Source organism: Odontesthes bonariensis, chromosome 14 (genome assembly GCF_027942865.1).
Source record: "Odontesthes bonariensis isolate fOdoBon6 chromosome 14, fOdoBon6.hap1, whole genome shotgun sequence".
Classification (NCBI taxonomy): domain Eukaryota; kingdom Metazoa; phylum Chordata; class Actinopteri; order Atheriniformes; family Atherinopsidae; genus Odontesthes; species Odontesthes bonariensis.
Window position 1 is genome coordinate 18,448,248 of NC_134519.1, and position 61,621 is coordinate 18,509,868.

General features: G+C 39.2%; 4 protein-coding genes and 1 non-coding gene across 6 annotated transcripts; 1 reads left to right on the top strand and 4 right to left on the bottom strand.

Annotated features, from left to right (window-relative positions):
- Positions 1-7,552: 7,552 nt before the first annotated feature.
- Positions 7,553-16,939, bottom strand: irf4a (interferon regulatory factor 4a). Of its 2 annotated transcripts, none has more exons than XM_075483296.1 (9): positions 16,219-16,939; positions 15,354-15,553; positions 14,960-15,146; positions 14,128-14,213; positions 13,815-13,992; positions 13,276-13,323; positions 12,478-12,873; positions 10,802-10,914; positions 7,553-9,799 (listed from the first exon to the last, which is right to left on the bottom strand). In XM_075483296.1, the coding sequence occupies exons 2-9, from the start codon at positions 15,549-15,551 to the stop codon at positions 9,650-9,652; spliced, it is 1,356 nt and encodes a 451-aa protein (XP_075339411.1). In that variant the 5' UTR covers positions 15,552-15,553; positions 16,219-16,939; the 3' UTR covers positions 7,553-9,649. The 2 variants fall into 2 exon arrangements, with proteins under 2 accessions (XP_075339411.1, XP_075339410.1); XM_075483295.1 differs by having other exon boundaries at positions 7,554-9,799; positions 13,276-13,356; positions 16,219-16,938.
- Positions 16,940-17,022: 83 nt separating this feature from the next.
- On the bottom strand, positions 17,023-22,675 carry dusp22b (dual specificity phosphatase 22b). Its single transcript, XM_075483297.1, has 7 exons — positions 22,517-22,675; positions 22,193-22,226; positions 22,030-22,112; positions 21,300-21,349; positions 18,999-19,073; positions 17,623-17,794; positions 17,023-17,478 (listed from the first exon to the last, which is right to left on the bottom strand). The coding sequence occupies exons 1-7, from the start codon at positions 22,535-22,537 to the stop codon at positions 17,338-17,340; spliced, it is 576 nt and encodes a 191-aa protein (XP_075339412.1). The 5' UTR covers positions 22,538-22,675; the 3' UTR covers positions 17,023-17,337.
- A 2,848-nt stretch (positions 22,676-25,523) lies between these two features.
- On the top strand, positions 25,524-34,020 carry ripk1l (receptor (TNFRSF)-interacting serine-threonine kinase 1, like). Its single transcript, XM_075483298.1, has 11 exons — positions 25,524-25,811; positions 26,133-26,295; positions 27,602-27,758; positions 27,927-28,064; positions 28,163-28,394; positions 28,529-28,678; positions 29,023-29,099; positions 29,283-29,367; positions 30,472-31,074; positions 31,591-31,740; positions 32,538-34,020. The coding sequence occupies exons 2-11, from the start codon at positions 26,135-26,137 to the stop codon at positions 32,834-32,836; spliced, it is 2,052 nt and encodes a 683-aa protein (XP_075339413.1). The 5' UTR covers positions 25,524-25,811; positions 26,133-26,134; the 3' UTR covers positions 32,837-34,020.
- A 596-nt stretch (positions 34,021-34,616) lies between these two features.
- Positions 34,617-44,003, bottom strand: opn7a (opsin 7, group member a). Its single transcript, XM_075483299.1, is given in 6 exon segments — positions 34,617-36,016; positions 36,018-36,428; positions 37,738-38,072; positions 42,148-42,275; positions 42,566-42,728; positions 43,916-44,003. Coding segments are annotated over 6 exon segments (1,347 nt in total). The 3' UTR covers positions 34,617-35,794.
- A 4,100-nt stretch (positions 44,004-48,103) lies between these two features.
- On the bottom strand, positions 48,104-48,177 carry trnan-guu (transfer RNA asparagine (anticodon GUU)). Its single transcript has one exon. It is a non-coding gene; the product is annotated as a tRNA-Asn (tRNA).
- Positions 48,178-61,621: the final 13,444 nt, after the last annotated feature.

Genomic DNA, 61,621 nt, shown 5'->3' on the forward strand with positions numbered 1-61,621 from the left:
TTATCCAAAAGGAAATGGAATTAGCATTGCTATTCCAAATATAAAGTAGAATAAAATTAACTGGTATTGCAAGCAGTACGGTGAACTGTTCTTAGTTAATTCTGCAAGTTGTACAGGGATAAGAAATATAGATTTTTGTGACTCTGAAAAACAATTAATACATCAGGGAATTGTTCGAAAAAGCTTGAGTAAGAAGCAATACTGTCCATGCATTACAATTGTTTTTCACTTTTTTTTTTGTAAACAATACAACTGAAATGGGCCTATACGCAGAAATTTAGTGTGGAGAATACTTGCAATAGAACATATGTTAACTAATGAAAAAAAATGTGTCACTAAATGAAAGCAAAAACAAAGTTAAAGGAGTTTTTATACAGTTTTTATAAAGTATTGCAAGGATGTAAAATTGAAAGGATTTACGCAAGTAAATCTTGTTTGAAATATCCCCAAAATTCTGCTTTGACTACCCTTATCTGGACAACTTTTTTGCATGTAGTAATAGCCCACCAGGAGCAGCAATAATTCCAACTGCCAACTTAGACAAGATTGACTCAAACTACATTAAAACTCAGGCCTACCACACAAGGGCTCCATTCATATTGTACTGACTGACTGCCATGTGGCTAAATCTTTATTATCACAAAGCAAATCAATATCCTTCAGCTAAATACACCTTGGTGCTGTTCTCACTGATGTTCAACAGGCTGTTTAATCCAACACTGGGGTGTTTCCCTCCTGTACTATTCAGCAGCGTGTTGTTCTAACCGGGGTTGTTAAAACCACAGAGCTGTTGTTAAGAATACATTCCCCCTAGGGCTTGCAGAGATCTTAACGTGAAAGCAGACCAGAGAGCTTTAAGTCTCATTTAATGGAAGGTCAATATTAGCGTTAAGTTTGCGGTGTGTCCTTTTCATTTTTACACCTAGGGTAGTGTAACTACAACCGAGCACTTAATAATTGAAGCTATATTTTTGTGTTTTCCCATAATCTGCCTCCAGCTGGGCGGTCTGGATCCTGAGTTGTTCAACACAACAACTGGGATTAAAAGATACAATAGACTCTACACAGATCAGTTTATAATGATCTCCAAAGCTAATACTAAATGTGAACATCCTCCTCCATTTCAGCTTATTCAGCCAATCTGGCTATGCAGCTGTAGTGAAAACAAAAAGTCTTACTCCTTCCCTTTAGATTGTTGTGAAATATCTCATCAACTAAAGAACAGATGAAAAAGCGTTTATAATACCAGGGGATTGACTGATAATGGTCACCCCCTGGCTATTTCGCATAGAGTCCATGTTTTTAGTCCAAGTAAAAATATCAATTCCTAAAAGATTTATCAAAACAAATTTTTTGATCAAGGATCTTAAATGATGAATCTTTACAGTTTTGGTGATCCACCTAAATACGTGACATGGCCATGAAGTTGACATTTGTGGTTGTGATTTCAATTTTTTGAAAACTGAGACCAGAATTGATTTTTTTCTCTTTTTAGCTAATAACCATTTATCCAATAAAATACTGAAACAATCAGCCATCACAATTGTGTTTTGCTAATAGCAATAATTGCAAGATGCTAACATGATAATACACATTAGATGATTGGTATCCTGAACATTTGCTGTTGAAAATAATGATACATTTAAAAAAAGAAAATATGTACAGTATATACAAAAATAAACTGATCAATGCCATCACATGTAAGAAGAAAAATAAAGCAACGCTATCTCAAGAATATATTAGTAAATCCGTTTGTCTCTCTCAAGACATTAGTCAAATTTGGTTTTGAGAGATGGCTTATAGTTTTACAAGCATTTTCAAAATGACTAGCCAGGGTCTTAGAGTGTTTACATACAGTTCAGAGCCGACGCAAAAGAGGCTCTGCTTTTCCCTGTGTTTATGCTGCCTGTTTCCTGTGGGGCTGTTTTGGAGTCTGCGAGGGAAGAGACACTGCAGTGAGAGACCAATAAAACATAAACACGGAACAATGAATGATGGACGAAAGAGGATTTGCTCCAAAGACACGGTTTTGTGGTATATTGTTGGTGCCATCCAAGGACAGCTCAATATGACACAATGGCAAGGTTGATGAGCTGCATAGATACATATGGGGGACAATTCATTACCTCAGCATGCTTCCCTCAGACTTTATCTAAATGAGCTCTGCCCTTTCCGGTTGAATTATAGTCATTAAGAATTGTTGTGAGCTTCCTTATAAGCATATCTTGAAGTGAAAGTGACTTTCATGACACAAGTCTTTGACTCGCTTGGATAATTACACTAACTTCGGTGTTTACATTGACTAATATGTCCCATGATGTTTGCTAAATGACCAGAGCTAAAGCAGTGACCAGAAGGGGCATTAGCCTGACTTGAGCAGGCTATGACAGGCAGATATCAGGCAAACCTTTACACACTATCAAAGCACCATCTCTCCCTAGAAAAGGCTTGGTTTTCTTATCACAATAAGGACCTTGCGTCTGCCTTTCACAACTGGACCGCATCTCCCGGGTGGTCTCAGGGTTTAGCTGCGTGACACTGGTGCCTTGCTGTTCCAAGAAGATGTGGAATACAGTGGGAATGCTTCATTTCAGTCAGATAGGAATCACCTCACAACCTTGATGGGACAGATAAGACAAGCTGGCGTAAAACTTGGTTTCATGAACTGAAATACGAGAATTGTTAAATACATGAACCAAAAAAACTCCCTGTTATTACCAAGATTATGATGAGTTTATAGATAAAAGTATCAAATCCCACATGTTCATTCCATACCCATATCTGAAGTTTGTGGAAGTCTGTGAGTCCAGCTTCTCAAAGATAAGAAGGGGCAGCACAATGAAGTTGGAGGAGGATATTCAAAAACAGCCCCAAGTGGAGTGCTAAGTGCTGTCTTTCCCACTGGGTCTCTATGGCCACTGTCTCATGTCTGACCTGTACCTAGACCTGGACTCCTTTTGGGAGTGGAGGATCGAGAAGGTGTGGTCTCCTCTTGTCTACATGATTTCCTGCCTTCAACACAAGCTCTAATTGGAAATTTGGGTGGCCTTGTTTATTTACATGGTTGAAATGCGGCGAGGTTGTATTTATATTTTCATGGCGCGTTCTCAGCAGTACCGCATTACAAAGCTTTTCCCCTGAGATCACTGTGGGAGAGGGAGGGGAGTATGGAATTGTAGAGCAGCCCAGTGGCTCAATATGTGTGAGTAGGAGGGTAGAGTGATAGAAGGCAAGGCAAGGCAATTTTATTTGTAGAGCACAATTCGTACACAAGGCAATTCAAAATGCTTTACAGCTACATAAAATCACAAGAAGGCAATAAAATCATTCCAAAAAAACATAAGAAATAATCATTAATTAATTAATTTAAAAGTGAAGAGTGCAGATAAAATACTTTCAGGTGTCATATGCACAGCTAAATAGAACTGTTTTCAGCCTGGATTTAAACATTGAGGCCTGTCTCACATCTTCTGGAAGACTGTTCCAGATTTTAGGAGCATAAAACTGAAACGCAGCCTCACCTTGTTTAGTCCTGACTCTGGGCACCAGCAGGAGACCCTTCACTGAGGTTCCCAGAGCCCGAGTTGGTTCATATGGCTCTATAGAGGTTGTGAGGTCTAAATTTCTTCCCTATGGAGAACATTATAATGTATGATGTTCCATGAAAATCTCTTTGCTGCCATGTCATTGTTACTTTAATTGGATCTATCAGTAGAATAGATAAAGCAAATTATAAAGAATTAATAGGAACATAGGAGCATAGAAACATTAACATTGTAAACTTGTATAAACAGAAATCAAATAGGGAATAAAACAATAATCAAGTAAATATTGAATGAATGTAATTTCTTTTAAAAACAAAATAGAAAAAAAGGTCAATGTCAACATTTCTTACTTGTACAGGATAGACATAAATTATCATCAAATCATGTTCAGTGACATAATTTTACTTGATAAAGTTTGTGAAATTATAACCCAGTACTGTTAGGCTTTCTAAAACACCACTAAAGCAGCGCAACAATTGTACAGTATACCAGCATGAGACCGTTGTGCTTAACCTTAAAAACTACCCCAAGATGAGATGTGTCAGAGTGGCCACCGTGTGTTTATCTTGCATACCAGCTGAGTGGCAGAAGGCATAGTTTTCTTGTAAAGCTACGGCTACAAAGTGCTTTGAGTACACATTCACACACACACACATAGATATATATTTATAGAGCTGAAGCACAGAAGCATGTACACACACACGCACATATACATATATATGTGTATAGATATATATATATATATATATATATACATACTTATTTACATATATAGATCCTTGGTCCCTGCCAGTCATCTGGAGACCACACACCCAGACCACACAGATTCTGAGAACAATCCGACTTACTCTCACGCAAAAAGGCCAATGAGCTGTCATTCTGACCACTTCTGTTTCTCTGTCAGTGCTGTCTGCATGTGTCTTGATACACAAAAAAAATGCATTTCTTTAGATAGGAAATTGTCTGTAGGGAATTCTAATATTCCTATTTTAGAAAACTAATGAAGCCAAATCAGTCAAAGAGTTAGTTTTTTTTTTTTTTTTACAGATATGCTGGTGGGTGTAGGTAGAGGACTGTTTTTCTTAGTTCTGTTAAGACCGTCACATTCCTTGGCCAATATGTATCAAAGGCCTTGCGGTTGCATGATTACTGCTATCCGGTCCAACCATGCTAATATGCAGCCATTATGGTTCACAACTCAACTTTCTCCAGCTCCTGAAAGGACAAACCGATGATAGACCACTCCCTGCTGGCCATTTATCTTACTACATTTTTGGCTGTGCACAGTTACTTGGCTCTGTTTAAGCTTTAAAATCTTGATCTTCTCTGCTTATTCTTTGTCTCATAAAACAATCTAGATAATGATGAAATTGCAGTTTTTACTATTTTGTCTGATGATATTTTGGTGCGACATCCTTTATCTCCAAAGCCCCTGGAAGTTGCCAGCCAAACTAAATAGACAATGCAGCCCAGGCACCAATACCAGGTAAATGACCATATTGTTCTGCTTATCAACTCTTATCTGTTTAGGCTCATGTCTGAAGTCATCTGATGGCTGCTTTCCATTACATTGCTGCTCCTTATCCGACAACTGTTATTGCTTTCCTGCCATCGTAACGTATTGGGTCATAATCATTGTTGTCTGAAGACACTAACATAAACGGAGACGTTGAAAAACAACCCCAACTGATTCATTTTGCTGATAAAGATTTTATTTTCTAGGAATGGAAGAAATTCTCATGTTTCCTGTAGATCACATCCAGATAATTAATTGCATTATAATGACATTCCATAACAATTTCAATCTGACAATGATAAATAAGCAACATTGATAATTGATTTGCGAGCACATACCTTCCAGGTCAGTTTTTACTGACAGTCCTGTGGTCTGCCATGTTCAAAAGTGATGAGAGGATCATCTGTCAACAGTTTATCAGCATGTTTGTGACCATCACGGACTTCCTCCTGAGTACACACGTTTAGCCATGGGCCGGTGGGTGATGACTGGTGGATTCATAAGGTCACTTTGAGGGGTCAGACTTCTCTCTAACCTTAACTGCTAGCAACATTCACCAGTTATGGAGGTTCAAATGACTGCCCTTCGGAGTCTGACCCCATACATACCTACTGGGCTCAGTGACTCAGTTCAAAGTCCACAAAAAGTTTATTTTAAAGGGACACTATGTAATAAATTAAGTCATTTATTAGCTCAAATCAACATATTCATTCATAAGTTAGTCCTCATTGGTGTAAAATGATCTCTGTCAAAAATCTCACTTATCCTCCTGAGTGAAAAATAACTTGTCTGTATCTACATAGAGCAAGTAAGCTCTATGGAGGCTGCCATGTCCTTCCGGTCTATGAAAAACGACGAAGTGCCGAGAGGGACATAAAGCACTTCGAATCGCGATTTCCCCACCAGGCCTACAAGCAGAAATGACGTCATTGTGACGTCATTTCCGCCAAATGGCTTATTACAGCCGCTAATGCTAAATAGATTTTATTCCTTGGCACATATGTCTTTGTGTTCATTAGCTTTCTTTTTGTAAGTGCATCATCTTCTTCTTTTTATTATTATTCCTATGCTCCCCCTGGATATCTTCTTTTTGGCGTTATGCTCACATTTGTAAACTGTTATTTTGTTGATTTACTAATAAAGTTTAAAAAAAAAAAAAAAAATGCTAAATAGATTTTATCTCGTAAATGATCCCACTAATAATGCATTGATTGTTACCAAACTTCTGCCGTAGTACACATAGGCTCTTAACTCACAAAACGAGGCATTAGAAAGTTTGTAAGTTTACCGGGAGTTTATTTACCGCTGCTAATGCTCCTATTGCTAACGCTAACGCTGCGTCGACGTCACTTCCGGTAACTCCCGGAATATGACTAATTGCATTGCTTGCACACCAAAGGAGATGTTATGTTATCTGACATGTTATCTGTCATCTGTATTCATAGTGTTGTTGTATGTGTGTTATGTAATCCTTTGTACTGTGTGTCTTGATTTCTTTTTGTTTGTATGGACCTTGAGTCTGAAGCTATAGCTTCTTGAATCTTGACACATTCCGCTTGCCGTAGTTCAAGAAGTTGCAGCGCACATTTGAAAACGTGAGGCGCTAGAGAGCAAATTCATTCAACTTTGCAAAATAAAATTGCACCACTAGATGGGGGAAGAAATTACATAGTGTCCCTTTAAGTGCTTACTCTGTTTTTTCATTGTTAATTGTGTTGTTTATGATTATGTGTTGTTTTGTGTGTTTCTTTTTCTGATTATATTTCTGAGAGTGGGCTCTCAATCCTCACGTTCAAGCCACAGTTCCAGGCCACAAAAAGCTACACAAACCAGCAGATGTCACTAAAGCATTGTTAATTTTTTATCCTGACTGAACCGCTTCATTTTCTTGGTTCATTTAGTCAAAAAAAGATTTCACCAAAAAAATCTCCATTATGTACTTTATGTCACTGAAAAGTTGAATAACAGAGGTAGGACATATAGAAAGGCCACAGGGGCAACACTGAAACCATCCAATAATAATATGATACCTGTGTGAAGACATTGAAGTAGCAGGAGGAAATGGTTAATTTCTTTAAATTGAAATTTTTAAAGAACTTTTCACTTGTATATATAAAAAAAATGTATTTGTTTCTGCATACCATTAAAAATTCAGAAATGAGAAAGTTCCATTAAAAAGCAGAGAGATGTGGGAATAAGGTCAGGTTTCATCACATATTTTTTTTAGATAAAGCATGATGTGTTTTGTTTCACTGTGAGTCAGTCAAATCGTATTCAACACCATCACTGGGTAAAGACGGAACTTACAGAATCACTTTCTTTTGGAGAATGTTAAAATGATGTTGATAGTTTCTTTTTCTCTATAAAGCCATTTTCAGACATGGTACAGGAGTATCAGTTGAATGAACAGTCCAGGTCAGAGTCTCAGGTTATGGGCAAGGCAATGTCACTTAGAGTAACGGCTTGTAGAGGCGGAAAAACTGAAGCCTGACTACAAATGATGTGGCTTCCTGCAAAGGGGGAAGCACCATGGCAAATGAGTGAATGTGTTTTCTTTTCTTTTTTCTGCCTTTCTCTAACCAAATATGATTTTCTCATTCTTCCTCCCTGTGTTTGCAAATGTAGAGAGTTCAAAAATCAAACAAGCACAGTATATGTGGTAGTTTTGGATATGTTTATTTAAAAATAAATCTCAAAATACCATTTTTATATTAGAAAAATATCCAGATCAACATGTGGTGCTTGAAATCATTTACAAGGACAAATATGATTTTTTTTTTTAATCTCCTCTGTAGTTTTCTACAGCTGTAAACTGTGACGTGAGATGGGTGTGTGTGTGTGTGTGAGTGTGTTTGAGTCACTGATGTTGTGGGTGGGGGAGTCACATGCTTTATCCTGAGTCCATAAATGTCAATTCCTGATAACGGTAATACCGCAACTGTGTACCTACCCACACACATGCATGCATTTTATCCTCGTTATATTACAAGTTCAAGTATACTTTTGACTTCAAACATCACAAATTAACAGCGGTGACCAGATAATTATCACGCAAACACACATGACACACAATAATTGTACACTGAACATTAAGCAAACTGATTTTGTGTCAAATTTCTTGACCATGAAGTAATACAAAATCTGAGAGTTCACTAATTTGATAATGAGGGTAAAAAGAATTTGTGATTAATGGGAAAAAAAAGAGAAAGCTCATTCCCGCCAGTTATTTTGGTAAGACTCTGAGAAAGTGATGTGGTTTAAGTGTGAGGGAAGTAAATGCTGAGATTGAAACTCTGGACCACAGAAGAAAAACAACAAAACCTCCATCCCTCCTCCTTCAGTATTAACTTGTAGGACAACAGCAGCATGAGGAATTCAACTCCAGTAAATTTAGCATTCTGTGTTTCTGCCGTTGTGCATGGTACTTTGTAGAGCTCTCTGTGTGCGTTTTGCTGGCCACTCAATCCAAAGGTCTCAATCCAAACCTCTACAGTGAGAATCTCATGGGAACTAGACAATTCGCCCATACCTTAACATGCACATCGACCATGAAGGTAGTTTTCCTTCCCACTTGTGAGGCCACCAGTTTCAGATCTAGTGGAACAGGTATCATTTCCCTGTAAGTTACGGGATGAGTGAGATTTTTCCGGTGAATGTGCCTCAGCCCAGTTGGGTCAAGGTTCATCACAGCCAAACATAGCACTAGAACCTCAAACACCGTTCGGATTGTAAGTTGTATGCTACTTGTCTGCTTCTTTTTTTTGTGAGGATGCAACACAAGTTATTATCTAGTTGCAAACCATAATCATAAGTTTAAAGTCCACAAGCTTTAGTCAAAATGGTTTTCAAATGAGATCATTTCTAAAATGACTTATTATGGATCTGAATAAATTAAACTATATTGTTCTTCACTAGGAAGAGGCAATGATTAAATAAAAGGCCGCAGTATAAGCATGATATTTAGTTTCAATGAAACAGTGCTCTCTGCACACAGCTCATGATCCACTGGAGTCTTTGGGTAAAGAAAAAAAAACCTGACTGAGAACCACAGCTGTTGGCTTTGTTGAGCTAAGCCTCTTCTGCAAGCATGTACATTTCGGCCACAGAACGAGCTACATCAGAAGCGAGAAATCGTGATCGTGTCTTCACTGCCACTTTACAAGTGCACGAGTCACACTGTCAACTGCTACCTGTGAATGAAGAAGTATTCATCTAAACTGCTTTATCACTTTGACGTATCAGTGTTTGTCTTAGGGGCCATTCTTCCTGTGCACCTGTGCTAGTACTTCCTGTCTCAGCTTGCCCTCCGCTCCCCTCATCTCCCCCACCCTCAAACCGCATCCTTCACACTGTCACAATAATATTTGTAGATTAAAAGAAAAAGAAAGAACTTTACTCCACAGTCACAGAGACACAGATTATGATGCATAGGTGTGCAAGTAAAAATCACAGGGTCTTCCCCATATCTACCCCTCCACACTATCATTTACAGTACACAGCTCTGCAGTCAAAAGGTGTTATGAAAGGTCACAGCTTTACAGTCACACTCACACCCTCCTGCTTGTGTACGTGTGTTTTTGTGTGCTTGTCACTCTTGAATATGCTGGAGAGGTCTCTGGGCAGCATAGTCAGTTGTTGGAGAGGTGTTCTGTTCCTGGATGTGATCGTAGGCCCGCAGGTAGTGACCAGTGTTCTGCTGGTAATAGTACACCAATTTCCGGGCAAACACTGGTTCCACCTAAAATGAAAATGTTTTTTCATGTTTCAAACATGTATGTCACAGCAAAGGTAGAGAGCATGGCCCAAACAAAACTGCCAAAAACTGCATACTGACTTCATTTTGTGAATTTTCAGGGATAGTATTTTTCACTACATAGGAAAAAGCTACAGAACCAAATATGCAAATATCGCACTTCTGTTTTCCTCTCCATTTTAAGAAAGCCGTGTAAGACAATAAACATGGCGTATAGCTCTGTGATCTCTCTCTCTGTAGGACACCAATTATAAATGAATTCCATGTAATCTAGATTTAGATTATTTTAATGGTATACTGACAACACAAATGAATCTTTTAACTAAGACCTGCGAGTTATGCCAGCCTTACCATGAGTGAAGATATTCACTTCCAAAAAGAGAATTTAGTGCTCATGTATTTATGGAATAAGTAACTGATAAATCAACATGAACATTTATACTAATGTGTATATTTCAGTTACGGATATAAAATCAGTTTAGTCTGTGACATTCAGCTTTGCCTTAAGCTAATGCTTGCTCTTCGGAAAGGAGATTACTTTGGACTAACCAGTTTTCTGTGTTTTGTGATTCATTCTGTAAGTTTTCATATGTTTTTATTTAATAAAAAGTCATTCAAATATGTTATGTTTAAGTCAGATTTTAGCCAAATATGACCAATGATTCTAATGCTTATAAAACGATGACCAGTGTAAATAAGCAGGAAGTACTGCCATCTTTTTATCCATTCAACATCAGCATGACCACAGACTTTACTGAAGGCTCAGAAATTTCAGCAATGGGCTGCCAAGACATAAGGATGGCTATAGCTGATTGGTTCCAAGATTGCTTGGAAGATATCAAGATCTAAAATTTCCCAAAAACAATGTTCATAAAACAAATTACAGTAGTTAGAATTCATTCTAACCATTTTGATAATCACCTTGGAGACTAATTGTTTGTGTATTTAAAAAAACATTGCATCTGTTTACCAGATAAAGTTTTATACCTGTGCTGTAATCATTTTCCTTGGACGCTGGGGGTCTGGATACTCGTCCCCGAAGCATAGCACCACCTGGTGTCGTGGTAGATGACGACCATTATGGGCAAAATCTTGTAGATCTAGAAGGAGATACCATTTCCATTTAAACCTATGATGTATGAGTTTCAGAATGCTCAGGCATGTGACATTGAACAGGCATTGTAAATAATGTTCACTACCCCATTTAGCTCCCATGACATTTTCTTCAGTCACAATGTCTTTTCTAGAAATTACTGGTGAGGATGATGGCAATTCAATATGAAACAGCACAGACAATACAATCTTGTCATGCAGTGTGGTAGACCACAGGAGGTGGGTGGGGACTCCACAAACTCTGGCCCCCTGCTGAGAAGATGAGTGCCTTCTTTAAACTACTTCAAAAATGAGGGACTTACCCAACTAAAACATGTGAACATTCTTCATCATAATTATCACTGCTATCAGCACAACCATTAGCCTGTCAATATGACCATAGTCATTGTCATACTGTCAATGGCTAAAGCAGTAATGTGCATGCTTATTTGTCTCAAGCTCATTTGAAAATTTGTGGACGATAAGAGGCAAGGCAGTTAGTTAGATTTTTTTTTTTTTTTTTTTTTTTAACTGTAAATGGACCTGAATCCTGGCATGGCAGACTGTGTGCCATCAGACAGTCATGCTATTAGCTTGATTGGAAAGTTGGACAGGTATTCTCTTAAAAAGGATACAGAATATGCCATTTTTCTTCCACATGACCAGCTTTGTTTGCTTCATCTATTTAATTTCTCTTTGAATAATTAATCAATTTATTAATTTAAATATTCTAAATAACACTGGTTTACAATCCCTTGTACAAAATAAGTTGAACGCTATCTATGCAATTCATCCATCCATCCATTCATCCATTTTCTATACCGCTGAATCCGTTGGTCGGGTTGCGGGGGGGCTGGAGCCTATCCCAGCGGTCAATGGGCGAGAGGCAGGGTACACCCTGGACAGGCCGCCAGTCCATCACAGGGCCACACAGAGACAAACGAGACAAACAACCATACAAGCTCACACTCACTCCTAAGGACAATTTTAGAGACACCAATAACTTAACATACATGTTTTTGGACAATGGGAGGAAGCCGGAGTACCCGGAGAGAACCCACGTATACACGGGGAGAACATGCAAACAAAGGCCCCAGCTTCTATGCAATTCAGTGTAATAGAAAAATACCACTAAAATCTATGAACAAAAGTGATCATAAGTGGTTGTGACCAAGCACAATTACTTATGAACTTACAACAGTACAATTTTAAAGAACTTCTGCTTTATTTCATGGCAGAAGTTTCATTCTCCCATTATTTCATGGAAACTAAAGTTTATTTTAAGATGCCTCACTGCAAAGATAAGGATTTCAAACTGACCCCACCCAGTTAGTTACAACTCACGTTAATATAGATCTTTACTGATTTGGGTGTATATTCAAACAATTGTTATTTCCTTCATGTATAATATTGTGTGTCATTTTACTTAAAATCGACATCACATGTTTTAAATCTCACTGAAGTAAATTTCTGACCTCTGATTTTGGGATGTATAAACAAATGAATATGCAGTCCACCACTGTGTGACACATGTCAACACTTGTGTACTGCAGTTGCATATTACTGCTTACCAATAAGGAACTGATGGGTGTCAAACAGTTTGCGTGGCTGCTCCTTCTCCAGTTTGTTGGGTTTATCCATATACGGAGCCAGAGGTCCTTCCCAGTACACCCGTCCCTGACACAGGCGTTTAGCGTACAGCCCATCTGCCATCATCCACAGAAGCACCCCCTTCTCCAGTATGTTAGGAAGCATCTCGGCACCCTGTCTCTGAGACTCAGGGTATGGAGACGGAAAAAGAATGATTTCTGCGCCACTGTGAAACTTGTCCTCTGGACATGGGGAAGAAGAGGATGGGGAGGACGTGGAGAAGGAGGAGGAGGTGATCCGACAACCTTCTGGGTTGGTGACTGTAACTTCCTTCACCAGTGTTTCTCTGTAGTATAAGGATACATGCAGGCTGAAATCTGTAAGAAAGAGACAAGCATTTAAGAGATATCCACAAAGAAATAGTGATCAGAATCTGAACCACACAGCATGTTCGGGAGGAGGGTCTGAAATACTTTCAGATTAATTACTAATTACGATGTTGAGTATCTCCCTACTCTCTTCTCATTCTATGCATCTTCTCAACCCTCCTGTTTTATTGTATGATCATGTGATTAATAAAAAAGAAAAAAATTCAAGATTATGAGCTGTTGTTCTGGGTTTCAGAATAGGGAAGTATGTGTCGTATGAGGTGGTTATAGTTTCTTATCAGTACATGCAAATACAATAGAAATAGCAAACGTTTAAAAACAACTAGCGTGAGTTCTTGTTATCTTAAGTCTGTGCATATCCATGTTAGTGCACCAGCGACAGTTATTTACCTGTTATGATATTGTTGTGGTCCATTGTATACATAGACGGTTGAGACTCTGAAAAGTAGGTGTGGAATGAGAGCTGAAAACCTGCATTGAAAACGACATATACAGATAAATGCATTCATTAAAGTACTGGATGTGAAACTGTGGAAATGTGAGTAATCATTATGTTTGTTGATTTTCTTATTTGAATTGATTTATGTTGTTTAACTCAATAGCAAATCTAATGAATATCCACCATCTTGTCAAAAGCACCATCTTTTCTACCAAAATCTTATTTGCAAAAGAGGGGATCAAATTAATATAATGGAATATTAAGGAAATAAACAATGTACAACTTTGTTTAAACCTCACTTACATTTTGTATATAATGACTTTAAATCTACAGCATGTAGAATGTAGATTCATAAATCATCTTGGAGATAGCTGTTAAGATTTTACGTTGCCTAAGAACTATAAGATTGCTCTTAAAGCCTCAATAAATAGATAACACCTGGCGCAATTCTAAATGCTTTATCCATGAGGTGAAAATGTAGTTCACTCACCATTTTCTGTGTGGGATCCAGGCCAAGCCCTGTTGATTGGTGACGGGAAGTGGCACTGACTGTACTGCAGCTCTGCATGTGGCCCATGGTGATGTGTATTAGGAAGAGACTGTTGATCTGCTGGTCCGTGATAATCTCTCCAGTCCCTTCTCTCCTGAGAAACCACAAAGCTGGGTACCTAGGGAGGAAGCACTGGGATAGTCACTAGACTCAGAGAAAACGTCACTAAACTTATTCTCTTTTTTTCTTCTTTGTATGCTACTTGTGGATTAAGCTTAGTTTATTGGACGCAACGGCTTCTAAATCTGCTGACCTGGTTGTGCAGTGATGTATATGGAGGGATGTAGCCTATGGCACTGACTTGAGATGGTGTCTCCTCCATGATGCTCATCTTCATTCCTATTAATGAAAAGGAAAAGACGTCAGTCAGATAATTTGTCCACAGTGTCCACAGGGATTTCCCTGAATATCTAAGAAAGGATTATCCCTACAAGGAACTGTTAAAGATTTCTCAGGTTTATAACATTGTTTCATTTTGAAAATTAACAATAAACTGACATATATAAAAACATATTGTCAACCTAATAAATGTATTTTGTCAAGTTTAAACTATGAATATTTTATGTATTTATTGGGTTGTACTATTTTAATTTGAGGTGGATTTGCAAAGAGAGTGCACCGTGCAACTGAGTGCATCTAAATCTTGTCAATTTTGAGTTGTGTTAGTCCAGATAGCAAAAACTACTCTTGTGTGACAAAAACTGTTGTATGATGGCAGAGACTTAGTTATGCAAGGCTGAGGTCGTCTGGCTGTGTTATATGCACCCTGCGCTTAGTAACCGAAGCCCTCTAAAAAAAGCACTATGGCCTTTTTGGTTCATGCTTTGGCTTCCTTTGTGCTTCCTGCCTCATCGGAATCAGCAACAATGGTGCATATGTGTGTGAAAAATCACCAATAGTCTTCAAATCGTGTAAGTAAGTTGTGTGAAATGCTATAATATTTGGTATATGCAGGTGAATCCTTGCAGTTGCATAGGTTTGTGGCAGATTTTGTGATCACTTTCTCTCACCTCATACATGGGTAACTAAATGTTATTAATCTAAATCTTAGCAACTCCCTACACCCAGCAATGCTTAATACTCACCCTTTTTGGCTCCCTCTGGGATAATTCTGTAAACTTTGTATGGGTCTGAGATGTCCAGTTGGCTTCTTCCCACAATTTCATCAAAGTCATTGCTTTTATTAAGGGCACATCGTAGTCTGGTCTTCCATGTGGGGGGGTCTGGTTTGTCTACACCCTCCTTATATTTTCCCTTGAACATTGCCCATGCCTGAAATAATAATTTAAACCATCTCTTAACTTCCTCTTTAGTTGCAACAAACCAACTAACGGCTTAATAAATTAAAGAGAAAAAAAAAAGCTTTTAAATTAACCTTCAAGATATAAGCAACTCTTTTAGTTTTTCACAATTTGCTATTTTTAGATAGATACATGTGCAGTGTTAAACTTGCACTTATCAGAGAAGTGATGGTCTGACCTTGAAGAGTGCAGCATCCTCCTCTCTGTTGTAGTCTTGCTTTCCTGCATGCTTCCACGGAATCCTAAAGATGGTTTTCTCATCATTTTCCCAAACCAGGCCGGGATACCTCCCGCTGTCAATCTGATCAATCAGCCACTGTCTCAGTTTGCCATTGCCGCAACCAACTGACAGGCCACTGTCCTCATCCAGGTTCATCTCTGCAAAACAAAACGTAGTAAAATAAAGATGCTACCTTTGTATGGAAAGATTTAGGCTTTTCTATTAGAATATATATTTGATTAAAGCATTAACTTAAACAGCTATAATTGCAATTGTATGTTAAAATATATTACCACATGCCACCTGTTTTAATACTGAAAGAGTAGCCATGGTTAATTAGTTATTTGAACCCCACATGGACTTCCTTCTGCAGCCATAGCTGCAAATTTAGCAATCCCTTTTTAATGCATTCCATCATACCATCCAGCTTTAATACTTTACTTGATACTTTGTGGATACACGTTTAAGTGTCGGGGAAGTGGTTAAGGTGAGATATTGTCTTCACCTGTAAATAAATGTGACTGATTTGAGAAGAGTGCATGGATGACAACAAGACTTTGCTGTAAACACAACTATATATTTGATTACGCAGTATGTTCATATGATGAAATGTTCGTCACATGTTGCCTAAAAGCAGGTGAAAGAAAAACAAAACATCTACCGACAGAATTACTTGCAGCTTTAAGAATTTTATCCACCAAAAACTGATATTAACAGGGTTCAGACTTCCTTACAGAAACTTCTGAGATTACTTGATGCAGTTGTCATAGAATAAATCGATTTAAATGCATTCTTCCGTTTAAAATGAGCTTCTGTTGCTTACCTTTGCATATGTTTGATCCAACGTTGCAATCTGTTTAAAGACTGTCGGGGTCCTATTCTTAAACGTTGTCACGTCTTGATTTTACTGGGAGGAGCCTCTCGGGCTCTGTCAAAGTTTAAGAGGAGATGCGCTACGATCGTGCATTTATTTCTGTGAAACTCGGCGCCCACACAGCACTGCGGTGGGGAATCCCTCTAGTGACACCCTGAGCAGAGACGGAATGGAAGAATTAACCGTGCCATCACAAAAACATCAATTAACATATCAGTTATTTGTACTAAAAGCCTAGTGATTCAACCTAATTTCCACTGACAAAACTGCTCACTGGAAAGATCCGTAAAGACTCCAGTATAATTTCAGAAGAAAAAAAAATGATAAGGAAAGGCTGAATTCACTGATAATGACAAGAAGCAAAATCAGCGGAAGGCACACAATTGAATTACAAAAATACTCTAAATTGTAACTTCAATAGTAATTACTTAGTAATACTGCCCCCCAGTGGCTGCTGCTGCTTATGCCATGTTACCTATAGTGTGTATTGTGTACTTGTCCACTGGGCTGTAGGTAAAATCGAACTATGTACAAATAAAGAATTTTTAACTGTCTTAGAGCCCCTGAACACAGTTAAGCCAATTCCTAATGAACGAAAATGAGCTTGGTGTTTTTGATGCCACCATGCATGACCTTCCTGTCACAAGTCGACAAACAGGAAGAGAACCAGGAAACACAGCAGTTAAGTGAGTACACAGTGTGTTTTATCTCCGTCAATATGACAGCCCATCGACCGACAACCTCACTTGGCACTTGGGTTTGATCCTTTTATTCAGCAATTTGAAATCATAGTAACCACAGTGAAAAAAAAACGTTTATAAGTTTAAAAAAAAACAACAACACAAAAACAATCTATCAATAAATGCTAAAAATGTATATGCACTATACATAACGACCAACTTTTCCACCATTTATTGTCCATGACATTTGGAGGATTATTCAGTGTGTGACAAATGTCCAAACAGAAGCCCAGTTCTGAACACATTAGACCTCTATACAAGTCCAGAATAATTCAGGATTTTATAATCCGTTGGGCCGAGTTGCAGAAGATCCCATCAAAAGCTCTCATCAAGTACCTCCAGGCAGGTTAGATGCATGTTTCTCTACCTCTTCACTTTTGACCATGGGCACCCTGGCAAGCAAGTCACGTATATCAGCCTCATCACTGAAGGGGTTGTCTTTGTATTTCTTCTGAAGCCATTCTCTGAACTTGGGGGGGGGGGGGGGGGGGACGACACATGGTAAAGTAAACTATTTCTTATCATACTGTACACAAATTATGCACGGTTCGACTTTACCCTGTAATGCAGTGGTATGTTTAAATTCTCTTACGCCCCATTTCACACGACTGACCTGTTGAGCTTGAGTAGTCTCAAACTCCTGCAGCTGCTGCTGGAAGCCCAGGTTGGGGCCAGCGCAGGGCCGGGCCACCCTCACGGCAGCCAGCACGTCCTGCCATCCCAGTCCTGTCACCGTCATGATGTAAGCTACCACCAAGGTGACACTTCGGGACACTCCTGCCAAACTATACAAAGAGAGGGTAGGACATATGGAGCACTAGAGCCGTCATAGTCTTTCATTCTTTACCATTTACTTTTGAATCTCATATGCAAATTGCTTTGCCGTCTTTACAGTGTATACTTTCTGATGGAGAATGACAGCCAGTATCAAGGTCCCACGGCTTTAGAGGCAAGAATAGTTCTTCCGCCGATATCATGTTCTTAATATACAATGTGTGAGGAGTTTTGAAGAGGTGGCTTCAGCGCTGACATATGCTTGTTGGCAGTGGAACACGGATGGCACTAAGTTGGACACAGATATGGCTGTCTCAGTTAACAGCAGTTATATTCTGCACATGTCAACACCAAATCCTGGCTTAAGAAACACGCATGCCGTGTTCAGTCAGTAACTGCTATTAGTAATCAGTATCTGTATGATATATATTTAAAGGCTATATGTTGCTTTAAAAGTGCAAGTCTCACATTAGTGACACAGAGCAAATCATTGCTTATTTTTGCTCATCCTCCATTTCAAAAGAATATTAGATAAAGATGCAAATCCAGGAGATTCTTAAGAGTTTTGAGGTTTGATTCCAAAGTTAAGATGCTAAACTCACAATCAGGGTAGGAGTTGAAAACCTTACCCTGGCTCAAAGACTCCACATTACAGCTACATAAATTTAACATGTACCATAAGTGACATCAGACTGAAAGGTGGGACACATGTGCAGAAAATCAAATGTAGGAACTGCAATGAAAAATTGTGGAAGTGAGGTATAAATACTGATAAATTCACACAAACACATCACACACTAAATGAGCTTTGGATTTTGGAAGGATTCTTTGAAGAAGACATATTGAGTACAGTAGAGAAACCCTTCTGCCTGTAGGTCTTATAAATAGCCACATGTATTTCTGAGAAGACCCTTTGTTCAACCAAATATAACTGCATGCTGTCAACACATTGTGAACTACCACACTACACAGAAAATGTGGCAAGACTTGTTACTGTACTCTGTTTTGGGAAGTTCAAGAATAGGCCTTCTTTTTTTTATTTAATCTCGTCTGTGCAGCAGCTACACATGGCTTCACTTGTGCACTTGTGTGCTGCAATGTCAATTTTTTTAAGGTCAAAGTGGATTTATGTAAATGTTTATGTAAATTTATGTTTGCGTCTGTACAATGGAAATCTATCTAGTTCAGTAACTTAAATAGCAAATGTTGTCTCACCAGTGGACAAGGCAGCCTTCTCCTTTCAGGCGGGACTCGTGCATGAACATTATACTTTGTTTAAAGTGCTGAGTCCTATGGAGCATAAGAAAATGCTTGTTATAACAAGTCATACTCACATTGAACTTCAATGATAGCGCAGTAATATCTGCTGTTTTCACTGTTATTTTGTTATTTCATGTATCTGACAGCTGAATTGTTGTTCACATGTTTAAACACTGTTTGCTGATGAGCATGTTCTTTTTAGACCATTCAGGTGTAATGTTTCCACAACAGATTTGTCAAAACTCTCCCTCCTCGAGGACAGAACAGGATCAGGGTATGTTTATCTCAGGTTTGAAAGAGTTGGTGGGATATTTCACAACAAATAGTTTCAAACACCAAGCATTCTTTAAAGCAAATGGGGGCGGCGAGGCTTACAGCTGCATTAATGTCTGTGGTATCTATAGGGGTTTGTGAGAATGTTTATATTTCTGCATTACTGTGACCAAAAACGGCATAACATTTTCACACAAATCTTGAATATAGATAAGGAGAACACAAAATGAGACAAAAACATTTTATTTGGGCATTTCACTGTTCGGGAAAATGATCCATAGTAACAAATCTATGAGTGGCAAAAGTTTTTATGCCAAAGTATTTACACTTTATATATAATGTATATATACTCAAAGTTTATATGAGTATGCATTTCCTGTAATTGTTGATCAGTCCTGCTCATCTGCTTGGAGGAATTTCAGCCCATTCCAACTTCATCTCTGGGATGTTGGTGGGTTTCCTCACTGGATAAGCTTGCTTTAGGTCCTTCAACAAGGGCTTTCACCTTGACATTCCAAAACATTAACTTTCTTCTTCTCTTAAGGCTTAGGCTCATTGTCTTTTGGCATGGTCCACTTTCTTCCTTCGGATTTGCTGGTATAAATCAGAATTAGCTGTTTCATCAATAATGGAAATCTCTCCTGGCCCAAATGAAGCCAAATGGGCCTAAACCATGTTTTACAGATTGAATATGGTCGTCATGTTGGAATACAGGGTTATACTTTCTCAAACCTGCAAACAATGGGTCCGATTGAGGAGTCCAAAAAAAAAAGATAAATATAAAAATGACCTCCTATCGTCTTTTCCTAAATTCTTTTTCCTTGACTTCTATGGAAAATGTCACGGGGTTAAGGAAAGATGGTTCTCATATTTATCCATACTGTACAACTGGATGAAAATAATCAAGTGTCACTATGACACCGCAAAGAACGTGGGATGGAATTATCTCCTTTCTTTCAATGAGGATGGTCCAGTATATCCTATGCTAAAGCATTGAAGCTCCATTACTTAGGATCTGGAGAATTCAAACAGCACTTCTCTTAGCTGCAGCTCAGACACTTCTGGGACATTTCACTCAGTTAGAAAGGCTCATAAGCAAAGCAGACCTGAGAAGTCGATCTCACCCAGTGTGTCTGACAGTGGACTGGTCCAAATTCTTAGAGAGGACTTTTTTAAATCCTTTTCCAGTCTAACAAGCATCAATAACCTTTCTTCTTCTTCTTCATAAATTTCCTTTGTTCATCCATGATACATTTACACAAACCTAATTGGTGAAAATCAAACTTAGATAGACTCTTCTTTAAAACAAAACAGGGTGTCCTTTCAAAACTGTTTGTCATACCACTGATTGAAAACACAAATTAAATATGGACACTGACTTGTAGTACATGTATGACATTGGTGATAATCTTGTCTGAGTATTTTTATTTTTTTTAAATGAGCCTGCTTTTGAGATGTCTACTTTTGGGAATTGTGTGAAAATCGAATGATGTTTTGGATCCCACATACAAAGTAATACAGACAATTATAAATTAGCAATTGGAACGGATTCATGAACTTTACCACATCACGTGTGTTGGTGAGAGGGGATATGGGTTGGGGTAGTAGATCAGTGCTGAGATCTGTTCTGCTAAAAGACTGTGTGAAGTGTAGCACTGAGCTTAGAGGACTGTGCACCACTTCTTTTTTTTTTTTCCCTCACAGAAGAAAAAACAAGTGCAAGTCTACGCCTTGTATTCATGACAAAGTAACAGCCATTCACCAACAGCTGAATGCAGCTGTGTTGCTGTGGTGTACGTGAAACAATGAGTTCACAGTCAAATGTTGGGCTTGTGAAAGCATATCATTTACACGTTAGCTTAAAGAAGATGAACCTCAGACACCCACGCATTGCAGCTTCAAATGGATGTGGTTCTCTCTCGCTACGCCTCAGCTTTTCATTGTTGTGCGCTGTGTTGTTGTGCTGCACATTTTGGTACTTACAGGTTTTGTGTGGGCAGGTCAGCTGCTGTAATGCAGAGATAGGTCATCTCCTAGTGGACAAAGCAAACTGGTTACCTGTCAGCAGTCAGTTGCTCTGATTTAGCACAAACCAGTGAACAAAAGGTAATGCATTGACACATTCTTGTTTGCACAAAATGTTTGCGTGTGTGTTGCTAATGGCTGAACATAGTCTGGATGTGATAGAATTCTAAGCTAAATCATGGTCACTATGGAACTAAGAAACACAGCTGCTTTTGACATTTTAACTTTCAGAGTGAGTTAATAATGAAGTTAACAATCCATAAAAAGTCATAATAATGAAGCCAGACTGTACAGTCCACACTGACTGAAGCAAGAACAAAACCACCTACTCTGACACCTCCACAAGCTCACAACTCAGCACACTCACTGTATCAACTGTTGTTGACTGGCATTCTTCATGATACTGTAAGAATCACATGAGCAGCTCCTCTGCTTAGTGTTTACTCGCTCGGGAATGGAAATTGTGAGATCAAGAAGAGGCAGAACTAAGGATAACAACTCCACTCCTTCCCGACTAACCTGACAGACTGCTTTATGAGCTATGACTGCTTTATGGGTCTGACCATTTCCAGAAAGTAAAATCAGCCTGTTCAGCTGCCTTTGTGTCTTTACTCCGCCTAAAGATTAATGGGAAACTTACAATGCACTCTTTTTCCTTTTAAACACCTGAGAGCTGGGATGTTCTCACCTGCAGGATAGGAGCTGCACTGTCATGAATGGACAGGATGTGTGTAATGTTGTTTCTGGCTAACTGTTCTCTATCTCTTGCATCTAGGAAAAACACATAACAAAATCAAACACCCCAGTTATGTGCAACTATGTCAAGTTAAAAAAGTAATGTTTGACATCACCTTTGAAATTCCCCAAGTACAAGTCCGGGAGGACCTACAAGGAAAGAGAAAACGGTGTACAGTGTTAGTGAAATGCTTCAATAACAATGGGTGGTTACAAGAACTGAAACATTAACAGCTGACTTAAAGTGACAACCTGGAGATATGAAGTGATAATTAGAAATAGTTAATTCATTGTTGACATTGAAATGGGATAATTAATAAATGATTAACTTAAGTCTATCAATAATAGGCTACATATACAGAAGAAATGCACAATTCTTAAACCACACTATTCAAATGAGGACAGCTCCGCGCAAGATCAGAAGGAAATCCGTACCGTACCTTGTTGATGCCATTACCCATGTCGAAAGATACAGACAGCTCAAACAATGTCACACTCGGTTTCCTTGCTGTTTAAAAAAGCTTTTCGCAAGTCGAATGCTTCCCAAATCCACGGGAGAGCAAACGCAGCTGCTCGTGTTTGAGCGAACCAAACACAGGTCCCCAAGCTTCTCGTGTTGGATCATGGGAGTTGTAGTTTATTTGTATGGGTGGGCTCCGTGAACCTACATGCCTGGATACTCACGCAGTTAGAATATCAACCTTTTATATTAAATGGCAACAAGAAGGCTACTCGACCCTCTTAAGGCTACTTCACTTAAAAACAGGAAAACAGGAAACAGGTGCGACTACCACTCACTGAAACATACCCTAAATAGAAGAACAATGTATAGGTCAAAAAGAGTCTTTCAAGGTGAACCCACTCAATCATATTGAGCTCCAGGGGAGGATTACAAACTCCTTGATTTCTATTGCACCTGATTATCAGTCCCGTTTTATATATTTTGGCATACCTGAACCTTTTCTTTCTCTTTCTCTTCCTTAAGAGTAGCTTCTCGACAGCCACCTTCCAATGAAGACCACTTCTGGTAAGGTTTTGGTGAACAGTAGATGGATCAACTGAAAGTTTAGGTGCATCTTTGGGGGAAAATGACATAAACAGGCGAATAGATAGCTAGCGAATAGATTTAAATCTATTAAATCTGAATTTAAAATAAAACGCACCATTCCAAACGGGCTTGATGAGTTTTAAAGCTTTTTTAAAAAAAAAAATGTATCAAATTTGTCCTGACCAAGACAGACAGCAGGTCAGACCAGCAGCTTATTTTCATCAATCACCAGTTATTATCATAAGCAGGGACAGCAATGATCAAGTATAATATTTATAGCCAAATTCACTTGGTGAGAGCAGCTTTTTTTTTTTTCAAGTAGTTTTTTGAGCTTATTGTGAATACCAGCAGCCATCCACAGTGCAAAGTATAATGATACAATACAATAATTGTCATACTATAAAAAAAAAATTCTGAAAGAATGACGCCGATATTGAGCCTTGTACAGGAAGGACTTATTTATGTGTCAACACTAAGACAATTCTGATGAATCAACACTTTTGCTGCCAACAACTGCACAAGGTTGGCCCTAAGGGGAGCTGAACAAGGACGAGTTAAGTTCTCCAAGAGAGTGACACAAAATGGCCTTTTCAGAAGCTCTCATTAACAAGAAGAGAGTTTAAGGTTCTGTGGATGGATGAGAGGTAATTTGACTTGTTTTGATACAAAGACATGGCTTTCATTTAGTGAAAGACAGGGGAAGCATTCCAACCCAAGAACACCATCCCCGTGGTCAAGCATGACCTAACTCTTTAAGGGTATATTGTTTTTAATCCATGTCCCATGCAAAAAGAGGAGCACAAAGGACCATTTGCAGAAAAACTTGGCGTTGGGCAGCAGACCATCAACATAGCATAGAAAAAGAAACTTTATAGTCACGAAATGATGATCAGAGAAAGAAATCATATTTTGTAGTGGTCCAGAATCCGAATCCAAATCCCTCCCAAGGATATGTTGAGTTTATTAAAGACCGTGAAGGCGAGGGAGCCTCAAAGTCCTGGTGAACATCATGGATGATGAGAGCAAATTCTCAATGAAGACATTCAGAAAGCTTCTTAAATATGATAAAGGTAAACAAAGGCTTTGACACTGATTACCAAGAAAGACTAAATAAATAAGCACATGGCCTTTTTGATCAAGAAAAAAAAAGAAACTGAGAAAATGTTTGAATTTAACATTAACATCTCTAACACAACACATCATCATGCTTTGTCTCCTAAAAGACCTTTAACGGAGAGGAACCACCTCCTTCCCCAACAACACAAAACTCCTTCGACGGCCGACACGGGCATTGAGAAGCCAGTTACGAGCACATGGGCAGCAACTGTGTCTCTATTACAGGGAAAGCATGACACCTGGCAGTTATGTGCAGATTAATATCATGATAACAACATCAACAGGAAGTTCTGCTACCCACTGCCCCACATTGAGAGCACGTTTACAATGCAAGCACCAGTTGCTTAAACTTCCTGGTGATCTGTTGTTGTTCTGTGTGTGCGACCACCAGACTACAGCTTGAATGGGAGGAAGAGCCTGTTGCTTCATGTTGTTTCAAATGTGTGAATCTGCTATTTTTACTAAATTCCTAAACAGTTGCAACTTGAATTAATACACAGTCTTATTGAAAAGAAATATCAGACAATCTGATCCACATTTTCTAAATTACTCTACAAGTAGTTATAATGGTAGATTGAATGTAATTGGCATGCACATTAACTGAGATCATTCAGTTCACCAGTTTGTTTGTCTAACTGTCAGTAACAGCTCGATTAGTCATTAACTGCAACAGAAAACTGGAAAGTTCTCTGAATAACCTGCAGATTACCAGCAATAAATGTGAATAACAGAAAAAGAAAAAAGAAAAAGTAAGCCACTAAACTGGCGCAACACGAGAAAGGTAAATCCGATACTGCTTTGTTGTGGTTTTAGTGTGCAAAAAGGAGGAATTTATAGTGTAGGCGTTGACAGATAGGCTGCCCAAAATGTAGGCTTACATGTCATACATTGCCCACACTGCCATAAGCTACGATTCAGGTGGTTTCCCGCTCTACTTTTGTTCAAATGCCTGTTTTTATCAATGAACTCCCCCCCCCCCCCCCCCCCCCATTACATGTAATTGGTTTGTCGTTGCTCCTCCAACATTTCGAAGTCTTTATATTTTGTTTAATCATTTTTCATGTTCTGAAAAAATGTGTACTATTTTGTTTCTGATAGCAGATGCTGTTTCTAGTCCTTTAGGAAAGCTAGAACAATGCATCAATATCAACGTCAATTCTCAAACACCTTGTGGAGAATGTTGCCCTCATGTCCAGAGCAATTATTGATTTAACCAATAGGTGGCAGCAATGTCACACGCCGAGATGTCGTCGGAGCTAAGAAGAGAAATACCCATCTAAAGGGGAAAAATCGACAAAGAGAAAAGTCAGAAGAAAGGACGTTTGAAATCTTATGTATATTTGTTTTTTGTTTTATTTTAGACGTGGTTTAGGCTTTTTAACCCGCCCAACCCAAACTCAACTACCCGTCCTGGCTCTTTTGTCTGTTATCGACTTGTCGGGCTGTATGCTTTAGCTGTCGTTTCCATAGACCAGACTGTCTATGGTCGTTTCAGTTTTAAAGTTCGACGTCAAAGAAAACCCGGATATACTCAGAAAAGTGCCTTTACTTGGACTTTAAAGCACCTTATGGTAACAGTTTGATCTTGATTATATTTCATTTGAGTGTAAATGGGATTTAGCCAAAGCTGTATTTGGGTTATGAGTTTGGCTTTAAAAGTTAAGTTTGATTTGCTGCCGAAACTCTGCGATATGTGAAGCGTTAGCTTTTCTGTCTGGGTTGTCAACTGTTTTGAGCGTTACGGACGGTAGTTTTAGCCATGCCAGTCTTCCACTTTGTTTCCTGGAGATAAGTTTATGTTTGTCAAACGGTGTTTAGATATTTACTACGTTGTTATGCGTCTATAAGAGCTGTCTCCTGGTTTCGATGTTTTTTGGGGGGATTTCTCGCAGGTATGGCCACCGCGCCTAGGTTCTCACTACATATGAAATCGACTGATCTCATAAAGAGGGAGCCCCTGGACTACGGAGGATTTGGAGAGGTGTACTTGTGCTACCATGTAACCCTCGGACATGTGGTGTTGAAGACGGTGTATACAGGTCCTCTTCGCAACCAGTAAGTGCTCCTATTATTTGTTACTGAGTGAACCGTCCTGGGGATTCCCCTTGGTCAAATTGTAACTTGAATCATGTGTTCAGCGCGACACAACAAAAAAAAAAAGGCAGCCTGTGGTTGGACTTTTTATGAGAGCACACAGGAGGTGCAAAGTAGATCAATCAGTTTTCTACTTTACGTATGTGCAAAGAGAATTGCCTAATATCAGATGCTATTCAATTGTGATTGTTCTGTGAAAAATTCTTTCTTCTTTTTAATCACTTCCTCTCAACAGGGGTGTGGATGTAGGTCTGACATCAGACCTGTCACATTTCAGATCAGATCCATTCTTGTTAACCACATTTGCAGCGTTTCCATCAAAAAGCCCCCATAAGAAGAAACAGTAAATTTTATTGTCGTACATGAATGCCTTTAATTGCACATTTCTGGGCAATGCATATTAATGGAAGGGACATTGTTTGAGTTTGAGCTTCCAAGGCTGTGTCTACATTTAAAAATGATCTTTCATTCATTTATAAGCACTGTGTTTGATTTGCTTCCGTGTTTTGGCCTTTGTCTTCTCTTTTTGTGTCCCCTCATCTCTGCCCTCCTGCCTCTCTGTGACCCATGCAACAATCACAGCAAGATGTCTTGTAGAATTTTAACTTCTTTTCTCTCACAAACTTCAACATAATACAGAAGCCCAGAGCAGACGTGGTACGTATAAACTTTTTTCCGATGATCGATTTCTCGAGATAACGATTTAATTTACTGATGGTTTTCGAGATCACAAGATGACTATATTTTCTTGAATGCTCAGGATCAGTTTGTATTGTTTTCGATAACGATAACGGCATGATTGGTGTGTGTTAAACCTGATTCCATTCTTCAAATGCTTGTCACACCAGCGGGATTTGCTTTGTGCATTTTCACAAGCAGAATTGTTACACAAACGCTTCACATTCCATGTTTGATTCATAGGCTATAGGTAAAAATGGGTACACCTTTGCCAGAAATACATATAAACACATATTAACAGGGGCGGACTGGGGAGAAATAGTGGCCTCGAAAACCATCGGTAAATTAACTCGTTATCTCGAGATAACGAGATTCGTCAAAAAAAAGTTTATACGTACCACGTCCGCTCTGGGCTTCCGTAACATAATATGTTCAACCTGACTACAAGCTATTGGAGTGGATGAGGAGGAATTCAACCAAGCATAGAATATTAGACCTGCGTGTCCTTTTGTTTTGTCCCCAAACCCACTATAAGGGTGCTAAGATTCACAATGATGCCCTTTTTGTCACTTGCCACTTTGCTTTCCAGAGAAAGCCAAAGATTGCTGCTGGAGGAGGGGAATATAATGGCAAACCTGAACCATGAGCGTGTGGTGAAGCTGCTGGGTGTGATTATGGAGGATAGAGATTGCTCTCTTGTCATGGAACTCCTCCCCAGAGGAAACCTGTTAGTCATGCTGGATACGGTGAGTAGGTGTAAAATCTCTAGCAATGCTGAAAAGGGAGAGATTCATTGATATATACGTGACATACATGTCTGCATTCGTTGTCCTCCTTAGTGTTCAGCCTTACATAATTCAGTTTATACACTCAAGAACTAAAGGACTGGTTCACCAAATTCTGCCTGTTCTTAGGTCGATGTCCCAATGTCCATCAAAGGGAGAATCATCTTAGAGATTTTGGAAGGGATGGTCTACCTCACAGAGAAGCATGTCGTACACAAGGACATCAAGCCAGAAAACATTTTAGTGGATAAGGATTTTCACATCAAGGTACACAAAACTTTGAAGACTCATGTCACATTGATGATTCAGCCGCCATGCATCTACAGCAGTCACAGTATGTATTTTTATGCCTCGGTGGTTTTTAGATTGCAGACCTTGGCCTGGCCACCTGTCAGACATGGAGCAAACTCACAAAGGAGGAGTCCCGCATGAAGAGTCGTAGAGGGTGGTCAGGTGGGACGAGAGGTGCTGGCACCCTAAGCTACATGGCCCCGGAGCACCTGGAGAGTATCCACACACCCTCCACTGAGAAGTCTGACGTGTACAGTTTCGCAGTCGTGGTTTGGGTCATTCTCAGCAGGCGAGAACCATATGCAAGTAAGCTGGGATGAGTAAACACGCAGAAGTTTCTAAAACGAGATAAAAACTTGAACATCCGGAGGATCCACAGGAAAACAGTGAGTCGCTGTTGCCGTTCTGCAGACGTTCAAAGTAAGAATTTCTTTGTCCAGACGCCAGAAGTGAGGACCAGATGAGCCAGTGTGTTCGCAACGGTGACCGACCAGCAGAGGACCTCATTCCAAAGGACACGCCGTCAGAGATAATTCAGCTAATGAAGAGATGCTGGGATCACAGTCCTCAGCAACGACCAACATTTAAAGGTGTGCCAATTTTCTTACGCATTTATTAAGCAAGAAAAAAAAGTATTAGTTTTGTTGTTGTTGTTGTTTTTTTTTAAATCAAGCTTAAATTGAGCTTGATTGAGACCTACTTTTACTTCTTGTCTTTTGGTTCCTTTGTAACTAATCTGTATGACTTAAAACAATGATATTAATGTAATGATTCCGTTGTGACATTGTACCTTTTGCACATTTTAAAGCTTGAACAGTTTTCAATCTGCATCTACCAAGTGCACAGGGCTTCTATTTATAGTGCTGACATGAAGCGATTTCTCGTATCTTTTATTTATTTAGTCTCCACTCTCCCTTTTTTGTCTTTCATGCAGAGGCCTACAACTCCTTTCTTCCTTTCTACATGGAAAAAATTGAAAAACAAGTGGAGAACGATTTGTGTGTTCTAAGGGTGAATATATTTTATTTAGGATTTGAGCTTGTAGTCTTGTAACATGATAGACAAAGACATTAAGCACTAAATCTTAAGTTCGAATTATAGCTAAATGCAGATTTTTAAGATTTTATTATTTTATATCTCATATATATATATGTGTGTGTGTGTATTTAATTATTTTTAATGTTTTTTCAACAGAAAGAATACGAAGGACCAGGCGAACTTGTTAAGAAGATGAAAATGTTGTCAATGACCCCAGAATGTTGTTCTACAATGGATCATGGTCAGTAGTTATGATAACATGGACACAGTGTTTACTAGTGATGCTCCGATCAGCATTTTTTGGACCGATCACCGATCACCAAAATCATGATCTGCCCGATTGCCGATCACTGCCGATCACGGAAGGAATCTGACATTTCCATGCTTTTCATCTAGCAGAGAGTGCACCATTTATAGAAATTAAACCACCAGAGGTAGCTGGGGACATGTAGAACATGAATCTGGTGAAGTTTGCAGAAAACAATTGTTTTTTTTATTTTCTATTAATATTTTAATCTGCCCATATACACCATTCATTGGGTATGATTTCAACATCATATTATTAAACAATGATGCAGTGAAATGACTTGAAAATCACCACAGAGGTAGCTGGGGACATGTAGAACAAGAATCTGGTGGAGTCGGCAGAGAACATTTTGATTTGGTTCTCAATGAAGTTTTCAAATCTGACTATGCAGAAATTAGTTTGATTCTGAATATGCTTCAATAATTTTGTTCTATCATTTTGTTTTAATCATTAAAAAGAATGTAGTAAAAAAACAACCAAGTAATGACAGGTGTATGTATTCCAACAAATGAAAAATATAACTTCGATATAGATTTCTGAGTTTACGGGGTGCACTTGAATGCACCATAAATCGCTCACACGCTTTACCGTACGACGCGATGTAAACGGGCACTCGATTTTCAAGTGTAGCTAGCGCGACCGTGCCTCTCCGAAGCGCAGATGGCGTGACCGCAGTAAGTTTCACATCTTTGTGACACACTTTGAAGAAATTCCAGACAAGAGAGGTCATGTTGTTGAGATGCACTGTAGAGGTTTTGCCTGTTCGGTTCTGTACACACGTCACGTACCACATTAGAAAGTGGTCGCTAGTAATTTACGTCAAAAAAAAAAAAAAAAGCTAGTAATTTACGTCACGTGATCGGTTTTTTGATCGGCATATTTTTCCGATCGCCGATCAGGCTATTTTGGGCATTATCGGCCGATCATGATCGGCAGCCGATCGATCGGAGCATCACTAGTGTTTACTGTTCTTAGTCTTAAGAAATCTTGATGATTGTTGAAATGTCTTTATTGCAATAATCTCTCTCAATACTTTAGATTGCCCAGCCCCTTTGGTGAGCTCAGATAGAAATGTATCCATGCCAGTAGAAGCCAGCATCGAGGACCTGCATGAGATCCAGTCTGAACCCTCCAGGGAATTGATCCAGGCAGATGCGAGGGGACTTAGAAGCCCTTCAGAGCTGGAGGAGAAACTCTATCGGGAGCTTCAGTATCACAAACACGGCAGCTATAATTGTGAGGACCAACTTGAGGCTGCCAAATGCAATCATAACACCTCAAATCCTTTCCTGCAAAACCATCTCAGTGCCTCAGATTACTCTGTGAGACAACCGACACAAGACAGATCCTCTGTCCATTCCTGGACCAAAGCTGAGCTGATGCAGCCCACCAGTCAGGAGGAGGATTTGTATCGCCCCACTCTGGAGCCGTGTGAATTCATAAACCCCCTGCTTACTCCATCACATTTACATACATCTGCCAGCACATCTTCTCTGCCACAGTTTAACCAGCAACATCCGCACTCCCACTTTGATCGCCAGAAGTCCTGGCCAGCTTTCCCAGTCTCTGATACTGTTGCCCCAGATATTGCTCCAGGGCGTCTTTTGACACCTTCAAAGAGTGGCTCACTACAGGATGCAGGTACATGGAAACGTGTCTCTTTTAACTAAGGCTGCGGCTACACGAAAACGTTTTTCACTGTAAACGATACTTTTTCTTATCGTTTCGCTGTCGCGGCCACACGGAGCCGGCGTTCCCACTACCCCAAAACGATAGTTTTTGAGAACGGGTTCCAGAGTGGGAAAGTTTGAAAACGAGGTCGTTTCGTTTCCATTATTACAGCGAAAACGTTTTTGCGTCAGTCAAACGTTGACGCTGTGAGACTTCTCTATTGTCTCACAGCGTGGCGTGACACAGTGGCGTGTGTACTGCATCGTTTCATCGTTTTCATCCGTTTTCGTCTGGACCTGAGTCTTTACAGCAGCGTTGCCGTGTGGTTGCAAGAATTTTCGTACCCGTTTTAAAAAAAAAACTCGTTTCGTTTCCGTGTAGCCGTAGCCTAATTCTAACTCCAGATGTTTGCAACTTTTTGTGTTATCTTTGACTGCTTTACAGTAGAGTGATTATACCACCGTAGTTGTGTTGTGCACATTCCAGGATCCCTTTACATCCAGAATGCTAGTGGGATCCAGATCGGAAACAACAACGCAATGAGTATCAGAGGTTGTGAGAGCTCTCTTAGCTCATTATCTATGTCTGCTAATGGCTGTGCTCCATCCCCCATCCAAGAAAGTATTCTTAAATATGGTAAGTCGTAGCATTTCTTATTTAAAACTAATGTGTCAGTGTGCCTGTGTATTATTTAGGCGCTCCTGTTTGCAGATGAGGCAAAATGATCCGGACTGTAACTGAGTTTATTGCTGATTAGTTTTCACGGTAACACTTCAAACAATAACATTTCTGAATTTCTGACATTTCTTGTTTTATCTGACCAAAAGTCTAAAGAAAAAATATATTTAGGTTCATTTTTATTTCCAATGACCTAGACAGGTATCGAATCACTGCATTTTAAAGATTGCCTGATAGTGATGGAAGTAGGAATTCTGCTTACATTCAGTGTCACTAACTGGCTCTAACGAATGTGTTTCATTTCCTTATTCGTAAGGCTTCTATGTAGCAAACACCCTGTTTGCTGGCTCATGGTCCGCTTTAGTCTGTTTTTGCCTGCTGATTGCTGCTAATTTTGGCATGTCAGCGACCCCTGACGGTTTGTATTTATTTAGTCTTAGGCACAGTTTATAGTTTAAGGCACATTGGCAGTTGATTCAGTCTGAAAGGTGTACATGTACATGAAACCGTATATATTAAGTATTTACTGGATTATGTAAATGTAAAAAAAATCACTTTAGCGCTTACTCAGCGCCGACTTCATTTTGACATGCAGTTGAGTAATACATTTGATGTATTACTCAACTGCAGCATTTCTGTATGAGCAGTTCATCATCGCAGTACTTTCCTGTTCTGCAACATTTGTGCACGTGAGACAGTTTTTCCCTGTTTTAACAAGTAATCACTCGTTCTTTGCCGCTCTCCGTTTTGTTCAGACGACCATGCAGTGACAGAGGAGCATCTGGATCTGCTGAGGGACAACATTGGGATCAATTGGAAATTATGCGCACGCCGCCTGGGTCTAAGTGGTGTGGAAATAGAAACCATAGAGCATGACTACTACCGTGATGGCCTGCCAGAGATGGTGCACCAGATGCTGGAGCGCTGGAAAATGAAGGAGGGATGTATCGGCTGCACAATTGGGAAGCTTTGTCGAGCTCTGAAGGGAAACATCAAAGTTGATGTCATCCAGAAAATATTGGACAAATGCAGTTCTTCTTCCTTCATGACATAGACTTTTTTTGCAGCTCGGCAAATTTGTCTTTTTCACTTTTAACCCACGGAGACCATGGTTTTCTCAACTATTTCTGAGGCCCTCATTTTAACCAAAAGTGACAAAAGAACAGAAAAGGACGTTTGAATATTTTGTTGGTGACTTAATGCGATAGCAAAAAGTGAAACATTGGGGGTTGTTGGAACACAGATCAACTCAGATAAGATTTATTTTTTTAAATTCAGGAATAATGTCTTGGCTACTCGTGATAATTATGCCGTTCCTGCCGGCAGTTTGGGGCGATTCAGCGCTGTCTGAGAATCATTACGTTGGTCCTAATAGTGATTGTTACAAGCTCAAGCTGCGTTTTCAAACTTTTCCCCCAAAAGCCTGTGAGCAGAGAACGTGTATCTTGGTCAGATTCCTCCGTTCATGTCATTTAAACATTGTTATTCACTTTACAGCAATAACACTGATGATGTTTATTCTATCATACGATATAGGGCCAGAGCCCAAATATTTGCTTGTTGAAATTGCACTCAACGCTGGCGTCATGAAAAGGCCTTGGTATGTGTGAATAGTTACTTCCGTTATAACAGAATAATGAGCGCATATTCTGAACGGGAGTTCACCACACATGTAATGACTCCAGTCCCAGACCAGGTGAGGTCGGTAGCCTGTAAAGAAGCCGAGAACATTACTTGAGTTTTGAGAAAAGGTTAAATGTTAACTTTACAGTAGAATAAGAGCCCAGCAGTAATAATAATAAATCCTGAATGTGATGTGGGCAGTCACGAGAAAACATTTTTTTATTTGGACTTTAATTACGTTCCACCATAAATGACAGTGAAACAGAAGTATGTGTAAAATACCTGTTAGCTGCTCGTTTGATTGTTCACTCCGGGACTTACTCCAATGACGTCACGTTATCTTCAATCAAATCATCTACTGTTGTTGTACAATATCAAACATTCTGATGTCTTTTATTTCTTTGAGTTGTGCTCATGTCTTCGTCTAATCTTTGCAAAATTCTCTGACCTTTTTGCAGCCGTCTTCAAACTTTTGCTACAGCACAATATCTGACTGGGGTATGGAGTTACACACCTCTTCTCCCTCCTCACATCTGTGAGCTTTATGAACTGTGATCCTCTCGAATGCTGTTTTGAAAATTCACAATAAATCATGTAAATATGTTTCTAAAACTACTGAGGTATATCTCGCAATTTATTTTCTGCACTAAGCAATTTAAGCCCGATTGTTTGAGGCTTAATATTGTTTCTAGGCCAACATTTCTCCCTTATTTTCTTGGTTTTCTTCCGCAGTGAGTTGTATTTAATAATGTATTGCATTTTCTTTTTTACTATACATATGTGCCTTTCATCTGCTCGATTTGTACTGTGTCGTGTCTCCGTGTCACTGAATAAGATATTTCACTGATGCCTACCGCAGATTTAGGAAGGTCAATCATTCGAGGTCTACTGTACTACTAAAACCAAGCGATAACATGAACCATGTGTCCTAAATGAGACTCAGAAATCAGGAAGTTCACTCTGAAAAAGCAAGCATTTGTGAATGTGAAGAAGCACAGAATCCAGAAGTTCAAACAGGAAGGTTAATGGTCTGTTTCTCTGTTGCTGGATTTCAGAATTTTGAATGGATTACAGAAGTGATCATGATGTTCTTTAGCATGTCAGACACACATTTTCATTGAGTTCATGTAAGTCTAAACAGAGCAAAATAAACCCCTTCATTCCACGAAGGGTTCATGATAAGAATGAAGAACACAAATGCAGGATTCTGTTGTTTTTACGGCTCGTTTTACAAAATCTAACTTTGTACTTTTATTCATCAAAAGAAGGTGGCTTCGCAACACAGGACATAAGAGACGAAACATTCACTGTAAAAACTGTTCAACACCCATGTGGTTTTTTTAGACTTTCTTTAACAGGCTGAGAATTGAAACAGTAGCTTCAGACGATGTGAAAGATGGTTTTGCTTCTGAATTTTTCCCCCAATGTCATTCCGATCATGTCTACAATGGATTTACGTGCAACAATTACAAATTACATGATCATTTTTATGGGCCAATGGATCATTTTAACTACAGGTGCATTATTTGACTTGTATTGGTTTGCTTCACTTTTTTTTGCCTTCACTCAAATACAGTGAAATAGATCTATATGATATCGTCAGGCAGTCAAGTAAAGAAATATTCCATTTTCATAGTACACAAAATTACTTCCATTAGGTTCACATAGCAGAAAGACTGTACTTAAACATGCTTTGATGACAGTACTATGCGACGAGTAACTGGTTAATCACCTGTCAAGTGTAAACAATACTTTAACTGGCATAAAAAAAGGAAATGTTAACAGCTTCTCAGTGGAAATAACTCAGTTATCATACACACAAATTGTTAGGTTGCCGTCATTAAAGTAGGAGGAAGTTGTAACTTGGAAATCATGAAAACATATTACATCCCTTTCGCAACAAAGCCATAACTGAAAACCATGAAAGTCGAGACTGCCAAAGTATGGAATTCATATCAATAAATGATAAGCACTGCGCTAATATAGAGTAAAGGAAAGATAAGATAGATAAAAGATATAACTGATCATACTTTATACAGAAAATTTCCTTTTCATCGGTTGAATTTGGGTTTTATTAATACTGGGGAAGAAAGAAAAGATTTTACGGACTGATTGGGTGAAAACGATGCAAAGACATGAAATGATAATACAGCTTGTGCTGTATGTTTGCCACTCTGTTTACTGTCACATTATCCAAGCCATAGCAAAGTTGGCCCATACCAAGAAGAAATAATACCAAAGAATAAAAACATTGGAGGAAAAAAGCCTAAAAACGTCACATGGCTGTCGGAATATACATAAGATTTCTTTAAAAAAAAAAAAAACAAGAACAAATTATGACACATTTGAAAGATTATAACTTGCAAATATTTTCACAGGTTTTTATAAATTATAAGGGCCAAGCCTCCTTTGTTTGCCTTGGAATCATCTCTAAACTGATATGGAGGTTGGTTGTTTCTGCAGTCCTTACTGCGGCTATCAGGGACTTCTTGGGACACTCGCTCTCAGACGTGTGCTTATGTGTATGGGAAACTGGAGTGTCTTGACAATTTGAGGAGACTCCATTGGCAGCTGGATTAGTGATGCCACACATTTTAGGGTAGTGTCTATAAGCATTCAAAACTATCCTTGCACCTCTGACAGCTGGGGTCCTTCAAAGTTACGATAGGTGGTTGAGCAGAGGAGATGGATGAAGGAAACTGGTTGATCTGTCTATGCGTTTTGCCAAGTTTGACCCTGATGTCTGACTTTGAGCAGCACTTTGCTGAGCCCTTGGGGCAAAGACAACCCTTCAGACATGTATGGCATAATGTACCTAGATCTCTGCACATTATCCTGCGGAAGTTCGGTCTCAGCATTAGGTAGATTATTGGGTTGTAGATGGTGGAGGACTTTGCAAACATGGCTGGCATGGCAAATGCAAGAGGAGGGATGTTTTCAATGTGTCCAAAGGCAGCCCACATGGAAACTACGGCATATGGACTCCACGCCGCAAAGAAGCCAATGCAGACAGCTACACTTAGCTTGAAAAAGAGGGGAAAAGAGAACACAGAAGAGAATGGTGTGACTTACATATATTCAAAAGTGCATTCTTTTGAAAAGCTACATTCTCTTGAAAAATGTATTAAAATAGTATTTGGTGTTTTTCATGCTTTTCCTCTCAACTAATCCCTTGAAAAGTCTAAAAGCATAATTACATTACCTCTCAACTTCCCCAGCTGATCAGTGTCACCTGAATCACAAGCCTGCGAATGTCTGCGTGAGATATCAACCTTTTAAAACATCGTTACATGCCTTAGTTTTAACAGAAAAAAGAACGGTTTATCATAGTAGTACATACAACTGCTCTGACAGTAAGACAAGAGCCAGGCAATCTACAACAAATCAAGTTTCTCTTACTCTGTGTGTGTCAAATGCAATGTCAAGCTCAACCACACTTGCATGGAAGAAAAGAGAAGTCTATAGCTGGTGTCAATAACTGCATCTTCCAAAATTGCTTTCACTACTAAGGGCTTTGGGGGGGTGAGATGAAGCACAGAAGAGAGGGATAGGAGGGGACTCAAATTTTTGAGCAACGCCCACCATGATGTGCTGTTATACTTTGAGGCTGTGTAACCTTCTCATGCAGCTTCATATCTTATTATTTATTTCAAAGTTTTACACTGTACTTTGATTATAGGAAACATTGTGCAACAGTGTGGCTCACTGATGTGTTTTTAGCTGCTTTGGGGCAGTAACGGTTTGTAACACCAAGACAAAGGATAAGCTTTTAGCATTCATTTTGATTTAGTATTTTCATGAGATTTGATGACAGAGGCGTAATATAATCAGACTAGTTCTTTCACAAAAATCTAAATTGTGAGTGATTGTAAAAACAGATGCTCAAATTGATCATAATTGTTCTATTAATCTTCTAATGGAGAGGAGCATACTATGATTTATCAGCAACGGTAGCTGTTACTTTGCAACCACCACAGTATAGCCAGAGTCACTTCCTTCTAATAATAACCTACATGACAAGGGGTGAACTATTTAGGTCAGGTCGCTGCATATTTCTTCAAACAAATGCAGCTTTAGGGACCTATCCAGAAGATTCAACGATAAGGCAATGCTTTTAAACCCCAACTAATTACTGTGCCTTCTAGACCATACTTGTTTTCCCCTCTAACTAATTATAACTTTATGCTTTTATTTGATTTGAACCCTTGTCACAGATCAGCGGGGGAAGGATTTCACCATAGCACGACCAATTGCAGCACATATAAAAAAGAATAGCCAAAGCTCACGTCAATTCACTGTGCTTTCATGACAATTTGTAGATCTTTGTCTTACCTTAACAATAATTGTGTGAATGCTGCTCATGTGTGTCTGCCTTGATGCGTGCTGCTCCATAGTCTTCCGGGATGCTTGCACAGTGACCAGAATGCTTGTGTAGGATGCAACAATAACGCAGCATGGAAGGATGTAGCAGAAGATGAACAGCGCAACGGTGTAAGAGCGTGCTGTGGTGTACTCATTAGATTTGCGCCAGTCAATACAGCAGGCGGTGCCATAAGGCTCTGGTCCGTACTCTCCCCAGTGGACCAATGGGGAGCAGGCGAACAACAGGGCATAGACCCAAGCACAGGCAATAAGCAGACGGCTGTGAAAACAGTTAAACCTGTTTCCTGCGAAAAAACAGATTGAGTTAATATTTTCTTATTCATGAAATTGAGTGATTCTGAGATAGTTAATGAGTTAAATATCCCCAAAATTTAATTTTGACAATACTGTAAATGATGAAAATAATTAGGCTAGGAGCTAACCCTGGTTCTCTGAGTAGCATGATTGAGAAGTAACCATGTGAAGATACCTTGGTGACTTCTCAGAGGCTCTTCTTTGTTCATATATACACTGGCTTGCTCATTCATAATGTCATTTGAAATAAAAAAGTGTTAGCCTTTCCCAACAAATAAGCAAATGTTGAGCTTACTATTCAAGAGATATTCAGAAATTCTGAAAGTTATTCATCTTAAGCATTTATCATGTTGTACCTATTTCATCAGCTGAAAATACATGGAATTAGTTACATGAAGGTTAGAAAAAGGGTTTGAGAGAGAAGTGCTCATGTTCATACTGTCTCTCACCTGGTCAACATCAGCTGGATGCCTTTATGATTTACAAGAACTCGTTGTGGTTATTATCTCTTTGATAAGCTACTGCATAAGTAAGACAAACAGTACATGAGGGTAATTGGAGAAAGCAAGTCAAGAAGACCTAGACTGAAGAATGTTGAGTCAAAGAAATCTCTCAGCTGTCTGAATTATCAAGTTCAGTTCCCTAAGGGGAGTGTTAGTCTCTTGAAGGCAGTCATTCCAAATATGCCAGCTTGTGTGACTGATGGAAAAACACAAAGGCCTCATTGTTCATCCGGGCCAGAAAATGATGAAGCTGTTGCTGCATCAGTGTACTTTAGACCCGGTTCTCTGTTCTGTTCTTGAACATATACTATAGTGCAAGGATTAAGAGCTCTCACTGAAGTTTCTGAGGCTGAGGTCCTCACTGACTTGTAACTGACTTCAGGTAAAAGCGTTTGTCAAAATTAAAAAATTTTGTAGCTCTCAATTTTGTATTGAAGGGGGTCGCCACCAGTGGTTTCGTGCACAGCATGCAGCATACTTAAATACACCTTCAAACTGTGGTAAAAGTGTTTCTTGAACAAGTCTCTTACAAGAGTGCACACTCTCCCTCCAGGACACTAAGGGTTAGGGTAGGTTAGGGGCAAGGTGTTAATCATCCTTGCGCACACTGAGTTGTTTTCTCTGCTGTGACGTGGGTGAGAATAGGACTCTTTCATGAAGGAAAGCTGTTTGCAGGCTGACTGATGTTTTCTTCTGTGGCTTGAGCATGTTTCAGACAGAAGTTTAATTTGATAGACCTTTCTGGTTTCTGTTTGTACATGTTCTGAGACCTATTGGGCAATCACAATTGGGGTTTGTGTGCGGAGAAAAAGATCCCAAATATACAGGCTCAAAACGAATCTCGATACCATTAGGCTAAAGCCTGATTCTTACTCGGCGCAAACGCGCAACTGTTCTGGCTCGAGAACCATTAATGACGTCATCGAAAGCGCCAGCCCCTTCACAGTTCCTTCAGCTCATAAGCGCAGTTTGCGCCGAGTATGCGTCACATTTGCAGTTCTCTCCAGACCAGCGGGCGTCACTGTTGAGGAAACAAGCTGAAAAGCATACGAAGAAAGCATACACAATGCCACCTGTGGTGTCACGTCAGCAGAGGCTGGCACATCTGATGCGGAATGAATTTACTCTGGGTGTAGAACTGTATATGTATCTCAGAGCTAAGCGGCTGCGGCAAAAACAGAAGAGAAGGTGGAATGTTCGTCCTTTGCAACAAGACGAACTTTGTCAAACGTTGTCCCAGTGTAACTTCATAGACGTGTCGTACAGATGTTTGTAGAGGCGCACCCTCTCGGTCACCGCGTCTCTGCAGTGTTCATTTTTTCTTTTTCTTGGTCAGCTGTTTCTGGTTGAGCGCGCGCGAAGTCAGAAAAAAAGTTGTGTGCGCGCCCTTGCGCCGCGCGAGGATTTTCTAGCTTGCGACGGGGGGCGTGGCGGAATTTTGGGTCACGTGACCGTTTGCGCCATTTGAGCTAGTAAGAGCGAGGTTGCGCCGAGTAAGAATCAGCCTTAAGTGCTATTCAGAACAGGGCCCTAGAAAAGGGACTTTTTCTCCATCTAAAACAAGTCAAACGGAGAAAAAAAAATTGTAACAGTTTGAGCAAACAGTACATGCTCGGAATTTTACATCAGTTTTTCATCAGATACTTGTTACTCTTTTTTTCGCCCAAAGGGGCATTCATATTGATAAGCTGGATCCATAGGTGATCAGTGGCAGAATACATTGGGCAGCTACTGTGTATGCAATGACAGAGCAACAACGATGTTCTTTGCATGAGAAAATAGCAACAAATCAAGCAACTAGTGCAAAAGTGTCACACTACCAATAGCATTCTCTAAAATAAAATTTTGGGGATTTGAGTTGTTTTCACTGGTTAAAATCTGCCCCTCTCGATTTTATCTCTCCAAGTGCTGTCTACTGCAAGTAAGACACTAACTATCAATAAGTACTTCACACACCCCTACTTAAAAATACAAAAATACCCATTCAAACCATAGCCAACTGGTTCCAAGGTTTGACACGAGGAAGCAATTAAGGCCTGTGGCTAAAGGCATATAACTTTGTGCATATTCATGTCTAAAAATGTGTGCACACAAACGTAAAAATGAGCATTCTCATTCTTTTTATAAAATTTACAAAATTTTGATCATTTTCTTGTTATGAAAATCTACTGTGACATTTTGCACACATGCCTAAAGGCTGAGTTATACTTCTTTTAACTGCCCTTGCGCTTTCTTCTTGCGCGTATGTTAATGGCTCGAGACGTTTATACTTCATTTAGCTTTGCTGGCGCTTGCGTGTGCTGCATGGCGATTCACTGCCAGGAGAGTAGGTGGAGTAGCGGGTTTTTTCAATGACAAGCCTACTATGATGAAAGGAAATTCACCGCCAGGACCTCTTCGAGTGATTCATGCTTCTTCTTCTTGTAAATAGCCGGTATTTTGTCAGATTTTCAACACCTTGGGGGTCTAAACGACTACTTTCTCGCCTGAAAATGTTTCAAATGTTGCTAAAGTTATATATTTACAGAGTTTATAGCTTAAGCGAAATCAGCTTTTCAGGCTGGCTGATTTCGGCTCGGGCAGGAGTGAAGTGCACTGTGTGTAAACGCTCTGCATACTGTCTGATCGATGAGTATGCCGTTTTCAAGTAGTAGGCTTGCGTCTTTTCTTGCGTGAAGTTTAGAAAATTGAGGTGACACACGCAAGCTCGCAATGGGGGGCTTGCAACCGCGCAAGGGCTTGCGTTTCTTCTTGCGTCTTGCTTTGCGTCTTGCGTTACCGACTATAAACCAGGCTTAAGTCTGATTTCATCTCCCATCTTCAACCCTGAGTGGATATAGATACAACACATGTTTTATAATTGCCAGTTTACGTGTAAAAACAAGCATATGATTGACTGATTGATTGATTTATCGATCAGTAGCAGGTGGCTCCTGGTCACTTTTGTTTGTGTACATTTAGAAACAAGTGGTACACTGTCCTTTTTAGCAGGATGAGAGGTAAAGTGGCAGTTGTAACCATTTTGCTGGAGGGCTTTTAGACCTCAAGGTAATTATAAGAATTGATAATTGTGAAGCTACAAAAGCTCAGGTAGGGCATGAAACATTAGGCATCTGCAGGCCTCATTAGCTCCCAGTAATAGGCAGAAGAGGTGACTGATGACTTGTGTTATATCAGGTTAACATAGAGTGAAGTACAGTTCATAGTGAAATGATTGCTTCTGTAAATATACAGAGATAGGAAATGCAAAGACCATTTCTTTATGTAGATTCAAATTTCAAAATAAGTGTTCATTCGGAGGCAATTTTTTTTTTAGTCTAAATTGAGAACGCACTTTCTTGAGGCTGAATAGGAAGTACACTGCATTAACCAACATCACAAGTAATTGTTATTGAGTGTGACCCCTTCAAATGTCAGTGTTCAAAGCAAGGCTAATGTGCAATGTTCCACAGAGGGATTATTCTTTCCTTTCCATAGATATATCAATAACCAGCCTCTTAGAGATGCGATGGTTCGTCCCATGTCATGTCACTGAGGAAACAATGCCATTTTGAAGACTTACCATAGAGTGGATAACATACTTTCACAAAGCACACCATGCTTAGTAGGGTTAGAGTAGTCAGACTGCAGAGGCCAAACAACATGCCACAAAATGCGTATATGGAGCACACTGTTTTCCCATACAGCCACCTGCATGGAAGGGCAAGGGGATGTGAGAAAGAGGATAGTGCAGAGCAGAGACAGAGGAAAGATCAATGAGGGAGAAGGTGAGGAGGGGAAAGAGGAGAGTAGCTTGAACATGACACTCCATATCTGTGAACTCACAGGCAATCAACCAACCATATGATTAAATGAACTGTGAAATATGAAAGGGAGTCTGATTTACAAACCGTATCTATAAAAACAGTGCAATGACACAGCTGAAAGTATCCCATTTGTTCTCTTGTTTTTATGCTACAGAAGGGAGTTAAATCCGGTACCTGTGATAGAAACTTGAAGTTATCGCCATGGGGTAGAGGGACAGAGTGAGACCCAGGTCACTAACAGCAAGGTTGATGATGAAGAACTCAGCAGGCTTCAGGAGGTGCTTTTTCTTGTAGGACACATACAGCAGTGTACTGTTGCCAAACAGTGAACATACTCCTGGAAAAACAATAAGACACTTTAACATTTGCCTGGATAGACAGTTGGCCCGTTTCACTCCAAAACCTAAGAGAGTTCTGCCTCAGATAAAATTCAAAGAGCTTTGGGGGTACAGGTAGGTAAATTCCTGTGATGGACTGGTGACTTGTACCAGTCCCTCAATAAGACCCTTCCTTTAACCCATTAACAGCTGGGAAAGGCTCCACCCTGTTTGTTTTAGCAGTTGACTGGTGCAGAAAATGACATTGCCATCTCACACATCAGAAGGCTCTGTGAAGGCATCTAACATCAATAAAAGATCCAGTTTGAGTTTGTGATGCTTCAGAAAAAAAATCATCTTAAAACAAAAAAGCAGTCGCATGAAGCAAATCTAATGATTCCACTTAAGCAATTAAGGAGAATCACAATCTAACATTTTTATAGGAATTTTGCCCCCATTTGATTTTAGTCTTGTTTAGGTGATTTAGAACTAAAGTTGTCAAGTACTGATTACTTTTTTAGACTATAAACCGGCATGCAGTATAGGCATATTTTCAGTCCCTTGAGTAAAACAAGAACACGTATCACAAGTTCACATACATAACTTTTCATAGTTGTAGATATCTGATAGGGTTGCGGTCCTGCAGGCGCAACAGTAGGTGGTGTTAAACATCAATATACAGCGAATTCATATTCATCCAACACTGTACATATGCAGCCTTTGACTGTGTAGATTCCTTAGAAATGCCAACATCAGAGGATGGGATTAAAGTTAAGGATTTTTTTCCCTTTTTTTTTGAATGTGTGGCACAGAATTGTTATATCAGAGGCCCCCTATGATGTTCCAGACACAGATAATACACAAAGAGCTGCCTCGCTGGGACTGCAGTAACTCACTGCACAATGGAGGAAGAATTGCACGCACATACAGGTGTGGAACGGCTACATGTATATAGTTCAATAAATGCAGATGGATTTTAAGGTAGGGTATTATATTTAGAGGGAAGTGAAAACCACTTAGTGACAAAAGTAAACTTGCCAGGTCTCACAGTGTGTTATCTTCCCTCATGCTGTGCTTAATTGCTGCTTAAGAAGACCTCGCAGAAAACCAATTTACAGCATTATTAACTCGGTTGTTGGTCTGTTCCAAGAATATTATTTGAAAGAAAAGGACATAATAATTTTGAAATCTTGCAGAATAAACTCACCAAAAACAGAGTAGACCACAGCCACAGTTATATCCACCGGCACAGGTATGTTGGAAATGAATGCCATATCCTCAGCCAACAGCCCCATCTGAAAACAGATTGTTTAGTTTAGTTAGGAGAGTCACTGGAGCTCACTAGTGAGAAAAGAAAAAAAAAAAGATGTCTAAAATACAGGCTTGGAGGTTTTTTTTTGTACATGTATGTTTTTGGTTATAATTTGTGTATATCTAAACGTGAAATTTCAGAAAACATTAGTGTTCTATGTAAGTTATCAGCTGAGGAAATTTTATTGGGATCCATTAAAATTGCAATTTATATGTAAAGCTATTTTCTCATGAAAGAAAAAGAAAAAAAACAAACAAAAGAAAGAAAAGAAAATCAAAAGGCAAAATGAAAACAAGAATTTTAAACCCGGCTGCATCAGTTGCTCAGATTTATTTTCTGGAAATTGATGCAAATTATTAGATCATTTGACATGTCATACTTCACCTGTATGGCATCTAATGATTTAGATTTTTATCATATCTGCCTATTTAATGTTGTCATAAGAGCAATGTAAACAACAATTCTAGGTGATATTAGGCGACTCCTACTTTTTACCTGTGTATTTATAGTTTGAAAATTTCAAACTTTAACATCTCTTTGCATTTTAATAAATAAGACAATATGTGAAGTAACTCACAAAGCTTTAGGTTGTGATTAACTTTGAAATGAACAAATCAAAATGTTACATTTCAATGTAATGAGCATGTGGTTTTCATAGATTAACTTATATTGCCAGATTCATTTTTTTTCTTACATTTGCAATGTAACAGTATTACAAAGGGTCACTCGTGGTGATTATACAACAAAAATGAATTGTCTCCACTCAGCTTTATGTACATTTTATGCCAGTTTCAGCTGATTGTTCAGCTGTCATTGTTGCTGTCAAAATGTAATGTTTTGGTTCTCTCTCACAGCTTTACTAATGTAATTTTCAGTCACAGCAGACACACAGGTTCAGTTAAAAGCTCTTAAATAAATCACTGGCTCCACTGGTGGAATGTAATAAGGTATATTTATACATTTACAGTTCCTTTTGTTTTAGGATAAATCTGAATACAATTGAATACGCTACAATTTAGAGGGAAGAATTCCTCTGCATTTGTCAGAGAGCTCCTCTGTCTTTACTCATAAACATTTTTAACATATTTAGAGAGAGCTTCAAAAACATGATGATCTATCTGTTTGTAGGTGATGCTGCTGAGCATAAAATGTTGAATGGAAATTAATTTGTAACTGTTTTTTTGTAACCGGTATTGTATTCATAATAGAACACAGGAAACTTGTTAAATATTGAAAGTGAGACATTTAATAATTTAACCCAAACTATTGGCTTGTCTTGAATGTGATACTAGCATCATGTCCAAAACAGGCCAAAATAGTTGGGAGATGGGCAACAAAATGCTGGAAATGTAAGTGAATGGAAGAACATGTTGGAACTAATTAGATTAACTAGCAGCAGCTCAGTAACATGACTGGGTATAAAAAGAGCAAGTTATTGAGGCAGTCAGGGGTTCAGACACCTGAAAAATATGTTTACAAAAGAAGCAATTTCAGAATACCTTTTCTCAATGTAAATGTACCGCCTTTAAAGTCTTTAAACATTCAAACATCTACAGTTCATATCATCGAATTATTGAAAGATTTTAGGAATCTGGAAACATCTTTGTGGATAAGACATGGCTGAAAATCTATATTGGAAACCCATGATCGTTGGGCTCTTGGACAGCACTGCGAAAACAATTTGCTTTGCCTACCACAAATGCAGGCTAATCTTTGTTAATCATGGATACCGCATCTGCCCAACTTAAGAGTTTAGCTTGTTATGATCAATTTCGGTAAATTTCCGCAGGCAAAAGGCATCTTTATGTCTGCACTGCATCTTTCAGCGTTAATTCATGGATTACTGGCCTTATGATATAATCAATAGCAGGTGCTACAAAATTATCACCTGATCATTTGGCTGGCCGCTTAATCGGCCTATCACTGCTGACTAGTGGGATATAAATACATTTAAGAAAGTAAAAGATCTCAGTGCTTCTTGATCGAACAGATCAGTGTGTGGATGCAAGACAATTTTCTCCAGCTAAACTCAGACAAAACTGAAATCATTGTCTGTGGCCCACAGAAACAAAGAGAAAGTGTTATCAGTCACCTTGAGACTCTCTCTCTAAAACCTAATTATCAAGTTAGAAATCTCAGGGTAATATTGGACTCAGACCTGAACTTTAACAGCCACATTAAATCAGTAACATCAGTAGCTTTTTACCATCTAAAAAACATTGCCAGAATCAAAGGAATAGTGTCTAAACCAGACTTAGAAAAACTGATCCATGCGTTTGTCTCCAGCAGGTTAGACTACTGTAACGGCCTGCTCACTGGGCTCTCTAAACGCGCTGTAAGACAGCTGCAGTACATCCAGAATGCTGCTGCTCGAGTCCTGACTAAAACCAGGAAATACGACCATATTAGTCCAGTGCTCAGGTCTCTGCACTGGCTTCCTGTAGCTCAGAGAATAGACTTTAAAACAGCTCTGCTTGTGTACAAGTGTCTTCATGGTCAAGCGCCAAAGTACATCTCTGACATGTTAGAGCCATATGAACCAACTGGGGCTCTGAGAACCTCACGGAGGGGTCTCCTGCTGGTGCCCAGAGTCAGGACTAAACAAGGTGAGGCTGCGTTTCAGTTTTATGCCCCTAAAATCTGGAACAGCCTTCCAGAAGATGTGAGACAGGCCTCAATGTTTAAATCCAGGCTGAAAACAGTTCTATTTAGCTGTGCATATGACACCTGAAAGCATTTTATCTGCACTCTTCACTTTTAAATTAATTAATTAATGATTCTTTTTAACGTTTTTTTTATTTTTTATTTCTTTTTAATGATTTTATTGCCTTCTTGTGATTTTCTGTAGCTGTAAAGCACTTTGAATTACCTTGTGTACAAATTGTGCTCTATAAATAAAATTGCCTTGCCTTGCCTTGCCTTTTAGGTGTGGGTGCAACTTGTAAAGAAAGATAAACCCGCCTCACGTCTTTGTATCGATCTTGTTTGTACCATAACATGTAAGTCAAAGTAGAGGATTATGGCATGAACATGCATGTAAGTTACCAGTGTCTGCTGCATTCAGTTTACACATTCCGCCACAGCAACCAAATTCACTGACGCTGTTTATTGACTGACGTGTAAATCAATACACCTGTCAGTCAATAAACATTAGGTAACAGGGAAAGACACATAAAACACATACAGTATGCTACTACTGAGATCGGCCACAAGCAGAATGCTCTGCTCTGTTCCACAAATAGACTGTAAAGAGAAGTTGGAGCCACAGTTTTTTTTACATTTTAAGCTGCTGTTGTGAAGCCTCGTATGCAACTTTTGGCTAATGCCTTGTTGGTCTTTGAGGAGCCAGAAGTGACCACATTTGAAAAGCAGAGGTGGAGAGTGATAAAGTGACTCGATGAAAATATGTATCTTTGAGGAAGGATACATATTTGATTATGGAATTATTTTCAGGTGGACCACCAGCACACTGATCAGAATGAATGAATCTGTCAAATAACAGCAAAGTGACTTGTTAGAAAAAATGTTCAGATCTAATATTTCAAGCAAGGAGTTGATGCCTTTTGAGCTATGTAAATTCAGTAAATATATACTTATATATACATATATATATCATATATACAAAGGAAAATGCGCACACACAACTTTTGTTTTCTGAGTAAGTTGGCAATTAGGGTTATAATATATGTAATATAATAATAATATATAATATATATATAACTTACTCAGAAAACAAAAGTTGTGTGTGCACATTTGCCTTTGACTTAATTAAATCTAATCTCACATTATTGAATCTATTCATAAGATTAAGATATTGTACATGTAGAGGGAATACACAAAATTTCTCCTCCGGTTTTAACCTGTCAAACACACACATGCACAGGGTCGCACACTCATAGAGCCAGATACTATACACTGGAGCAGTGGTCAGCCAATCAGCTCAGGCGAGGAATGGAGGTGGACCGACTCCCTTACAGCTGTCAGTTTCAATCTTTTGAATGGCTAGAGTGGGAATCCTACGGCCAACTTTGAGGTTATTGGACGACCCACTCTAACCACTGAGCCACGTCCACCCAAAATGATCGTCCCTGGGTGGGCTCGAACCACCAACCTTTCGGTTAACAGCCGAACGCGCTAACCAATTGCGCCACAGAGACTACTACAACAACACGAAACCGGTTTTCATGATTTGCATGTAACGTTCTTTTTAACTGTACGAACTCAAACGTGTAAAGAAAACAAATATATGCTTCAAAACTTAGACACATTCCAGTATTTTGTTTATCCGCCTTAGTTTATCCTTCATGGTCAACAGGCATGAAATCATTTTGTATTCAGTGACTTTGAAAACAATGACTGTTGACACTTTGATTTATATGTGGCAAATGTACAAGGATTTAATCAAAAAAATTACAGTGCTCTGCAAATGATGAGACTGCATCATATTCATACTAAAATATGGGCTCATTTCACTCTAAAAACATGTAATCGTTACAGAATTTATCATGCACATACTTGTGCATCAGTATCAGTTCTAGCCTTTACTTGCTGTAGCTGAACATGGGATTTAAACTAAATCAGCAGTTACATTAAACTCACTTTTCTTTTTAATAAGCAACATACTTGTGATGGGTCTGTCTACCTCATTTCCACTTTTTACTGCTGTATGTAGTGCTTTGGTGTGTATATATAAATATATATATGATTATTTCTCTCTTTCTTTCTTACTTTCTTCTTTCTCTCTTCCCACTTGCAACAGTTTTGTTTGTTTAGAACTCTGTTCAGGCAGAAATTAAACAGGAGTTTCTAGCTAAAACCATTTCAGCCACTTCCTCCATCTCTTCCTCACAGTTTTCTTGATCCAGCTGCATGAAATAATTTGTGGAACATTAACAGTGTGAGACAATGAGCACTCCTCTCCTCGCAAGAGTCTAAACTTTTTATCTGTACTCTCAACATGTGTCGTCCTTATTTAGACACATATTGTGATGGTATTTGATTCAATTTGTGATGTTAATACAATGATAGATGATGTAGATATTCAGCATTCCCAATGATCCCGATAAAACTTTAAACATGAGACGAAAATAACACCTACTAGCAAAATAGAAATACCCTCACATAGAAATTAAACCCATCTATAGAGCAACTGGTAAAGAGCGTATACAAGTGTGTATTACGTTTGACAAATGTCGCTCCATGCCTGGCGCAAAACGTGTACATGCGCGCAATTACGGACGCTCCAAGAATTCAAGTACCCCTGACTGCAGACCGCAGATCGGGGCGGAGATCAACGTTGAGGGGGCGGGGCTCAACGTTGAGGGGGCGGAGCTCAATGACTCCTTTGCGGGTGCCATCTGGTGGCGGAGACCATGCAGCACATTCACAAACAGCAAGCAGCACCGAGATGCCTAAAATAAGGAATCAATTATAACTGTATATAAAACAATTATAATAATATATATTAGATATATAATTATATATATGAAACAATTATATATATATTAGATAGATAATTATATATATATAAGCACACAGTTTGACCAATCAACTATCTGCAGACTGAGATCAGCTGATTATCTGAGTCAAGACTGTCGTACTGTTGCCTGTTTGGGACGAAAACCTGCAGCTGGTGATGGAAATTGAATCATTTTGAACCATTGTCTCATAAAGTGGTTCCCTACCCGAAGCTTCATTCAATTCCCTTGGGTTACATATACTGGTAGGGGTGGGCGATATGGGCAAAAAAAAATATCTCGATATTTTTTAGGATTTTCACGATAAAGATATTTTGACGATATTTAAAAAAAAATTCAAACTTGCGTTAAGATCACAATAAAATGAACATAAGCATGCAAGTCTAAGAACACACGGCCGGTACAGTGAAACTGCGAATGGCTCATTAAATCAGTTATGGTTCCTTTGATCGCTCTACCGTTACTTGGATAACTGTGGCAATTCTAGAGCTAATACATGCAAACGAGCGCTGACCTTCGGGGATGCGTGCATTTATCAGACCCAAAACCCATGCGGGGTGCCTCTCGGGGTGCCCCGGCTGCTTTGGTGACTGATAACCTCGAGCCGTTTCTCAGGCTTCTTCTCCCTCCGGAGAGGGAGCCTGAGAAACGGCTACCACATCCAAGGAAGGCAGCAGGCGCGCAAATTACCCACTCCCGACTCGGGGAGGTAGTGACGAAAAATAACAATACAGGACACTTTAAATCCTTTAACAGGGATCAATTGAAGGGCAAGTCTGGTGCCAGCAGCCGCGGTAATTCCAGCTCCAATAGCGCATCTTAAAGTTGCTGCAGTTAAAAAGCTCGTAGTTGGATCTCGGGATCGAGCTGACGGTCCGCCGCGAGGCGAGCTGCCGTCTGTCCCAGCCCCTGCCTCTCGCTGTCCTAGCCCCTGCCTCTCGGCGCCCCCTCGATGCTCTTAGCTGAGTGTCCCGCGGTCCGAAGCGTTTACTTTGAAAAAATTAGAGCGTTCAAAGCAGGGCGTGGTAAGGGCAGAGGACCACTGGCGCCGCACTTTATTGATTTTTGGCGATTGAGGAAAAAAAAAAAAAAAAAAAAAAACTTTTATTTTTTTTTTTTTTGCCTATATCTCGATATTGCAAAATTACTCATCGTCAAAACAACATTCACGATAATTTCGCAAACGATACATATCGCCCACCCCTATCTGGCAGTAGCGATTGTTGCACCAAATAAAGCAAATATGATACATCTCTTCTGTATATAATAACACAATAATTTAAAAACAATGGGAAAAGTTTTGGTTTGTCATTCATATTTTCTTTGGGAGTGTTTGGTGTAATAAAGAGGGTGCTTGTGTTACTTCACGTGTTTTTATTCAAGAAAAGTAGTTTTTGCACAGTAGAAGGGCTCAAATGGTTTCTTTTTTTTTTTAGACAATTTCTCCAGCGAGTTTGAAGCATGCTTCGAAGCTTCGGTGTTATTTATTTAAAAAAAAAAAACGAGTGTAGGGGCATAGTGCTATAACTTGTTTTTTGACAGTTCTCGTTTATTTTTGAAAACCGGAAGTCACCACATGCTGTTGAAAGTTAGCGCTGAGTTTCTCAGTCGTCTCCGTGGTGTAAGATAATAACTAAGCTAATAACAAAGAACACAGTGTATCGTCACAGAGAGCATAGCATATTTTAAAATGAAAAAAATGTTACTTTCTTCCTTGTCTGTCACAAATATTGCAAAATAGCACATTAAAAAACGAATCTACTTCTTCTCTTCCACACAGTCTTCTTCTGCGGTTCAATGTGTTGTTCTATGTTGAGCATCAACGTTGAGCACCGCCACCAGATGGCACCCGCAAAGGAGTCATTGAGCTCCGCCCCCTCAACGTTGAGCTCCGCCCCCTCAACGTTCCGCCCCCTCAACGTTGATCTCCGCCCCGATCTGCGGTCTGCAGTCAGGGGCTTAGTGATGGGATTTTCGGCTCTTTTTCGAGATTCGGCTCTAATGGCTCTTCTTACTGTGGAGAGCCGGCTCTTTCGGCTCCCAAACGGCTCCCCATATATATATTTTTTACATAATTAATTAATAGCTTAAACCTAATTTTATAACATTTTGTTTCATTATTGACATTGTTAAGCACTTATGATGAGTAAAAATGTGGCATAACAATGCTTTATAAATAAAAGTTTGATTATAACCAATTAAATTATCACAAAATAGCACCACTTCCACAAAAATAACTTAAAATAAATTAAACAGTTATAAATACAAACAAGCTTGACACAGGACAGCAGAGGAAAGGAAAAAAGTGGACAAACTTTTTTTCAGTGTTTCCGTCACCTTATTAATTGAAAGCTGCTTGTGATTGGTCAGATGTGTGGAGCACACGCTTGACATGAGGGCAGTGGAGACATTAAGGCACCGACTGAGGAAAAAAACTCCGTCTAGCACTGGCAGAAGCAGAGCAAAACGCGCAAGGAGGGGGAGAGGGAGGGAGAGGGAGAGGGAGAGGGGAGAGACACGATGTGGGGGAAAAACTGTCGGCTCTGTGGCACTTGCAGAGCACAAGTGCAACGACAGGGAGGCGGAGAGATACTGAAAGAAAAAAAACGGCTCCCAAATAGGATCCCAAAACGGCTCCCATTGTGTAGCCGGTTCCTGTCGTTCACTTGAAAGAGCCGGCTCTTAGAGCCGGATCGTTCGCGACCGACACATCACTACAGGGGCTGCTCTAAGAATTGCGAACATGTGCTGAAAGTCCAGCCGTTGTTGTGAGTTCTATCCATATGGCTTTTAAAGATGGGATAGCCCAAAACACAATGTCGGCAAGAATCTCACCGATTGCAGTCTTTATTACGAGCCAAATTATTTCAAATTGAACGATAACAGGGAAGAAATGACTGGAATTTTAAATAATTAAGTGTTTATAGAGCACTCTTCTGATCAGGTTCTAGTCTTTGTATCAGTGTGTCAATCAGACGTTTGCATACTCCCAGATAACCTTTATCAAGGTTGTCTTCTGAATTCTGATCCGGGAGCAAACTGACACCATGTGAATGCACAAGTCATACAATTTAAATTGAAGATAGCCTTAGTAGATTTTCTTATTCCTGTCTCTATAGATATGAACGTTGTGCCACATATTTTAATATAAAATCAGTGAACAAGACCACTTTGTTATTTTATATAATTAATAAATGAAACTGCCTTACCTTTGGAAAAATAAAAGTTTTCAAAAATCTTTGTAAACAGTGACGTCCAGTAATGTTTGAGCCAAACTCCCAGTGTGTCTTCAAAATTGTATTTTACCTTTCCAACAAAGAGTTCTTCTGGCGCCAAATAGTGTCTAGGGTGTTCACTCCTCCCTGCAGAGGAGGGAAGAGCGCATCGAACTGAAGCTACTGTACGTCTGTGAAGAGGGTTTCACTATAAGGAGGTGGGAAGCCAGTTGCCCCAAACTGCAAGCTGCTCTTGTCAATTAATGACGTCAGTAACGGCTGAATTGATTAAACGCACGTCGACGTAGTCGCGCTCTTCTCTGCAGGGGGGCAGTGAAGCCGACGGGGTGTCACTCCATTAAGAGCTACTCCATCTCCAAAACATACATTTTCAAGAAAAAAGAAAGAAAGAAAAACATTGTTTATTTTATTACTTATAAACAGCCAGTATATCCACTGTGTACAATGTGTGAAAAGTCAGCAAAAGAGACCGAATGAGAATATGAAAACCAGCATCATCTGACAACTGTTCAGCTTTTTATCAGAATTTTATTGTGTGTCTAACAATGAGCAGCACACAAAATAGGACACCTTGCCTTAGGTATTTACATCAGTATACCAGTTTATCTTCTTGCCACACAGGAAGCCTATTTGTCCCAGGAAACATGCTGCTTAGATTTTAGCTGAGTTCCCAGATTGCTGATCAAATCAACTTCCAACTTACCCAACTACTGACACAAAGTGCATGGAAGAAACACATTCCCAGGTGCATATGCATGCAGGGGCTCCTGCCGTCACATGCCTTTCCTGATAAATATCCACACATATTCTGTTCAGTATTTACTCATCTCAGATTAATAGCGTCTCACACTTAGACTTTGTGTGTTGTCTTGGTGGTGTGCTGCGGTTCACTGCATTTTACATGGAAACCACGGGTAAAGAATTGATCTTCATCTTCAAGGCTGTCAATAAATTTGATCATATCAAGTGCAGATTTAATAACTTGCCATTGATGTAGTCCCCCAATTTTTTTGAACAAGTCAGGAACAAAGTTGGATGACATTGTTATTGATAAACTCTCAAATCAAAGCTGAAAGTCAGCATTTTAACTCCATTGTCTATATTTCCTTTCACATGGAACGTCCATGAGGGCAAAGCCTATACACAGCAAAGATGTAAGACTCTCTAAGATTCCTCTGCAATAAAGCATCACATCCTGTATTCATCTTTGGAAACCTTACTACCTTAACTGGAAGTCCTGAGTGATGTGCTTCCTTGTGGAATAACTGTTAGTTTCATCCCTGTATCCCCTCAAATGTATTAGTTATCCACTTAAGCAATTATGTGCCGCTTTTAATTAGACCCTCAATATTGCACATCCCCCACATATGAGCATGACTTTAGTCAATCATACAGGGTCAAAGAAACATACAGGGGCACTTGAAAATAATTTGAATGTGTCTAAAAAACGGAGAAAGGGAAACAGCCCAGTTTGTCACACCTTGAAAGCAGGGATGAATTATCTTCAAAAGAATGTAAAAATGCTGCCTCGTGAGCCTTTTGCTCTCCCTCTTCCTAACATGCGTGAATTCACACCCACTCATACACACACTCATGTAAACCAGTGCACTGATAGAGGCTGGAACTGATTGAGGCAAAGCTTGAGATGAAAGCTCTATTCAAGGTGTAATGGTGCTGTCAAAGAATTAATTGTCAAGGCCACAGAGAGTAGTAAGAAATTAATGTACTTGATTAGATAAAACACAGCATGGACATCAAAGTGGTCTGGTGGGAGTACAGAATAAGCCTTTAACAGAAACTTTACCATTTGAGGAATAACTACAGTCGTACATAGTCGTGACCACAGAGGAGTGACAAGACTTTTTCTGAAACTGTTTTCATTTTAAACAGTAGTTTTGCACTTACAATAAATGTTTAGTAGGGTTACACGAATGAAATATTGCCATTGCATATGGCATAAAATGAGACAGACAGTGAATTAGATGTTTGTTTGATTTCACTCTGTATGACTTTTCTAAGGCTATCAAATTTGAAAAGTCCATATAGTTTTCAAAATAAAAAAATCTTTGTTTGATCTGTCGATTTTGTATAATTTTGACTTAAAATGATTAAGTAATGAGCAAATCATTACATTCTATTTGATCTATTATGTTACACAGTGTCAAGCATGATATTTAGTATCAAGAAGCCCCTTGTAATTCTCTAACACATGACATCAGCAGGTGGCTTTAAGCCAGCATGAACCAGATTGTATCAAAGTCTTCCTAAAAAAAAGGAATTTGGACATTCAAACTATTCCATTATAATTGGTGTAACACTGACTGCTAATTAAGTTCATATGGTTGATATTATGTTGATAATATCAGTTTTCAACAGAAGCTTATTGAACAAATTGCCTCAAAGAGCACTAAAATCCAACAGTTTATGGGTAAGTAAATTTGTTTTTGAAAATGTTGGTTTTGTCCTGCCTTTATATGTCTGCATCACTGAGTTTTAATCGATGCGACTTTCAGTCAAGCTTCACAGAATTAAGAACTAGGATCACAGAGAATGTGAAAGGGGAGGTTCCCTAAGATGTTTCACATCATGTCATCACAGCCTTACACCAACATGCGTAATAGCAAAGTTGGTCCACAGTGCGAAACATAGCTGTTTCACAATATAGGCTCAACACTGTAAAATTACCACACTTTGCAGGATACAAAACCATTTTATGTCTACATCTGCCTTTAGAAATTATAACATGCTTACGCTTTGCATCACGTCAAACTGTTGTGCACTGCAGCAAGAGAGTTCCCAGTTTGAATCCCAGCTGGGCCTTTCTGTGTGGAGTTTACCTGTTGTCCCGGTGCATTCGCATACTCTGGCTTCCTCCACCATCCAAAAACATTCATGTTAGGTTGACTAGTGACTCTACTTTGTCCATATGAGTGAGTGTGCATGGTTGTTTGTCCTGTTTGTCTCTGTGACCCTGTGTAATGAAGGGAATGTTCATTACTGACTTTGGGTCACATGAGTAATGTGTAAATAACGAGGCACAAACAAATTGTCATGTTTTATTGAATATGTATATTGACAACATGTGGGTGTGCAGGTCCTGTGTTGCCCTCAGCAGGGAAGGAGGGGGGACCAGGCCTGTAAAAGGGAAACATCCAGTTTGTTAGTAGCCTGAAGGCTCTGATAAGTATACATTTAGCTGACGGATGTGAAACTGTGAATATGCTGTCTTGTAATTGAAATGTGTGTAAGTCACTCACCTATGTCTCCTCTCCAGGGTGCTGGGGCAAAAGAGTCCCTCTTCTTCTTCTTCTTCTTCTTCTGTTTAATGGCGGGTCATATCTTTTCGACATATACCGCCACCTACTGAACTACTTCACAGGAGTGTGTAATAAGGACATAGCCTATGACATTTCATTTCAAATCAACAAAGTAAACTAAAACAAAACCAAATAAACAGAAATAAAATTAAAAATAAAACATTATTAAATTCTTTTCAATAAACCTGTATCATTTAGATACATAAGTAAATATCTGATTCTTATTTCTTTCATTTCTTGTTCCTGCAATACATTGTTAATTTCATTTTCTGCCTCAAGGTTTTTCCATATCTGTCTGGATTGATCAAACTTTTTACATTTAAATAAAACATGTGCGACATCTTCTAACACTTGACATTCTGAGCACATGCCATTACTTTTCCCTATCAAATGTAAACTAGCGTTAAGGCCTGTATGACCCAATCTCAGTCTGGTAAATGCGACTTCTTCCTGTCTGTTAAGACCCAATGATGTAATTCTTTTCCCTCCTATACTTCTCTGGTTCTGATGGTAGTGTCTGGCATTACTCTCTGCTTCCCATTCATCTTGCCATCTTTTCATAATTTCTGCTTGGATAAATGCTTTAATATCACCTTTGCCCATTGGAACTTGAATCGTAACTTGCTCTGATTCCATTGCCTTTTTAGCTAGTTTGTCAGCCATTTCGTTTCCCATAATGCCATAATGGCCTGGAATCCAACAAAACTGAATTATTAATCCTAGGTTAGAAATATTTAATAACAGGTGCTTCACTTCTAATATCAGATCCTCACGTGTTGTGTTTCCTGTTATGAAACTTTGTAGTGCTGCCATAGAGTCAGTACAGATAATTGTTCTACGAGGCTTGATATCTTCCACCCATCGTAGGGCTGTTATTATTGCAGTCATTTCTATAGAGTATATTGATAGGAAGTCACTCACTCTGTATTTGTATCTCTTATCAAATTCTGGGATGTAAATACCAATACCACACCGACCATTGAGGTCTTTAGATCCATCTGTAAATATTTTCATATATCCATAATAATTATTCAAATAGTTTAAGCAAGCATTAGTAAAACTTTGTTTGATACTATGTTCTCTTTTTTCTGCCAATAAATCAATGTTTACTATTGAATCAGGGAGCACCCACGGAGGAATACAACTTAAAGCTAATGCTGGTCCACATTTTATCTCTTTTAGACCATAATTATTAACTAATTTATCAATATTCCAACCAAACCCATTGGACTTTTTTAGAATATTCCCAACAATCATTAAATACAGAGAGAGATGGGTTGTTAGAACTTCCCTTCAGCCTGACCCAGTAGGTTAATGACAATTTATCATATCTGAACTTAATAGGAGGTTCCTTGGCTTCTACTAATAAAGCACTTGTAGGAGTTGTTGAATAGGCACCTAGGGCAATCCTTAGAGCCCTAAATTGCATTCTTTCAATTTTCTTAAGGGAAGACTTACATGCTGAGCTATATATTATACAACCATACTCAATATTTGATCTGATCAGTGCTATATATATGTCAATCAAAGATTGCCTGTCAGTTCCCCAGTTATGTCCAGTGACCATCCTCATAAGATTAATTACCTTTTTACATTTGGTTTCAATATATTCGATATGATATTTCCATGTGAGTTTGGAGTCCAACCACATTCCCAGATACTTAAATTTTTCCCTTCTCTCAAGTTGCTGATTATATAGCATAAGTTTGTGGGTTTCATGAACTTTCTTCCTGGTAAAATACACAACCTGTGATTTTTGTACAGAAAATTTAAAACCCCAATCCACTCCCCATTGCTCAAGTATATTAATATACTTTTGCATCTTGCCATTAACATATGTGATGTTGCGCCCTCTTCTCCAGATGACAGCATCATCTGCATATAATAAACCTTCATTATTTTCTCCCAGTTTCTCGTATATGTCATTAATCATTATATTGAACAAGATCGGACTAATAACACTTCCTTGAGGAATACCATTTTCTACAATAAATTCATCGGATAGTGTATCACCTACTTTGATCCATATGGACCGTTGAGAAAGGAAGTTAAGTATATAGTTGTACATTTTCCCATGAATTCCTAATTTTTCTAGCTTGATCAAAAGACCTTCTCTCCACATAGTATCATAAGCTTTCTCAATATCCAGAAACACTGCAACCATCACTTCTTTCATTACTAATGACTTTTCAATTTCATTGCATACTTTTACCAAAGCATCAGTTGTTGACTTGCACTTCCTAAATCCTGTTTGATATCCTTTAAGAGGGTTGGTGTATTCTAAGAAATAATTTAGACGTGTTACTAAAAGTTTTTCATTAGTTTGCCAAGATGTGAAGTGAGTGCAATAGGTCTATAATTTCCTGGGTCACTTGAGTCTTTCCCTGGTTTAGGGAATGGAAGGATTCTCGCCCATTTCCATATATATGGTAATTTCCCTTCATTCCATACTTTGTTAAAAAGATTAAGTATTTTTTCTAAAATATTGTTCGGTAATTTCCTGAACATAACATAACATAAGTTATCATTACCTGGAGCAGAGTATGCAGTATTATTTAATGCCCTTTTAAGTTCTGTCATATTAAACTCTGAATCCATAAAAGACATATTTGATTCTTTGGTGTATAAGATATTCCGGTTTACTTTCATTACTTCTTTCCGTTTTTTATATCGTTCCTCAAGATGGTTACCCTTGTGTATATCTGCAAAACCTTTAGCCAGCATATTGGCTTTTATCAATATCTGAAATGGCTTGAATCCCATCTTTGATTAAAACAGGGATATGAGGAGGTTTATATTTTCCTATCATCTTCTTTATCATCATCCAAACTTCATTCAAAGTTGTTTCTCTACCTATTGAAGAACAAAATTGTCTCCATGATTCCTACTTAGTCTCTTTAATTATTTTCCGAGCTACAGCCTTCTTCCCTTGATAACTAATAAGATTGTCCATCGTAAGTGTTCTACGTAGTATTTTAAAGGCTCTATTCCTATCCTTGATGGCTTTAGAGCACTTATCGTTCCACCATGGAACATTAATTTGTTTCTTTTGATTTTGATTAATAGGAATACTTTGACTAGCAGCAGAAAATATAAACGCACTGACATTTCCATTCATTTCATCAACTGTTTGTTCATTATTAATGGATAGATTTCCACTTCCTTCACATATTTCTACATATTTCTCCCAGTCTGCTTTTTTAAAAACCCATCTTTGAGGAACATAGCCTTGTTCAATCTTAATCTCAACATCAACTTGGCATATAATTGGGAAGTGGTCACTACCCATGCTTGTATTTGTATCTATTTCCTACTCACATCTACTAGCAATTTTCCTATTTACTAAGGTAAGATCAATACAGGACATTTCATTTTTATAAATATTAATTCTAGTGCCATGGCCATTATTTAAACATACTAACATTCTGTCATTCATCATGTCTTCTACTGCTTCACCATTCAAATCTGCCTGTTTACTGCCCCATAAACTATTGTGAGCATTGAAGTCCCCACACCAAATCGCTCTGCTGTTTTTCTTGACAATACTTTTCAGTAATTCACTAGTTAATGGTTTACATGGGTTGTAATAGTTAATGATTGTAAAATTCCCTCTAACTTCATTAAATATTTCAGTAATCACACATTCATGATCTTTGGACTTAGTATATCTATACGGAACTCCTAATTTAATAAATGTCATACACCCCCCACCTCTATCTTTTTCTCTATCATATCTGATGCTATTGTATCCTTTCAGTACTAGTATTTTGCCCAGCATATTTACTATTCATCATCTCTTGTATCTTGTTTGTTTGTGAACTGAATCCTAAAAAGTCATTGGCAGTTTCTACAATTAATTTGACCTTATCAATTCCCTGTGGGAGATCTGTTATTTTAATAATCACTGTGCAAATAAAGGCAAGAAAGTCACTTTTCTTAACCAATATCATTTCTTCTGACATTTTCTTTTTGAAATGGCAGCATTCTGACTGATGAGCATCAGGCTTATTGGCCTGCTGGATTCTCTCATTATAACTCCTGGGATTCACTCTGGGGTTTGCTCCTACCTATTTTTAACCTCTCTCTTTCCCTCAGCTCCGTCCCCACCTGCTTTAAAACCAGCACCATCATTCCCATCCCCAAGCAGCAGAAGGTGACCAGCCTAAATGACTGGCGCCCCATAGCCCTCACCCCCATTATCAGCAAGTGCTTTGAGAGCCTGGTCAAAGGACTCATATGCCCCATGCTTCCCCCCACCCTCGATCCCTTGCAGTTCGCTTACAGAGCCAACAGGAGCACAGAAGATGCCATCGCCCACGTCCTCCACACGGCCCTCTCCCACCTAGAGGGCAGGGGCACCTATGTGAGGATGCTGTTTGTGGACTACAGCTCCGCATTTAATACCATAATTCCCTCCAGGCTAGATGGCAAGCTCCGGGACCTGGGCCTGAACACACCACTGTGCGACTGGATCCTGGACTTCCTGACAGACCGCCCCCAGTCGGTGAGAGTGGCTGGTCGGACCTCCTCCAGTCTGAGTCTCAGCATTGGGGCACCACAGGGCTGTGTCCTCAGCCCTCCCCTGTACTCCCTGTACACCTACGACTGCGTAGCAACACAGATATCGAACCATGTTGTGAAGTTCGCTGACGACACGGCAGTGGTGGGTCTGATTTCTGGCGGCGATGAGTCGGCCTACAGGGAGGAGGTGGCAATCTTGGAGCAGTGGTGTATGGCCAATCACCTCTCTCTGAATGTCAGCAAGACCAAAGAGATCGTGGTGGACTACAGGAAAAAGAAGGAGGAGCTACAACCAGTCACCATCAACGGCTCAGAGGTGGAGAGGGTGGACACCTTCAAATATCTTGGTGTAAACATTGAGAAGGACCTGACTTGGGACTGCCATGTGACCGCAGTTGTCAGAAAGGCCCAACAGCGCCTGTATGGACTCAGGCGCCTGAAGCAATTCGGCCTTAGACCCAACACCATCAGGGACTTCTACAGAGGCACAGTAGAGAGCCTCTTGACAGGCAGCTTCACATCCTGGTACGGCAGCTGTACGGACAGAAACCGCAAGGCGTTGAGGAGGGTTGTTCGCACTGCCAAGAACATCACCGGGTGTGAGCTGCCCAGTCTGGAGGACCTCTACGCCCAGCGCTGCCTGAACAAATCCCTGAGGATTATTAAAGACCCCACCCACCCCCATAAAAACATTTTTTCCCCGCTAAAATCCAAAAGGGTGAAGGGATACAAGATCCTACCAACGCGTACCAGCAGACTGAGGAACAGTTTTTTCCCACAGGCTGTCAGACTTTTAAACAACAGTGAAAACTGATATGCTTGCCTATGTTTATTTATTTATTGTTTTAAGTGTTTTAGGTTTTAGGTTGTTTTTATCATGTTTTATTTTGTTTTTAGTATATCGGAGCTTCCAAGCGCAAAGTTTTTCACATGTATGTACCCACAGTGCAGCTAAGTGACGAATAAAGTGAATCTGTTCTGTTTACTGGGTTGTTAGCACTTAACCTCCCAGTCTTTTGTTCAATTATATCGTGAGGAACTTCAAGGTTA

What these genes read in the sequence shown, in the direction of transcription:
- irf4a (XM_075483295.1), bottom strand. Translation starts at nt 15,551, where the DNA reads ATGAACCTGGATGAGGACAGTGGCCTGTCAGTTGGTTGCGGCAATGGC. An exon ending in CCCAGAGGGAGCCAAAAAGG is followed by an intron (nt 14,214 to 14,959) that starts GTGAGTATTAAG and finishes TTTCATTAATAG; the next exon opens with GAATGAAGATGAGCATCATG. An exon ending in GGAAAATGATTACAGCACAG is followed by an intron (nt 9,800 to 10,801) that starts GTATAAAACTTT and finishes TTTTCATTTTAG; the next exon opens with GTGGAACCAGTGTTTGCCCG.
- dusp22b (XM_075483297.1), bottom strand. Translation starts at nt 22,537, where the DNA reads ATGGGTAATGGCATCAACAAG. An exon ending in GACCTGCCCACACAAAACCT is followed by an intron (nt 19,074 to 21,299) that starts GTAAGTACCAAA and finishes TATGCTCCATAG; the next exon opens with GACTCAGCACTTTAAACAAA. An exon ending in AGACTACTCAAGCTCAACAG is followed by an intron (nt 17,479 to 17,622) that starts GTCAGTCGTGTG and finishes CCCCCCCCCAAG; the next exon opens with TTCAGAGAATGGCTTCAGAA.
- ripk1l (XM_075483298.1), top strand. Translation starts at nt 26,135, where the DNA reads ATGGCCACCGCGCCTAGGTTCTCACTACATATGAAATCGACTGATCTC. An exon ending in ACAGGTCCTCTTCGCAACCA is followed by an intron (nt 26,296 to 27,601) that starts GTAAGTGCTCCT and finishes TTTGCTTTCCAG; the next exon opens with AGAAAGCCAAAGATTGCTGC. An exon ending in TGTTAGTCATGCTGGATACG is followed by an intron (nt 27,759 to 27,926) that starts GTGAGTAGGTGT and finishes GCCTGTTCTTAG; the next exon opens with GTCGATGTCCCAATGTCCAT.